Source organism: Pleurodeles waltl, chromosome 4_2 (genome assembly GCF_031143425.1).
Source record: "Pleurodeles waltl isolate 20211129_DDA chromosome 4_2, aPleWal1.hap1.20221129, whole genome shotgun sequence".
NCBI lineage: Eukaryota > Metazoa > Chordata > Amphibia > Caudata > Salamandridae > Pleurodeles > Pleurodeles waltl.
Genome location: NC_090443.1, coordinates 816,094,406 through 816,166,494, shown reverse-complemented (window position 1 = coordinate 816,166,494; position 72,089 = coordinate 816,094,406).

Here is a 72,089-nt window from a genome sequence, read left to right as displayed (position 1 = left end):
ATATAGTCCACTATGAGAAATTATACCAGGCTCATGAGGACCTTATAAAGGGAGCGGCCTCTGAGCTTTTTACCAGGGTCCAGAATCAGAAGAGGATCCAACAACATAACTCCTTATGGTACAATGCAGTCTGTAGGAAGGCAAAGGGAGAACTCCTCAGATGCATCAAGGAGGGAACAGATAGAGAGAAGCTGCGAGAAAGTAGACGGGCTTATAAAAAACTGGTCATCCATGCTAAAACCGAATGGGAGGAGAACCAGTGGGAGGAGCTTACCACTTCCCTCGCAACAAGAGACCACCGAATGTTTTGGAGAGTAGTAAACGGGGGGTCGGGGAACCTCCATTCGGCAATAGAACCAAATATTGCAGCAGGGGTGTGGCAGGCACACTTCCAGTCTCTCTACAGTTCCGAGCAGGGAGAAACTAAGATTGATTTAGGTACTGGACTGGTAGAGTATGGCGGGGATTTGATAACAGTGGGGGAGGTGAAGGTAGCACTAATGGGACTTAAAGCTGGAAAGGCGCCAGGATTGGACGGCCTGCCCGGGGACCTGTTCAAGCAGGAGCCCGGTGTTTGGGCCCCCTATCTGGCTGCAGTGTTTAATGGAGTTTTGTGTGGCATGGAAATTCCGAGTACTTGGCTGGGGGCAGAGGTGGTTCCTATATTTAAAAAGGGCTCGCCCCTGCTCCCAGCCAACTACAGACCAATCAGTCTAATTGACGTGTCACAGAAGCTGTTTGGCAGGATACTGCTGAATCGGCTTCAGGACTGGGTGGAAGAAACGGGTGCCCTTAGTCCGTATCAGGCGGGATTTAGAAAGGGAGTTTCTACAGTGGACCAGGTTTTTCGTCTGAACGTTATCTATTGGAGGGCAGCAATATTGGAAGGGGGTAGTTTATACACTATATTTGTGGACCTGAGGGCTGCGTTCGACCTCGTGCCCAGAGGGAAACTCTGGAGTGTTCTGGCTGAGATGGGGGTCCCCCCAGACATCCTGATAATTTTAAAGAGATTGCACCATAATAACTATGCCCGGGTCAGGTGCGGGAAACATGGGGAATTAACAGACAGATTCCCCGTTGACAGGGGGGTTAGACAGGGCTGTGTATTGGCACCGACCCTGTTCTGCCTCTTCGTCAACGGGGTAATCGCCCATCTCAATGGAACTGAATACACTGATGCCCCAAAATTGAATGGCAGCAGGGTGCCTGCAATCATGTTTGCAGATGACACCCTGCTGCTGTCCAAAACCCCCATGGGGATACAGAGGATCCTTGATTCTTTTGTGGCTTTTTGCACAGATAGGGGGTTAGAAATCAATGCTAACAAAACCAAGTTTATGGTTATGAACCCAACCCCAAGATCACGCCCGAACCCTTTACTGGGAGCTTCACGTTTAGAGAGAGTCTCCACCTTTGAATATCTAGGTGTAACGTTGAATGAAACCATGTCCTGGGGAACTCACCAGACTAGGGTTAACCTTAAATTAGTGCAGACCACTGGCGGCATTGCTCGGTTGATGAGAAGCTCCACATATCGACCGCTGGGGCCGCTTATCCAGATATACAAGGCACAGGCTAGAGGAGCTCTGATGTACGGGGCGGAACTGTGGGGTCACACAGCTTCCTGCAGTTTGTCTATAACTGAGAACAACTTCATTAGACAGATAGTAGCACTTCCGTCCAGTACTCCGCTCCTCCCCCTGAGGATGGATCTGGGTCTGAGACCAATAGCAGATGAATTAGGTCTCAGACCCATAGTCTTCTGGCGAAGGCTATGGAGCACCGAAGAACTCTCTTCTTATAGGGGGGAACTGAGGGAGTTTTTAACCCACCCCAAAGCCCTACAGATCCCGTGGATAAAATATATAAAAAAGTCCTGTATGGGATTGGGCCTCCCTGACCTGTGGTCGGATCCAGCTAACACCTCACTAAGGATCCCACGAAGAGCTTTGGTCAGTGCTTACCACGAGCAGAAATTAGCTATGGCCCTAGACTGCAAGAATGAGGGGTCATTAACATCTGTATTCGCGCAAAGCAAGGACTCATACCGTTTGGAGAGGGTTCTGGATGCTATGTCTCCTGTGCTGGCCAGGAAGCTTTTTCTCCAATGGAGATATGGCACATTGCCTCTGCGATCTTACACCTGCTCCTGGTCAACACTGCCATCTACCAAGCTATGTCCGACATGTGTGGGAGCAGAGGAAAGTGATCTGCATGTGGTCTTGTTTTGTCCAACTTACAAGGCCGCAGGAAATATTGGCTCCTACCACTTATTAGAAACCTTGGTTTTAGGGAGTACCTCCCGGTGTACAGAATTTTAAAAACTGATGTTTCAGGTCCAATTGTGTTTGCACTAGCCAAATTCCTTACCAATGTCTGGCATATTCGTACCCGTATTTTAAAGTTGCAGGCCCCTATCTAATTTTAAGTTTTCATTTTAATTGTATGGTCTTTTATCTGATGTGTTTCCTGTTTACTTTCCCTTGATGGTTTTACATGTTCATATGTGTGTTTTTTGTGTACATCTTTTATGGCCTAATTGGCCGAAATAAAGATTAATTAATTAATTAATTAATTAATTAATTAATCATATCAGTTTGATTCACTTGTGGCGAAGCCATAGAAAATACAATCTTCAAGTTATGACCCAGCTGTAACTTCAAATTACTCATCCTTACCAAGGAATGATCATGAGAGCTAGCTCTTAGCATGTAAGATCCACTGTATAAAGGCTGTTTGACTTAAAAGAAATGTAAGGTGGGCACACTATGCTTTAATGGGGGAAGACAACTCTGCTGACACTCTGGCATTTGTTTTTGCTGAGGAAATAGAGGACCTCACTGTGGAGAATGAATGGGGCATATCAAGCATTTCAGCAGAAATGGCCTCAATTCATAGTGATAGACCAAATCCCTGCAGTCTTTTGAGAACTCTCAGTCTAAGGACTAATATTCACCTGACCCCTGTAAGCACAGGACAAAGAAACCATCCTTTGCGAAGAATCGACCATGAGAGGGTCAACTTCACAAGGAGTTTTGGTTCCAGGAAAGGAAATGCCCTCAAACATAGGAAAATGTCCTAATTTAGGATTGCCTTAAAGAGAGAATCACCCTTGAATCACCCTCAAGGAATCTCCACCTTGACAAAACTGGAAAGCTTCACAGTTGAAAGAGCTTGAGAACCGGACATTATACAAATGGGGACTCACAAACAGATGTAGAATGGTATAGGGAGAATGAGGGAATCCAATCAACAAATATTAATGACCAGCTTGATACTTACACAGTCAAAGCGTCCCCTTAGGCGAAACATCATTTTAACATGCTGTAATTCAAATGGCTGTGCACCATCATGGGGTAGTGGTAAAAATAGAATAGGAGGATGGAGGTTTTCTGTTTGGAACTTTGATGCAGAGACTACAAATCAGTATGTAACCAAGCTTAAAATGGGTCTGAAAAGCCCTCAAGAAATATTCAATCGCACACTAAAGACCAGGGTGGTGACCCTTGTGGTGGAAGGAAAGTTGAAGCCACCCTTTGCATTAGAGCTAATGTACCAGCAGATTTCCTAGTCATCCAGGCACCAAGGAAAAAGCTTTTGTGCAAATCATAGGCAATGATCCACCACCCTCAAAGTAATGGTGCATTGCCAATTCAAAAGCATTAATAAGTTTCTATGACAGGAACGAGTGGGAGAAGATTGCAGACCTTCAATAGCTCATGTCTGAGCATCTCAAAATGTACCAAGACATCATCCAGGTTAGGGAAGGTGATCGCTAATGTTGGCTAATGGTGCTTTAGGTGCAGCTAACATTTCAGCTAGACAAAGCAACACTCGCAAGGTCATTAAATGAAATACAACGCTATACATGTGTGTGTGCTAGATGTCCAGATAGAGGTACAAAACCATATGCCTTTTGATTTGTTTGGTTCTAAAGTGGACAATCAACAAAGATACCAATAGTGCAAACCCTGTGGGTGTTGTCCAATAATTCCCCACACCCCTTCATAGGGGGTCTGCATGTAGATTGCCTTCTACACCAAAGCAACCATGTCAAACACAACAGACCTGTCTTCATGAACAACTGCAGTAGTACAAGCAGTCTCAACGATATACACAGGTAATTCCTGGTTCAAGATCTAGAGGCCCTCAAGGCAGAGTTGTCTCCTCAACCAATGAACCCATGCTTAGGGCCTCATTATGAGTTCCATGGACGGTTTTGCCCATCCAGCAAACTTCCGATGGGGAGGTTGCTGCCATTGTGGCTACCTCCCGGCCGGGCTGATTACGAGTTTCCCGCTAGATCAGCGGGTGGAAACCTGAGTTTGCGCCTGCCGGCCTAGGGGGAAACACCCTACAGTATTGTCTCCAGCTCGTAATCGAGCCACTGGCAATGCTGTAGGATGCAGGGTGTACCAGCACCCTTGCAATGTTCACTGTCAGGAGACAGTGAACATTGCAAGGGTGCTGGCCAGGGGGTCCCTGCACTGCCTATGCCAAGTGGACGGCCAGTGCAGGAGCCCCCCGGGGTTCCCTGCACCCGTTCTCTGCCAGCCTTTTTATGGTGATGTTACCTCCATGAAATCGCTGGCAGAGAACAAAGTCGTAATCCCCAGGGCTGGGATGCTTGCAACGCTGGCCTGGCGGATTAGGACCGACACAACCGCCAGACCGCTGGGACAACTAATCCTGGCGGTCCGACCGCGGCACGACCACAGTGGTCATAATGTGGTGCTTGGACAACCGCATTGGTGGCGGTCAGAATGCCACTACGAGTCTGGTGGTCAGTAGACCACCAGACTCATAATGATGCCCTTAGTCCCTTGGATCACGCAACACCTGTTGGGGGAAGGCCTAGGTTCTTTATGCAGAAGAGGGAAGCAATAACAGCAGACAAATGAGTGTGTACAGTGTATTACAGTTATTGCATTAATTTCATACAATGTCAAGAACTCATCCACTCAAAAAATTGCAAAACTAATCCAGAACATCTGTCACTGAATTTAGGGGAAATTGTAGCCCTCCTTGAAAAGGGAGCAACAGACAAAATACAGAATAAAGAGCAAACAAGGGGCCTTGTGTACAAAGGAAAATGTTGCAATTCAGAATTAGCAAAAAATGCCTAATTGCGAATAACAAATCCGAACATACAACAGTAAGCCATAATCAACCAAAGAATCAGTAGTATTTACAGTTGCAAATTACTGAATCATTAAATGTGAGTTACAAATTGTGAATGTCACTCTGGTAGTGTCTACTAACTTCACAAACAGGAAGCACACCATCACATTCTCATTTAGCACAGCACAGGAGAGGAGTACAACTGCACCTTAACCCAAAGTAATCTGAATCCATCATGGTTTGCCAGCCCCCTGCAAGAGATACAGTATGGATTGAGAAAAGGAAAATAGAAGTTTAGTGAAAAGGAGCTGTAGGTCTTAGTAGAGAAGTGTGTTGCTTATTGTGACAAATTATTTGAGAAGTCACCAAAGACAGTGGCTAAAACTCCAAAAAATATTGCTCATCATTCAAGAGTGAATAAAAGTCTAAACATCCATACAGTAAAATGTGGGAACAATAGTATGACTTACACTCCTGTACAAAGGAGAAGCTAGCAAGTTGAAGGGAAAGGGATTGTGGGACTGATTGAGGGCCTTCAATTAAACAGGCTCCTACTTCTGCGGAGGAATTGTGCCTTGAACAGGGCTGTTTTAATTTTAATAAACTATCAAGAGAATAGATTTCTAACATACTTTCTTACAAAGGGCAATGTTTAAATATGTTGAGTCGCTTTATGCATGTCATGGAAAAACATAGAAATCACTACATTTTCCAACAACACTGCCACCACTTCAAAATAAAAAGCATGAGAGATGAGGAAGACCAGGAAGGTGATGTTGGAGGGATCAGTGAAGCAGGTAGCACAACCATTCTTGAACAAAAGCCCAAGACAACATTGCCAAGAGTTGTACAATGCCGTGGGGCACGCAATAACCTGCAGTACTATCATCCACTCAACTACAGACACGGCTATTTAAGAGGTGCAAAGTAGAATTCATAGCATGAGGTCTAAGAGAATAGGGACAGTATAAGACCCTTGAAATGTAAACTCCTGGTGCTCAGCGCCAACAAATAAAGGCATTAAGGGCTATCAGTAAGAAAGCTGGGGGCTTTGGGAGAGAAATCAAAGGTTACACATCTGCAGCACCCAAAGGAAGAGGACAGCAATCAGTGGACTCTGATGACAGCGGGCCTGCAGTCTTTATCTGGGCTGTGATCATGAGTCTTGAGGCCTGCTGGGAATTCAGAATGCATAGATTCAACCACATCATTCATTTCCAAAATATAGCGCTGGAATGCATCCCTTTCCCATGTGATAATAGTAACCTAGCACAGGCTTGCTGCAGACAGGGGCGTAGCTTCATGAGAGGTGCTTGAGGTGCAAACACCCCCCAAATAACAACATTCATGGATCAGTATTTGGGTCTGGGGCCCAGAGTCGGTCTGCTATGTATGTGTCATTTTTTTCTTGCCATCCTGATTTCCTTCAGAGGTTTTAACTTGTTTATTTTTGGATGAAGAACTTTAATATATTTAAGCCCAGATTTACAAAGATTTTGTGTTGAGGTTGCATCACTTTTTTAACGAAGCCCGAAGCAAAGTCCTTTTTGGTATTTACCACTTACAAAGCCTCGCAATTCTTGATTTGAAGGGCTTTGTAAAAAAGTAACACAGCGCAGCACATTGCACTGCCTTGTATTATTTTGCGCCAGGAAGGCATTCCATGGGTGGTGCAAGGACATTCCTGTGCATCTACCTTGAGTTTTGATGCAAGCCCATATTTACAAAGAGCTGCAGTCATGGGTTTGAACCAAAATCGCATGCCTGCCCGAGGCCAGCATAACAAAGAGAAACATATTTATTTCTCCTTAATATTTCCTTTTTGCATGTGTGCTTCATTTTGCAGCACACATACAAAGATGGAAATGCTTTGAAGGATTGTTATTGTACAGTAAAGCCACAAAAACTATCCTGACCTTAATGCAGACACCCCCGCACTATGGCACAAGGGTGGCTGCATTGATACTAGACAACCCAAGGAGTGCCAGCGCATGGAGGATGTAGAAATCCGGAATTTCTTTCCAAGCTTGCTTTGTTGTGCAATTGCTCCTTAACACCAGTTACCCACAAAGTAGCACATTTGCACGAATAGAAGTACTCATTGAATGGATGCAAATACACTACTTTTTATAACTGACAAACATTGGCAGTAGTAGGCTTGGAAACTTATGCCAGAGTCTAGTTTCCAGGCATACTATTGGCAATTGAACGCCCAAAATATGATAGGACAAATGATTTCAAATAATCTAATCACTGGCAACCCCTCAGGCTAGCATTCCACTGTAGACAGATTTAGGAATTAGCAGACGGGTTATAGGAAGACAGGATGGCAGAGGGCTCATTTGCTTTTACTCGGCCTGCCACATTTAGAGCCTGGTGGACATTTCAACAAATTGGCAGGAACTGCCATGCTGGTGATTTCTGTCAATGTAGGAAAAGTTGAACAGATGGCTCTATCAAACTTTATGGCTGGCCGCCAAACTTTCCAAAGTTTTTTATTATTCAAAAACAAACTCTATATGCAGCAGTTTGTTTTTGAAAAATAAAAAAACAAATGATTCACACCAATTTTCTCCCATGGTTTCCAGGCAGGCAGACTGTGAGTTTGGTACACAGGATAATCTGTTGCTGTTGCAACATAGTACCTGCCACCAGCCCCTAAATCAGCTCCAGAGGCCAATCTAATGCGAATCAGTACTGATGATACTCTTCATGGGAATAGTCCACCTCGAACCTTGGTCACCTCATATATTTACCCTATGCCATATTGTTTTAAATTTGGTAATTTTCACAGACCCCAAATCTCACTGACTTATCTATGTCCCTTTTTTCAGGATTAAAAACCCACTGCATACAAGGAATAGAAATGTCATGTCTTTCTCCCCAATCACCTAACCCAATACTAAAGAGCTATGGTATGAGGCATAGTTAAGCCTCCATCTCTAGCCTAGGGTGGAAGTGTAAATTTTAACATTTGCATATGTGGGATCTGTTTTATTGCAGTGTTTAACCCCTTAGCTGCTGGGCCTTCCCCCCCCCGTACTGCTAGTGCTGAGCCCCATTTTTGGCTATTTGGAGTACTTCGCGCTTAGGCCTTCATAACTTTTTGTCCACATAAGCTATCCACGCCAAATTTAAGTCCTTATTTTTCCAACATCCTAGGGAGTCTAAAGATACCCAGAGTTTGTGGATTCCCCTGGAGGAGACCAATAAATTAGCCAAAATACAGCGAAACCTTTTTTTTTTTTTTATTAAATGGGAAAAAAGGGCTGCAGAAGAAGGCTTATGTTTTTTTCTCTGAAAATTGCATCAACAAAGGGTTTGTGGTGCTAAAATCACCATATTACCAGCGTGCAGACTTGAATCAGAAAACCACATTTTTCAACAAAATTTTGGCATTTTACTGGGACATACCCCATTTTACTATTTTTTGTGCTTTCAGCCTCCTTCCAGTTAGTGACAGAAATGGGTGTGAAACCAATGCTGGATCCCGGAAAGCTAAACATTTCTGAAAAGTAGACACAGTTCTGAATTCAGCAAGGGTTTCCTATAGAAAATGACAGCTGAATTAAAAAAATATTAAATTTGTGGTAAAAAAAAGCCATTTTTCTCCAAGTTTTAGTCTGTAACTTTTTCCTGCGATGTTAGATTTTTTTAAAGCATTATACCGTTATGTCTGCTGGACTCTTCTGGTTGCGGGGATAAATAGGGCTTGTGGGTTCATAAAGAACCCTAGGCACCCAGAACCAATAAATGAGCTGCACCTTGCAATGGGTTTTCATTCTATACCGGGTATACAGCAATTCATTTGCTGAAATATAAATTCAAATAAGTATCAAGAAAACCTTTGTATTTCCAAAATGAGCACAAGATAAGGTGTTGAGAAGCAGTGTTTATTTGCACATCTCTGTATTCCGGGGTGCCCATACTAGCATGTGAATTACAGGGCATTTCTCAAATAGACGTATTTTTTACACACTGTCTTACATTTGGAAGGAAAAGTGTAGAGAAAGACAAGGGGCAATAACACTTGTTCTGCTATTCTGTGTTTCCCCAAATCTCCTGATAAAAATGGTACCTCACTTGTGTGGGTAGGCCTAATGCCCACGACAGGAAACACAATATGGACACATCACATTTTTACATTGAAAACTGACCTGTTTTTTGGAAAGGGCCTAGCTGTGGATTTTGATCTGTAGCTCAGCTGGCACCTAGGAAAACCTACAAAACCTGTGTTTTTTTAAAACTAGACATCTAGGGAAATCCATGATGGGGTGACTTGTGGGGCTCTCACCAGGTTCTGTTACCCAGAATCCTTTGCAAACCTAAAATTGTGGCCAAATAAACACTTTTTCCTCACATTTCGGTGACAGAAGATTCTGGAATCTGAGAGGAGGCAGAAATTTCCTTCCACCCAGCATTCCCCCAAGTCTCCTAATAAAATGGCACCTCACTTGTGTTTGTAGGCCTAGTGCCTGTGACAGGAAATGCCCCAAAACACAACGTGGCCACATCACATTTTCCCAAAGAAAACAGAGATGTTTTTTACAAAGTGCCTGTGGATTTTGACCTCTAACTCAGCCAGCACCCAGGGAAACCTATTAAACCTATACATTTTTTAAATATAGACATCTAGGGGAATTCAGAATGGGGTGACTTGTGGGACTCTCACCAGGTTTTGTTACCCAAAATCCTTTGCAAACCTCGATTTTTGGCAAAGAAAACACTTTTTCCTCACATTTCGGTGATAGAAAATTCTGGTCAGGAGCCACAAATTTCCTTCCATCCAGCATTCCCCTAAGTCTCCCAATAAAAATGGTACCTCACTTGTAATGTAAAGAGATCACTTTTATACAGATTTATATATAGACATATCTATATATATACATATCTATATATAGATATCCAAGAAAGAAGTGACTCAAACAGATGATCTCATTAAAGAACAAAAATATATTTCTACTACAACGTTTCAGCTTCCGCCTTCCTCAGGTAGTACAAGATGGTTTACTCAGTGGCTGCACAGCCTGCATAGCTGTGCAGCCACTGAGCAAACCATCTTGTACTACCTGAGGAAGGCGGAAGCTGAAACGTTGTAGTAGAAATATATTTTTGTTCTTTAATGAGATCATCTGTTTGAGTCACTTCTTTCTTGGATATTACATTTTCTTGTGGCTCTTTGTATCCTTTGGGATCCAGATTTTTGCCCTGGCTGGCTGTTGTTTTCTTGTGATCCTGCATCTTCCAGTATCTATATATAGATAGATATATTTACATAGATAGATAGATCTATATTTTTTTTAACAGCTGTATGGTTTCTTTAGAGTCTGAAACATAAGATACACTGTTCCAAAGGAAAAAGAGAAAAGGGGGATACCGTAGAGGGAGTCCTAAATTTTAGGAGCAAGACACCTCACACATCCCGAAGGATGTCATGCTTCATCATCGGAGCTGCTCCTCGTCAGACCGGCGCTGCAATGTATGACGGGCACCACCCCAAGAGGGGAGGCTCTTTGCCGGAGATCTTTTGTGATAATGAAGCCGTGATCCCAAAAAATGTGAGAAAGAATATTAGAGGAGATTAAAGGTAGTGATTAAAATTGGCTCTAAAAAATCAACATCAGGTAACTGCTTTATTGGACCTAATGTGAAGAAAAAGGCCAAGATTAAAAATAGTCAAATGAGTGAAGCTGAAATAATGATCAGTCACTCTAAATCTGAACAATCGCAATAAGGGTGGGGAATTTCCAAACCATCCCTAACATGGGTCAACATGTTTCGCATCCTGGTGGTCCGTACGGATCCCTTGATGCTTCGTCAGGACCAAAAACGACTATAAATATCTCCTAGGCATGAGGGGAGTCTGGAAAACTATTCTCCAAGGAAACAAAAAAAGGTATCCAGTCACTTACGTTAGTAAGAAGGTCTATTAACCGTCGCCCTACAAGTAAAGGTACACAGGTTAATCAGAACACTGAGCAATATCAAAAATACCAAAAAGGGAAATAATAGTGAGGAGCAACCGTGCAGAACAGTGCAAGTGTAACAAAAGAGGTGCTGAATAAACAACAAATGTCTGTAAGTCAACTTAACTTACCAACCCAATTAGGGAAACGCGCTTCCTAGGACCACACGGACCCTTGGTCGAGCGCGAAAATAATCTGCAGGGGAAGTACAAGACAGATCATATAGAAAACATGTACAGTGAGTAGTTTTCACAGTAATGCACCCAGCATAGAGGTATGAATCAACACCTGATGCCTATATCCTAAAGCTTACTAAGTTAGTAGAGATAGGGAGTTGATTAACTAATAGTGAGATTCATTAGTACACGTAAGGCTTCTTTGGTAGCAGTATAGATAATAAAAATTCAAAAAACAGCCGTCACAGAAGATTAAATGTCGGTATGGCCAGGTAGCTGTAAAATCAATGAGAGTACAGAGTGTGTAGACAAAAACCGCTAAGGCATCGATGTGCCGACTGAGCTCAAATTAAGTCGTAGTCGGTAACCGTTGCAAAGTAATGAGCATGTAGACCACGCTCGGGTCTATAATAATGAAAATAAGTACGGACGGAGAAAACTCACTTTAAGATGCTGCCGCCAGTGCCGGTCCACCTACCCGGGTCCGCGTTCCCTGTAAAGTGAAGGGGACTGCAGGAACAGCGGTAATAAGCGGTGTGACCCGGAACTCAGACGTTGCCGGGGAACGCGCGTGCATGGTGTGAACATAGGCGACGGACTAACCTGAATAAGGGTCTTGTGGCAAAAAAAATAGAAAACGGACTCATGAGCTGAGAGGAGTCCGATATGAATGGAAAACAGGAGTGTAGGCAAAAAATCCGGGTCAAATGAAGACGAAAAAATTATGACATTGGTCACAAGAATTTCTTTTTGTGGATTGTTCATATATGTTTGGTAAAGAAAGAAGTAGTGGTGATGAGCCATGTGTGGTGATATAAAGGTTCATCATGAGGACATTAGGAAAAAGTCTGGAGTTATCCAAACAGTGAATGATACACATAAACCAGAATAATCAAATTGGTAAGCTAATCCAAGGGATATCATCATTTAGACCTGTCTGGTGTGTGCGCAATTTGAACACCCATCGTTGTTCAAGTTTAAACAGGCAGTTGTTGAGGTTATGTGGGCTGGTTTGTAGAACAACCCACCACATTTCATCAGGGCTATGCCCAACCTCAAGGAAATGAGGGCTCAGTTTGGTGGTACCACGGCCACATCTAATATTGCTGCGGTGTTCGTTAATTCGTAGCTTGACCGCTCTGGTGGTCATTCCAATGTATCGTAATCCGCAGGGGCAAGTGATCATATATACACAGTTACGAGTATTGCAATTAGTATGTTTAACAAGTACCTATAGGGTCGAGTTCAATAGATTTCAACCGCTTAGTGAGAGCACAGACATTACAATTCCCACAGGGAAAAAGACCCGTTACTGGGAGAGTGTCCCACAGTGTACTCTGACGGGCTGGAGGGGAAATAGTACGTGGTCTTGTGTGTACTAATAAGTCCTTGATATTAGTGGTTCGTTTGAAAGCAAAAAGGGGTTTGGGCATTTGTTCACCCCCACTGCATAGAATAGACCATCTCTTATTCACGATTTTTTTTATGGAGTTGGAAAGAGGGGTAAAGGTAGATACACATGTGAGTCTGGTGTCTGTGTTACGAGGGGTGGTGGAAAGAAGAATCTCCCTATTGCAGGATTTAGCCCGTTTGTATGCTGCTTTTACCAATGGAACCGGATATTGGCTGTTATCTATTTTTTTGGAAAGGTCTTGGGCCTGTGAGTTGAACATATGCGTGGTGCTGCAATTACGTCGGAGACGGAGAAATTGACCGTAAGGGAGATTATCTCTTAGTGCCTTGGGATGGTGACTGTCATACAGCAAGAGACTATTGCGAACAGTGTGTTTCTGGTAAGTGTGTGTTTGTAGTTTGCCACCTTCAATGCTGATCTGGAGATCAAGGAAGGGTATCTGGGTATCCGACATAGAGGAAGTGAACCGCAAGAAAGGGTTCAAAGTGTTAATCCAGGTGGTAAAACGTTCCACCTCAGTAAGAGAACCTTGCCACACTATCAGGATATCGTCAATATACCTGCGCCGTAGTTTGATGTTGGCCTGGAAAGGATTAGTATCTGCAAGTATAAAGTGTGATTCAAAATCCAACATATACAGACAGGCGAGACTGGGGGCGAAGGTGCTACCCATAGAAGTTCCGCGAATCTGATGGAACAGCAGATCCTCGAATTGAAAGAAATTTTCTTTCAAAGTCAATGTAGCGCAATGCATAATGAAGTGTACTGGGGAGGTCAGAGGAAGGTCGACTGATTGAAGAGGAGTTTCAACTACTTGCAAGGTAGCTTCCTGTGGGATATTGGTATATATGGCATCGACATCCAGGGTGATTAAAGCATGAACTTACACCGTTGAATTGATGGTGTCTATCAAATTAAGGACATCCTTTGTGTCCTTTAGATAGGTGGCGGATGCCTGGACAATAGGTTGAAGGAAGTGGTCACAAAAGACAGAGAGGGGCTCAAGGATAGATCCTATACCAGAGACTATAGGGTGACCTGGTGGGGGTATCTTATTCTTGTGGATCTTTGGAAGGCAGTAGAAGTAAGGAACACGTGGATCTTTAGTGTCCAGGAATTCTGCTTCCCTGCGTGAAATCCATGAATTACCTAGAGCCTCCTCTATCATTCCACGTATTTCTGATTGTAGTCTTTTAGTAGGATCCAACTTAATAGGAACATAGTAAGTTGAGTCACCAAGTAGGCGTAGACATTCCTGCCTATAATCAGTTGAGTTCATTACCACCGTTGCTCCGCCTTTCTCAGCAGGTTTAATGACAATGCTCGTGTCGGAGGCCAATGTTTGTAGAGCATTCCTCTCTATGGTAGATATGTTTGAGAAGCTGCATTTTGGTTGTAGTGCAGATAAGTCACTAATGACCGCCTTCTCAAATGCCAGCACCTCGCAAGGTATCGATGAGGTGGGAGGCATGAATCTCGACGGTTTTTTGAGGCCTGTGTCCACAGGTTGCTCATTGGTCGGTCTATCATTAAAGAAATATTGTAGCCTTATTTTCCTGAAAAAATGAGATATCTCGCAATGGAGACGGAAAGGGTCTTCTTTAGGTGTAGGTACAAAACCCAGTCCTTTGTTCAGTACCAGCATCTCGATAGGAGAAAGGGATCTGGAGGAGAGATTAACCACTAGGTTCGATTGGGAGGGGTTTTCCCCTGGCTTCGGGTCACCATCTGCGGCTCGTCCTGAGCCCAGTGTACTTTTCTGCCTCTTCCTCTCCTTCTGCCTCTTCCCCTGCCCCGGCCGTGGCCTAAAAAAGGCAAATATGGTAGCATAGCGCGTGGTTGATAAAAGGGGAAGGGCTGTTGCTAGGCCATAGGTTGTCCCAGTGGATATTGAGGATAATGATAGAATGGACTTGTGCCTTCATCATCCGTATTCCATCCATCAGAAGAGGAGCTATTGCTGTATTTCCGTGGTTTCTTCATTGATGAGGATGACTCATCAGAAGAGACTGAGGGGGTTATTACAACTTTGGAGGAGGTGTTAATCCGTCCCAAAAGTGACGGTAAAGTGACGGATATACCACCAGCCGTATTACGAGTTCCATAGGATATAATGGACTCGTAATACGGCTGGTGGTATATCCGTCACTTTACCGTCACTTTTGGGACAGATTAATACCTCCTCCAAAGTTGTAATAACCCCCTGAGTGTGTTTCAGAAATAAAGTCATCTGCAATATATGGATAGACTTTCTCACGGCTAAACTTTGAGATGTCTTTTTGTAATTTTGTAATCTTCTGTTGAGTCAAGAACTCCTTGGTTTCGTTGAGTTCTGAATTGATTTCTAGTAATCGGCTTTTAAAGGAGGCTAGAGAAATTGTTGCCTTAAGTATACCCTCCATGTGGGTAATCTGTACCATGATGGAATCAGCCAGACGTTTTGATGTATTGATAATCAATACTAACCAATCCCTGGTGCATTTCCATGCAACCTGAGCCCAACCTTTTCTAAAGGCCAAGTCCTGAAGAAAGATCCTGGGCATATTAGAGACAAGGAGACCGTTAGGAGCTATATTAGCTCTCAAATATTCGGTCATAATAGTCCCATGGAGGACTGTTTTGACAAGGTCGTGTTTGAGAGTGGATAGTTTATCCCACTCCTCCTTAGAAGGGCCCGAGGGTCCAGCACCATCATTTCCCAAAATGGAAGGAGTCTGCAGAATAGCAGATACTATATCGTCGTCAAAACTCAGCCCTTGGAAATTATCCATCTTCGGGTGTTTTGCGAGAACTAAAGAAATCCCACAGCTAAGCTGCTGTACTAGTAGACCGTTACAAAATGGAGGGATATGGAGGTATTGTGGTCCAGTGTATATCCTCCCAAGTAATGAGTCTGAAACATAAGATACACTGTTCCAAAGGAAAAAAAGAAAAGGGGGATACCATAGAGGGAGTCCTAAATTTTAGGAGCAAGACACCTCACACATCCCGAAGGATGTCATGCTTCATCATCGGAGCTGCTCCTCGTCAGACCGGCGCTGCAATGTCTGACGGGCACCACCCTAAGAGGGGGGGCTCTTTGCCGGAGATCTTTTGTGATAATGAAGCCGTGACCCCAAAAAATGTGAGAAAGAATATTAGAGGAGATTAAAGGTAGTGATTAAAATTGGCTCTAAAAAATCAACATCAGGTAACTGCTTTATTGGACCTAATGTGAAGAAAAAGGCCAAGATTAAAAATAGTCAAATGAGTGAAGCTGAAATAATGATCAGTCACTCTAAATCTGAACAATCGCAATAAGGGTGGGGAATTTCCAAACCATCCCTAACATGGGTCAACATGTTTCACATCCTGGTGGTCCGTACGGATCCCTTGATGCTTCGTCAGGACCAAAAACGACTATAAATATCTCCTAGGCATGAGGGGGGTCTGGAAAACTATTCTCCAAGGAAACAAAAAAAGGTATCCAGTCACTTACGTTAGTAAGAAGGTCTATTAACCGTCGCCCTACAAGTAAAGGTACACAGGTTAATCAGAACACTGAGCAATATCAAAAATACCAAAAAGGGAAATAATAGTGAGGAGCAACCGTGCAGAACAGTGCAAGAGGCCATAGTTGCCCCCAGATTAACCATACAGCTGTTAAAAAAATGATTACCCCCACAGGGGGTAGTCCTGCTCATGGGTGACCCCCTGTCCATTTTTCTTTATTTTCAATTTTTATTTTTTACACCATGGGGAGGGGTGGCGGGGTAGTTCAGTGGTGGGGGGGTGCAATCAGGCGCGATCTCTCCACCTCAGGGGAAAACATACATTAAAAAAAAATATGCCAACTTTTTCCGAGGGGGCGAACTCCCCACCACCCACCAAGTGAAATCCCTGGTGTCTAGTGGGGTTTCCGGGCACTGGATCACAGTTGTGCTGCGATTCAGGGCCAGGAAACCGGTTCAGGAAGGCCGTGTTTGAAAGGGGAGAGTTTCCCCTTTCAAATGAGGCCTTCCCAAACGTCGGGAAGGCCGTTTGGGGCTGTTTTCCCCAACAGAGCAGGAAGCAGAGAAAATAAACAGTGACATAAGTGCACCTCGCGATGCGCTGACATCACAAAGGGGCGGGTGGGGGATCAGGGGAAGACACAGAAGATCTTCCATGTCTCCCGGGTTTTTTTTCATAAAAATATAATTCTACTGCATTAGGTTCCGATGTTCCCAGAGTTTGTTCAAGTGACATGACTTGTTACATTATTCAGTCTGAGACAGTTTGGTTGTCCTTCATTATGTACAATGTGACTGGGAAAGTATTGGTCTTCTCAGGGAACAGCCTGCAATTCTTTATTATAGCGAACAACAACGGTGACGGTGATCATGTGATACAGTACCAACTCACATCCAAAATGGAAGAAAGCATAAATTTGCATTAAGTTAGCGTGAGCTTGATTTCTCATCCATTAATCTTTTCAGTGTGCCGATGCCCACAGTACTTCCCTGGTGCAGGTCACGACCAGTGGCTGACACCAGGAAGGAGGTTAAAAAGTCCTCTGATGCGTCGCATCAGAGGATTGTGAGAGAAATTTAGAATGTATTCTGTAGTAAAATGTTTCTACTTGCTCGTTTTCCATTGGTGCATACCCTGTGAACCATGTATTCGTAGTGAATGTATGAAATCCTTTGCCTAAAGTCCTATAAAACGTCCTGCCTTTTCTATTTGTGAGCCCTTAACTTTTCCCTCTCTTAGAAGGCAAATATGCTTAATTGATTGATACTCCAGCTTATGTATTTCTGTACTGATATTCTTTGACTATCTATTAAACTTTAGCCCATGTCTGTCATTCTTTTTGAGAATGTTTATAACTTCATCCTACTGTGCGTGTTTTAATTAAGGAGTGGCAGGGCCATCGGGAGCACCAAAGTCCGTTAGAGACTACACCCCTCAGACGCACATTGGGCAGGAAAATGAGACACAGGGTTGCACAATGACACATGCACTGATATTTTGAGGCTGTATGCATCAACACTATGTCCATGAGTGACTTGGGTGTAGGGGCAAAATCCTTCTAACTTCTTCAGTCCCTGTTCACAGTGTGGATGTGGCTGGTGGGAGCCAATATATAGATAACAAGGTGAAATATCATAATCTGCACCTACCCGTCTGTTCATCGTCCTGGAAGCAGCTCCCAAATGTGAACCAGGACTTGTGGGATTTGGGACTACAGACTCAGAACTTTTGTTAGAGGCCTTACGCTCTCTCAGAGGGTCTTGCTAAATAAATGCAGATTTATATCAGTGTGACACTAGGGGCCTCATTTTGAGGCTGGTGGTCTAAAGTGGGTCTTGAGACGGTCAGCCTCGTGTTGGTGGTCGGACCGCCGCACTCCTGGTGGTCGGACTGCTACATTAAGACCCTGGCGGTTGGACCACCAGGGGATCGCTGTCCCCACCAGGAACATGGTTCCTGACAGGCTGACGGCAGTTGAACTCATGCTTAGTCATGGCGGTGCTGAGTTCAGCACCGCTGTGCTGATCACAAGTTCCCTTTTGGCCAGTCTTTTCATGTGGTTTAACCGCCATGAAAAGGGTGGTGTAAAGGAGGTTCTGGCAGCCACAAGGGGTCCCCTGCACTACCCAAGACCATGTGGTGGGCAGTGCAGGGGCCCCGCTGCTCAACACCCTCAGAATGCTCACTGTCTGTTTTGCTGACAGTGCACATTCCAAGGGTGCTGTTGTGCTACAGTATTGGCCTCCGATGCCTTAAGTGAGCCAAGATCAATACCATAGCACCGTTCCCACTGCGCTGACCCACGGGAATGTCGTAATATGATGTTCCTGCCAGTCAGCCCTGTGGGATTATGGTAATACGACTGGGGGTGAGGCCGCAGGGTTGACGGCGGTCTCATCCCTGCAAGTTTGGCGGTCGGCTCGTCCAACCTCCAAACTCATAATCAGGCCCAAAGATTTTGAAAATAAACTACAGTGTATAAAAGAGTATAAGTTACAATTTTCATAGTAACTTGTCAAAAGTATGAGAAATTGACAGCTGTGCAGCTGGACATAAGGTAATGTGCACTATCCACAAGCAGGATGCTTTGACGCTGTAGAAAGTAACTTCCAAATTAGTCTCACTTAACCACAACGGGGCTTACAGAGGACGGCGTGGTACCAGAATATCATTGTAAGAATATTGGCCCTCATTACGACCCTGGCGGTCGGCGGAGAAGTGGCGGTAATACCGGCAACAGGCTGGCGAAAAAAAAATTGAATTATGACCATGGCGGTTACCGCCATGGTCATCCGCCACTTCTCCGTTCCGACCGCCAGGGCGCTGACGACCGCTGGGCTGGAGACTTCGGTCCCCAGCCCGGCAGCCGTCACAAGACCGCCAGCGGAATCACAACCCTGCCGACCGCCATGGATTTCAGGTGGTTTGGAACCGCCATGAAATCCATGGTGGTAGGCACTATCAGAGCCAGGGAATTCCTTCCCTGGCACTGATAGGGGGCTCCCCCACCCCCCACCGCTGAGACCTCCCCCCCACATCCCCCATCCCCTGCCATCCCCGAAAGGTGTCAGGACCCCCCTCCCCACCCCTACCCCCAACATTAGAGCACACCCCCACCCTACACGCATACAGACACACCCAATACACATAGCCGCACACATACCAACATACATACCAACATACACACACACAGTCATACACGCACGCACACATACATACAGACATACATGCACACATACTCACAGACATACAAACAGGCAGACGCGCACATTTACAACAGAACACCCTGCATGCATACACGCACTCACACACCCCCTCAGCATATTCACACGCACACCCCCATGCATGCACACAACACACAACATCCCCCCACCCCCCTCCCCTAACGAACGATCAACTTACTTTGTCCGTTGATCTTCCGGGAGGGGACGGGATCCATTGGGGCTGCTCCGCCGCCAGCTCCCCGCCACCAGAACACCACCACGCCGAATCACGGAACGTGATTCGGTGGGCAGTGTTCTGATGACGGAGCGGTGGAGGTGGAGCAACCTCCACTTCCCCGCCGACTGCCAGTATGGCTGCTGGCGGCTCTCCATTGGAAAAAGGATGGAGGGCTGCCAGCAGTCATAATTCGCCGAGCGGAAAACCACCTGCACTGGCGGTCTTCAGCACGGTGGTTCCTCTGCGGTCTTTTGAAAAGACCGCCGAGGTCGTAATGACCACCATTGTGTCTTAAACATCGTCTGCAAAAATATCACCCCCTTTGGAAGTATTATTGCATAATCTATACTTAATGGGGCGATTTTTTAAAACAATTTTAGGAGACAGTATTTATGTCAGAGATTATTTCTGTGTACCACATTCTGAGACACTATCCAAAGGGAACTGAATAAACTGCATGTGTTGTAAAGTGTTTCCCAAACTACTGTTAATTGTTGGTGCATCATTAGTGCGAATTTACTGTACTTACACTTTCAAAGTGTTATGCTTGAAAAGGTTTGACTTTGGGAATGTGCTATGTTTTGCGACTGCCGAAAATGTAGCACGTTTATAGAAACTGAGGGTTACCTACTCTGTAACTTTTTGTGCTCTAATGACCAGAGTTTTACAGTTGTTGCCATTTATGTAAGGCAGCACTTGAGTATAAAATGGGTGGTTTTATAGTCATCTCTATTTGCTTGTCAGGGCATGATTTCACTTTCACTTCTCGCTCCAGCCATGACAATTTAGTTTGCAGCATAAGAGGGAAAAGGAGAAGTAGAAGATGATTTTCAGCTAAAGAATTGCAGAACAGTGGGCACTTTAATGGTGTGATACTGAATATTGTAAGGAAAATGTGTTTGACTAAAATACTGTGTCCTAAATCTCTTCTACAAAAATATATGCCCAATTGGATCATATTTTTGCAATATTTAGAAATCATTATTTCTGTGAGAATATATTTTTTGCTAATGATACCCTGACTTACAACTCCGGTGATATATGCAAGACTACCTCTCCCAAATGATCCAGGTTAAGAGAGTTGTTTCATCTGTAGGGACTTGTTAGAAAAAATTCAGTAGTTCTTAAATAGTGAGTGTGTGGATGACTAGAACAGTTGTCCTACTACCATGGCCTGACTTGCCAGTTATCGTAAAAAGGGAGAGAGAGGGCCCCCCACGCATTCTATCCTCCCAAGGGGCCAGGGCACCACATCACAGCCACAACCATTAGGTTTACAAACTTTAGGGGGTTCAAGCCCTTTGTCATATTTGCCATATGACCCTAAGCGTGGATGGGCTCGGTCCAACCTGAACTTTACATTACCTTTATCAAAAGGCCGACAAACTTTACACCCAAATTTACCCACTACAAATTCTCCCTGCCTCATCGACAGAGCAACATTATTGTTTGGGCTTAGGAAGTGGGCCCCACATGTGGATGGTGAATCACAGGTGAAAGAAAGTCATTGGGTACCTACAGGAATGTTGGGTCCCATGAAAATGATTATAATTATTAATTAATTTATTTTGCCCTATTGAAGATGTCTGATTTTGGACACTAGAGAAGTAAGAAACACTCTCTGGCTGTGAATACAACTTGATGAGTACTATTAAATTTAGATGCTTGTATGATTCGTTATGGTTGCAGGCGAGTGTTGTGGTTAAATAATGATGATTAGAAGAACTGTTTGGTTCTTTTTGATGGAGCTGGTACTAATTGGTCTGATTGCGAAGAGTGTTGGAATATGTATATTTTATCTGGTCATTCTTTTATTCTTGTATAGACATGCAATAATTTGTTGGGAGAATATATATTCATCCTGAGGAAGATCCCAAAGAATAGTGAGAGACAACCAAAACGAAGCAGGCTGGATATATGGACCCACTGGAACTGGCCAAGAATAGATGAAAACATTTTGGTGCACTAATCAATTGGCATTGGATACCTAAATTGGGACAGCAAGTGATGCTAGACCAGGGGGGTGTCTTGTTTATTGTCTCCTATTTGTGCTAGGCCAGAGTTTGTATAGTGGTCTTCTGGGGCACCTGTTGGGTCTTTTTATTATTGTGGTTTTATATTAGCTTTGCGTGGAATTGTTTTCTTAAATATTATTTTTTATATTCCTTTACTAAGATTGATCATTGGAGTGTATAAGTGTATGATAAGAGAATTGTGTGGTGTACAGTATGATACTTTTTCCATGGGGCAATACTTTGTAATCACTCTGACTTGCCAGTTAACCCATTGGGAATTTGCCCATCGGGCTGAAGCCATTGGAAATAGAATATGTGAAGAGCCACAGCTTCAGAACCTTCTCCTACTTCAAAATGGGCATCAGGTATAAATAATGGACCCTCAGACCAAACTCTCAAACGCACCTCTGGACTTGTGGAAGACTCAGAAAGACTGCTGTGCTGCTCTGTAAGAAGGATTGCTACTCTGTTGCCCTGCTGACCTGCTGCGTTAGTCAAAGCACTGGACTTGCTTCTTTTTCACAGGACCACCAGAGTGACCCCGAGGGATAGTTGGTTGATGTCCTGATCAGAGTCTAAGAGACAGAAAAGGCTCCAACCACCTTAAACGCAGCATTTTGACTTAGGTCCTGCTTACGAGTTTGGTCGGTCCGACTGACAGACTGCTATGATGTTGGTCCTGAAAAGACCGCCATGCCGGCGGTCCTTCAGACCCACCGTATTACAAGTTATACAGGCAGGACTGCGACCGCCAAGCAAAAAATGTAGATCGCCAGTGGCGCACCAACCTGGATGTAGGAGGTCCAAACTCCAGTGCCTTCAGTGCTGCAGCCAACCACCGAGCATATTACAATCACACACTCACCATGGCGGTCCCCTCATGGCAGTCAGCCAATGGCGGTCAACCACTGCAGTTTGTGGTCAGAAAAGTAACAGACAACTGCACATTGGATAAATTAAAAAAACAACACAGCTGAGACTCATTGGCCAAGTGGACACACCTGCACAGCACACTATAAAACACACCCTTTCACAGACCACAATCCTTTGCATCTCCACTGCAAGACAATGAAGCCCAAGCACCTTTTTTTGTAGAATACATAGATTAGGCACCCCTTTTTTTACCATCCCATAGAACATCCTGTACACACTTTTGTCCATATACACCATAATGCACTTCCACTGTCAAGTAAGTTCCTGTCACCCTTATTTTTTTCAACCATGTCACATTGTAAAAACCCCCATTTTTCAGAAAAACAGTTAAGTCATTGTGGATAACATTTTAAGAGTAGCGCCACAGTTGTTTGGAGCACAGTTCTAGCACACTCCTTTCAGTAGGAAAATGGAAATGTGGAACAGGATCATTGACAGTGAATGCTGTACCACCCTGCGCACAAGGGAGGACATTAGGAAGAGGTGGAACAGCCTCAGGGGCATGGTCTGTTCCCTTGTCTCCATGCAGCACTTGCAGACCAAGAAGACTGGCGGTGGCCCTCTCTTTGCCCCATTAATACTCTTTCCGTGGGAGGAAAATATCTTGGCCATCATGCATCCTGAGGCTTGACAGGAATACCTGGGGGCGTGGAGTCTGGTAAGTTGCAACACAAAAAATGTCACAGAATTGCAATAGCAAGCATGCTCACAGCTCACCTTACCCATTGTCTTGTTCATGTACCTCACCAACATTCAATACCCAGAGTATCTGAGTGTTAACACTGTCAATGTGTATCATTGGACCTAACATCACAGCTACCAAGGCCCATCACATGCCATATGTCCAAATGGGGCATGTAAGTCTTACAATATCAACATATCCCTGGACTAATGTTATTCCTCTACATGTAAATGTATGCTCAAGCCTAAATAAAGCTTACATACAGATATGCAATACACAACAGTTGTCAAGCGTTGAGGAGTAGAGAGAGTGACCTGACTGTAATGCCTAGGAGGCACTGTTTCTGTAACTCCAGCCACCAGCCTAATGTTCACTTGTCAAAAAAACCCTGTTTGTCAACTCCCAAATGAGGTTTACTCACCAGGTGGGGGAACGTCAGTCAAGTGTGTGTAGTACGGAGAATGACCTGACTGCAACTTTCAGCAGGCCCTGTTTCTGTAACTCCAACCATCAGCCCAGTGGTCATATGCCCCAATACATCTGTAGGTGAACTCACAAATGAAGTTTACTCACCTGGGTAGAGAACATTTGTGAAGTGTGTGTAGTAGAGAAAGAGAGACCTGACTACAACTCCCAGCAGGCCCTGTTTCTGTAACTTCAACCATCAGCCTAGTGGTCACATGCCCCAGTACATCTGTAAGTTGACTCACAAATGAAGTTTCCTCACCTGGAGGATAAAATACTTGTAAGTGTGTGTAGTATGGAGAGTGACCTGACTGCAACTCCTAGCAGACCCTGTTTCTATAACTCTAAACACCTGCCCAGTGGTCATTTGCTCATATATCCCTGTTTGTCACCTCACATATGAAGCTTACTCACCTGGGAGTGATCAAGCTCAGATCATGCTCAAATCCTAAATGTGTCCATCTTGACTTGTATGTATGTATGTAGTGGTATTTATAAAGCGCATTCCGGCTCAAAAGAGCATTGAAGTGCTAACAGTAGGTGAGTGGTGCAAAGCTGAGGAAGGGAAAGGAGAAAAAAGAACAGATGCCAGTGACTAGCACGAGAAGAGCCAGGTTTTAACCAATTTCCTGAAGCCCAAATAGCTAGGTTCCTTCCTGATGTTCAGGGGAAGCGAGTTCCAGCACTTAGCCGCAGCCACGGTGAAGGCTTTATCACCCCATTTAACTTTGTTGGTTCTAGAGATCCTAATTTTGTATGCCCCAAGTGACCTAAGATGACGCTTCGGTCTATACCAGCAAAGGTTAGAGACGAAGTATTAGGAGCCAAAGTCATAAACAGCTTTGTGGGTCATGCTGTGCCAAGATGAAACTAATGAGGACAGGAATGTTTACAGCAAGTATTCACCAGGCCTCAAGATGCATCACCAGATTGGCAGCAGCAGCAGACACATTAACACAGCACTGTGCACATGATGACTCCAGTCGCATATACAACAAAGTCCTGGCTCTGCCTGTATCCCAAGCAACTAGGCCTCAAAATGGTCAAACCCAAATTTTGACTTTCCACTGTGTTGGCTGCACTGGTGGCAAGATGTCATTTTTAGGCTATCCTCAAAAGTGCAACTTATCTTCATATCTCAGCAGCTGCTCGAGTCAGATTGGGTTGGCATGCTTCACACATGTCATGTCAAATCACCCAATACCGTGGTTACTTGCGACATTGGATTATCTACCACGTAACTTTGTGCAAGGGCTCTGCTTACTGTAACACTAAACCGTTGGAGATAGATATCACAATACAACCAGTAACAATGTATATTTTACACCAACAGGTGGATCTGCAGCTGTGCACACGGAGGCCACAGAACAGACTACCACTACCCCCTGGATGAAGCCCTAAGTGATGATGACACTCCTGAAGGTCTAGACCTGGAGAACAGTTCTGGCCCATCTATGCAACCTGATCAGACAGCAACAGTGAGTCTCACTGTGCCTACAACGTCACCTCCCAACCCTGTTGCATCAACATCTCAGGCAACCATTCACACCCCAACCTGTGTCCTTAGCACAGTGTCCACCATCTCTTGCTCCCCCAGTCCTGGATCCTGTGTTGCAGCGCAACGCTTTGGACATTGAGGGTCCAGGAACAAGTTGGAGAAGGCCCCTTGTGGCAAGGGTACAGACCTGTGGGGGGAGGGTGCATGGAAGAGATGCTGTGGGCCAGCAGGGTGAGGCCACTGAGGCTGCTTTTGGCCTGGACACCATCAGTCACATGTTGGGGGTCTATCAGAAGTCCCAAGGCATGATGGGCCAGGTGTTGACTGAACTCTAGGAAATTAAGCAGCTACAGAAGGACATGCATAAGGACATGTGGGAACAAATGGAGGCCCACAATACCAAAATGGCCTCCATATCAGTCGTGTTGAGGGGCATACACACCACCCTGAGCAGGACTTTTCAAAACCAGTCTACCCCTTCTTTTGGCTCATCAAAAGCAGGCCCACCAACAACGGTGCAAGAGACTGGAAAGGAGGCCCTGAAACAATAAGCCACAGACACCCCGGCCTCTGTATCTGCAGATCTCCCCACTCCCACGCAGGCGGGGATGTCCAGCAAAGAATTAAGGAGGTGCGGATGGCAAGACACCCACCACTGTCAGTAATAACTCTCTTTCTTAAGGACCTCCTTTGTGTGTTACACATTCACTCTGGGCTGATCCTGAAACAGCCACCACTTCTAAAGGTGGGAATACTCTGTACTTTGGACATCCAATGGTGTGGTATCTACACCAATGATTTTATTCACCATGACTGACTCCTTCATATTTGAAGTTTTTGTTGAGTCATGTCACATATATTTTCCATTAGTCCTAAATGTACAATAAAATCACCCTTCACTGACTCATTGTCTGCTGATTTCGTATTTCGCTATGTAGATATGTCAGACCATGTGAACCATACAATGATGATCCAAGGTAGTTGTTCTAGATGGGATATGTTGCATGTGCACAGTGACCAACTCAGGATTACAACCCTCCTACACAAACCCATTCATACAAGTGTCTGCTCAAACTAAAAAAAAGAATATTGCAGTGTTCAATACATAGGCTGTCAATATGTCTGAACTATTGGAAATCATAAATGATTGACTCATATGACAGGTACAGCCCCCCAGCCCACGGAAGGAATGGATTTGTCTGACATTGTCCTGTAGAAAAGGCAAACACTGATGTGGTTGATGTCATCAGTGTGAGCCTTATCACATACCACACCAAAGTAATTCAACATCACATAATCCAAGATATAGACAGATGTCAGTGCAACAGACCCTGATTACAGGGCCATCATAGTCCAATGCACATGCATCTGGTGGCATGACACAAACATATGTCAGTGTTGTGGTAAAGGCACTGTGACCTACAATGATGAAACACATCTACAAAAAGAGTGTTTAGCCAAAGTGAAGGAAAAATGATTGGTTGTAAGCTAGGACTTCATATTTTATGACCACATGATGACAGACATGATGCATCAGACCCACCAGAGCACACAAAACAAGTAAAATGGGCACTTTTCACCCAAACACTGTGCAAGCTGTCTTGGCACTAGTCTGATATACCCAAACTCTGTAACCTACATTACCTAGAACAATCTATGTCCATTTTGTTTGTCAGAACAGTATCACATACCTGCCAATGTCACAACTCTGAAATGCCCATATTAAGATGTCATGGTGAAGGTACCTGTACAATGAACAAAACAAGGAGTATAGGATTGAAACTGTACATATGACACAAGTCATATAGCACACATCTGAAAAACAAAGTACATTGCAAGGAAACCGACACAGAGAAAGCAACATCATCAAGGTGGGGAGGTGTCAAAAGCTATCTTATTAAGCAGCCTTTGGCTGATTATTGCAGAGTATCAGCTCCCTAGCTGCCAAAACACTAAACTCCACAGATTCTCACAACTGCAGTTCCCTGTGCAGTCACAGTCATAACATAACATGACATACTTACACTCTTTAGAAGTAGCTGTGGGTGAGATCATCTCACAAGCCAGCTCATTTCTCCTCACCACTGTCATCCTCAGTTGGCATTTCAAGATCAGTTGTGCCTAATAATTGTCTGGTCATTTTATTAATTGTTTATATTTAAGTATTGATTTTATTTTTAATTGTTTAATCATTGGCTATTTCTTTTGCTAAGATGTTAATTAATCATGCAAATAAATAAATATTGACTAGTGCAATGGGTGGTATCAAGGTTGGATTACTGTTAGCTGGCATCATATCTGGCTCTAATTGATGGTATGAGTCCACAATTGTTTGCCTAGCTAGGCAGTATAACTGGTTTATGTGGTCTTAAGGTCTGGCAGTGAGTGGCAGACAGGAGGTCACATCCTCTTTTTCCAGGGCACCTATGTGTGACAAGACATGATTTGTAATATTAGTCAGTGGGTCCACAGCAACATACATGATGTGTGCCAACAATATCATGTGACAAAGCATTTCCGACCGGATAGACATGACACACAGTCCACATCCCAGCTGGCAAGTACACAAGGGTCACATGCGGCCCCCATGTTTGTCAACACATGTGTCCACAACATGGATTTGAGGCGAAAGCCATCTATCTGCTACACAATTGCCCCTCAAAATGTGACTGTATTTTCAGACTGTCAAAAATACCACCAGTGGTGGTGGACCATGCACTGCCGTCATATGCCATCTGTGCCATGCAACATACTGCACTGGTGGTTGTGTAGTAGGTTCTACATAATGAGACAGAGTAAGGATGTTTGTGATGCAGTTTATGAAGCCATATACAGTATTTCAAACCACCAAAATGGCTGATGCTTGACCTGCTGCACTGGACTCTAGGAACCGCTCGCAGCCTCTGGCAAAAGTTGTCTTGGCGGTTCCAACTGCAGCAGACACAGTCATAGGCTAACGCTTTGCCTGTGGTGGTCGCGGCCCAATGGCTGTGTACATCGGCGGTGATGACCGCCTATGTGGCATGTGTGTCTGCCATGTTGTGGAAAATCAGTCACTTGACTCCTGACACTGCTGCCAGCAACACCTCCACTACTTCAGCTGCTGTGTGCCACCTTTTGGGGTAACCATGCCATGCCCCTCCTCCCAGTCTACAGTGTGCCCCTGTGTGCCAGTTAGACTTCTTGTGTATCTGATGTTGCAGTCTGTGTGGCATCAATGAGATGTACATGGTGCAGGTATTGGTGACCAGTACTATATGTTGTGTTCATTCACATTGTGTTGTGTGATGTTCTTTGAGGTCCTAGATCCTCCTTGTGTTGGTTGCACATAACTAGGCAAGGAGACTTTACTGCCATCCAATGACATTTCTTTTTTATGATGGTTGTAAATGTTAGACATCATGTATGTGCATGACAGCATGAGCTGTGTATACATCTTGTTTGAGTAATTTGAGAATCTTGTAAGCAATGTGTATATTGCCACAGATCTTTCAACCCACATCTGGCGTTTGCCACACTGTTTTCTAAAAGGCATATCATGACTCACTCTGCCCTTTAGGTTGCCACACAAGCCACAAGCCACATTTAATGATGGCCGCATGATATACTGTCATGCATGGAAGTGATTGAAATGTGTGTGTCATGTAGGGTCTGTATGCTCAGCCTGCAAAGACCAGGGCCTGTCAAATGAATCTCCCAGTATGGGACATAGTCCAGGCTGTGAGAGAGTCACCATGACTATGCAACTGTGGCACTGTGCCCACTCCCTGTTGACCTGCAGATCCTGTCAGATGGCCGGATATAGTGGCAAAACGTGCCCTGAATGCCTTAATACATTGACTAGATTAGGAATGGGTCTTGAGGTAAACCCCAGAACTAGTCCATATGTGCATTTTGCATCATTGCCAGTGTAGTTTTGACTCATGACAGTTCCCACAGTTTTATGTCACATTCACAGAAGTCATATTTGTCCTGTGTAGGCTTATTGCACAAATGGCAACCCCACAGTGCAGACAGTGTGTAGATTCCTGGGAGGCCATAACATGTTACTTAGTAGCTTAATTATATAGCAGAAATTGTACAATACATACCTTTGTATGTTGGATGCCATCTCTGTAGGTTAGAAACATATGTCCAAAGCAATGTACTGTGGTAAAGGTACATACCACAGAAACCCACCTTGAAGTGGCATGATTCTGCATTTATTAGTGCAACATGTCCACACATACACAGGGAAGACACTTCCCGTACCCACCAATGCCAGCCCTTTCATTTTCACTCAAGTGTAAGTGTGAAGTCTGTTTGTGTACTTATTGAATTGTGTGCTTTACACTTGTGGTGTGTTGACAAGTTTAAGATGTTGTGCTTGGTGTTTCTGACATGTGTGTGTCACAACCATTTGGGCAGAAACTTGTGTTTGTAATTGCTTGATTTGTCTCTTGTGTCCATACAGGTAAAAGCAAATCAGAAGGAGGAGATTTGGAGACCCATACCCTGGAAAGTGTGGACCCTGTGGGCCCACAGCTGGCAGAGCGTCCTCTGGCACAAGAGGTGGGAGGACCTGAGACGTTGAGTCCGGAAGATCCTGAAGGTCCAGCTGGGCTGTCCTCCCAACATGGGCGTGGCACATGTTGGACCATGACCACGCTAAGGGCCGCATTCTGGTGGTGGCATACCCGGACCTTGATGGTCACTTGAGGGGAGCACAGCAGCCACAAGGGGGTTAGTGCAGGTCATATTCCTGCCTGTCACATAGCCAAGTTGATTAGGTTGTGACATCTCCCCTGACGATTGGGGATGGGCCATGTGTGACACCATAGATAAGTAACTGTTTGTATAGATATGTAATGTGGTGCATACTGATGTGACTTGCCTATTAGCCCAGGAACCTCAGACACAACTGTGTACAATTCACAAACAATCTGCTCTCCAGGGACAATGCATGGCTGTCTACATTGATCAGTCAAGTAATGTTTGTTGTTGTAGTGGGTATACATCCTACAGTACAGACTACTACTCCTCAATGTTACAGGCCAAAGAAAAATACATGTTGGATCACTGTCCTCAGCCATGTGTCTGGTCAAGTGAGCAGATTGGCATCCCCCCCATAGGCCACTTGTCTTCAGTGTGTGACAAGTGCTGGTGCCTCACTACTGTCAGTCATGTGAAGGTGGCCATCATACATGTGACAAAGCATACATTGTTCTTAGGGTGCAGCTACAGATCAAAACTTTCCCGTGGTAAGTGGGGAATGTCCATTCTCATGATTTACATACAATCATTGTTGCCAACATTCCTTGAGCTGACATGTTAGCATGTGTCCCTTTCTCTTTTGACAAAATGTGTACACTGATGTTTCATGCATGGTCTACCTGTGTTCATGGGAAGATTTCTGTATTCTCCCACACCTGAGTACATGCCAGCCTGTGTTTGGAATTGGATATATGCAATGGGGCTACATTTCATGTGTTGCCACAGACAGGAGGGTGTCACCATTGATTGTTAGTTCACACATACTTGCACCCATCCTTGCATGTCATTTGGCATGTACAACTGCAGTAGCAATGAGTGACATCACAAGTATGGCTAGAGTTTTTATACACAATATGCATTTCCATACGATTGATGTGGCATCATGTGGAAATGTGCACGGCACATGTGAAATGGGAAGGTTTGTTACCTGACCGTTGGCATGCATCATGGACTGACTTGCAGTTATGTTGTAATCACGTGTGGGTGGGTACAAACACTCATCCATGGACATCTGGGTTTGCAGAACCAAAATGGAGACAGTGATGTAGCTTCTTGTTGGGCAACATGTTGAGGGCCTTCTACAAGTACTTGCAAATTTCTGGGCCTCTCCCACACACAAAGGACTAATGGTTTCTACTGATGTAATTGGAGTATGTCACTGTAAGGGGTGCCAGACAGTAGTTGTGATTTTCCTGGGGCTTGCTGATTCATTGTGTTGTGGAATTTAGAGACATATCTCCTTGGCAGTTTGCAAATTTTTTCCACAGTGTACATTTCCATGCCAAATGTGTAGTATATCTGAGCAACATTAGTACTACCTTCTTGACGCCTTTTGGGCAAATTACACATGGTGAATTGTGCATTGTTGATATGTTTCCAGTGTGACATGAGTATTACCATGTCACCTCCTTCAGGCTACTGTACTGCTGTCAGCAACATGGCAGTATTTTGGAGCATCATTTGTTATAGCTGCGTTATTCTGTATGCAACAAATAGATGTCTGCATGACCTTGTGTGGGATCTGTAGGAATGCACTTGGAATTGGCCTACTATTGTATGACAGCAGTTAACTGAGGTATGCTCATCGAGGCATAGCATTGAAAGTGATGTGATCTCCTACTTGTTGAATGGTTACTGTGTTGCACAGCTTCACCCATGCAATTGTAGTTGCCTGAGATCCTGATTTTCCTGTGGGCAACTGTTAACAGTTCATGTGGCATGCATGCATATGGTATGGTACATGTGGGAGTCACTTTGATGTAGTTTGTTGCTGGGGCCCACTCAACGTCATGGTAATGCTTGCTAATCACATCTGCTGTTCAAGTGTGATCAGGAACATGTGGTGACCCTTTTCCTCTTTGTATTTACATCATCAGCCCAGGCAAGCAAAGGAGTCAGGGCACAACCAAGTGGGGAAGCATCTGGCCATGGTACCTCCAATCATGACACCACTGACACTCCTGTATCATCCTTGTCCATCATCCCCAGTTCTATTGCCACCTACTCTGTTGGTCCCCACCCAGTTGCCTGTGCCCGCTCACCCAAGAGGGTGGGTGTCTCCTTTGCCGCAGGCACCTGGGAGCCAGCCTGTTACCTCTGCTGCCCTCAGTGAAGGGCCTCCTAAGGAGTATCTCTGTGGAGCAGACCGCCATTGTGCCCCAGGCACCTGAGCCCCAGCCTGTTACCTCTGCTGCCTTGAGTGAAGAGGCTATTGACCTCCTGAGGAGTATCTCTGTGGGGCAGAACGCCATTGTGAATGCCATCCAGGGGTTGTCAAGCCAACTTCAGCAGACCAATGCTTTCCTGGAAGGCACACATAGTGACATGTCTGGCCTACAGAGTTCTTTTCAGGCTCTGGTTCCTCACTGTTGGCAGCCCTCCACCCTCCACATTGCTCCCCATTCCACCTCCCGCTTACCAGTCCAATTCCCAATCCCCCTACCTGTCCCAAGCACCCAGACACATCCGCATGCATCCACCTCAACACACACAAGCAGCACACATCGACATAGACACCACAAGACACAACTGCACGCAGGCAATCAACATTCACCCAAAGATACCACATTGGCTACCACTTCAAAAGACACCCCTACCACCCTTCTGACACACACACCACATCCATCATACCCACAGACACCACCCCAAAAGACACACACACATCCACCACATCCACCATGCACCCAGCCAAGAGTTCACAACCCACACACCTCAGAGACCATACCCCCAGACACCAGCACAGCACTCACAGACACACCCACCACATCAACCATACCCTCAGACACCCCCAACACAGTGGCACATCCATAGCATCCAGCATGCCTGCATACACTGCCCCAACACACACAGACACATCTACCACATCTACCATACCCACAGATACCACCCCAACACACACAGATACATCCACCACATCTACCATACCTGCAGACACCACCCCAACACACACAGAAACATTCACCACATCCAGCATTCCCACAGACACCACCCCAACAGATATACACACATCCAACACACCCACATCACCCAACACCTCAACCTCCCAGCCAAGACACACAAATGCCCACACTCACACACACAACAGACTCCACCCAAACAACTGCATAACTCACACAGGCACACACTCAAGGCATCTACACACACACACACAAGATGACCACTACCTCAAACTCCAAATCCTCAACCCCTTCTTGTGACCCTACCCATATTCCCAAAGAGAGTTTCCTTTTCAAACTTGCCCTTCCCCTGTTCCTTCCACCGCCTCAAACCCAAGAGGGTCCTACCCACATCCCAACCCATCCCGTCCACATTCAAGTCCTTACCTGTCATACCTGCCCCCTGTAAGCACCCCTCCCACTCCCCCAAGAAGAAGCCAACCTTTCCAAAGAAAAAGCCCCCTCCCAAAACCAATCCCACCCATCCTAAATCAATCGCCATCCCACCCAAGGATGATCCCTGAGGCATCTGCCTACCCACTTGATGCCCCTTCCTGCTGAGGTTCCCTGGCAGTGACTGGAGTCAAGTTTGGGTGCAATAATGTGCATGGACATATATGGACTGGCCAATGGCATTTGGGTCTAATAAATCCAAGTTGTTGTGTTTTTGGGTACACATTTGTCCTGCAATTACTTTTCTACATTTATGTTGTTCCTGTTTTAATTGCGTTGTTTGCTTACAGTTGTGTAGGTTTCACCATGAACGCTGACCCATTCGCTGTTATTTGTAGAATCTGACTTTGTGGGCAGTGCTGTTGTCACCCATGACAAGGGTAGATGTTCACTGTATAGATATTTGTTTGTTAATGCAATAGGAGTGTCATAACTTTGTGTTATATTTGATATGGTAAGTATTTCATCTTGTGTTGTCCAGTGTCAGCATGTATGGTGTTAGATTCGTCTTCCTGATATGGAACGTGCATTTGTCTCATGTGTGGAAGCTTGAGTTTTGTTTGTCCACATATGGAGGGTGTTCAGTTGCTAGTTTCCTTTTCACTTCACTGACCATGTACCAATTTTGATGTGTGTACTTTGCACCTACTTCATCTAGATGTATGGCAATGCTGTTGTATGCGCTTTCTTGACTTGCACTGACACATTATGCAGATAGGCATGTCACTTGGCTCTACTATTGTTTGTCCCTGTGACACATGAAGGGCCAGTTCCTGTGCAAATGTTGTTTATGGGGCATATGCAGAGTTAACTGTGTCCCAGTGCAGTATCCTTACATGAGTGCTCCTGATGCCACCTTCCCTATTTTGTAGGTATGGTTTGCATTGTGAGCTTTGGATATTTGTCTCTCAAAATATTGTGCATCCCATTGACCTTCCATTGTGTTACAATGTAGGTGATGTGTGGGTCCATTCCAGGAATGTTCCATGTCACATCCATACATATTTGTTTTCAATCTGACAATAGTCCAAGGCATGTGAGGAATGTGAGAGTGCCAGCTGAATTTGTAGAGGTGATGTTGCTGTGATGTTGCTATTGTGTGACAAAATGCTCTGTACACTTCACTGCCCCTGTGCCTGAGATGGGCAGAGGTGAGTTATTGTGGAGTGTGGTGGTACAATGTCAGTGACCTGCCCAAAGGAGGTGTTTGATAGCTGTGTATTTGTCATACATTGTGAATGAATCCAACCCGGGACAAAATGACATGTGTACTTGGAGCCCGCAAAGTGAGCCCCATATCATGTGGACGACGGTGCAACGATCTGTTGTTGAGATTAATTACACAGGTAGGTAGGTGTACTTACCAACGGTTCCATCCATGGCGGCATGGATTTTGTGCTTCATCAATGGGCAGCAGCAGGACGTGTGTGATGGTCTCCATGGCAGCATAGGATGTGTAACGCTTCTTGCAGGTGAGTAGTTGACTTTATGCTCTTTTTTTCTGCTAGCCACAGTCATGTTGGCAGTTGGCAACATCATAATGTGGTCAGTGGAAACACCGGCTCCACCAGCCGGTTTGTCCAGCCTTGCCACAGCGGCGGTCTGCTCTGCCTGGCGGTGCTAGAGGGACCATAGCGGTCTTTCCTCTATAGGCCCACCAGCATCGTAATCCATGGTCTGACCGCCAAGCCGATGGCAGTCAGAGCACCGCCACTACCGTGGTGATGCTTGGACTGCTAAACTTGTAATCAGGACCTCAGCCACATTTATTGTAGTGTTGTCCTATCAGCCTAGGTTTACATATAGCTTGATAGTAATGTATTTTAATGTTTTGTTATGGTCATGTTGATGATTAAGTGCCTGAATATGATCTTAGCAGACGATGTTACTCCATCACAAACGTTACGGATAGCCTGTACACCATATTACAATCTCATATTATGCTATGGAGATCGTAATACAGCGGATGGAATATCCGTCACATTTGTGATGGAGTATTCCATCTGCAAAGATTGTAATTAGGCCCTAAGTGCCATGTATATGCTATTTTTGAAGTTTCTGTTTTTTTTGTGGATGGGTATTGTATTTACTTTGCAGGTTTTTAATTTCTAATTTGTTTTATGTACATTTGGAGTTAGCAGTTATCTGTTTTTTAGGATATTGCTATTTTTTACTTTGATTTCCTTTCTTTTTTCAGTTCTCAAGAAGTGTATATTTTTTTATAATACTTTTTCATTTTTTTATGATTCATGAAGACTTTGGTGATGTGTCAAGCAGGGGGGCAGAGAAAAAGGGGGGGGTCCTAAAATGCATTTTTCCCATTCATTTTTCCATAGGACATTTAGACATGCCTAAAGCCCGAACCACTGAACGGAATTACATCAAATTTGGCTAGAAGCTAGATTCTGTTCTGCACATCACCCTTTTTGTGATTTGGTGCAAATCCATTCAGTAGTTCCAGAGAAATTTAAGGCCAAAAGATATAGATGTATAGGGATGTGGATCTCTGTGGATCAACCGTTGGTCGATCCGCGGATCCACACGCCACAGGAAGAATCTGATTGGCTGCCTGCAACCTGAGAGAAATGTTGCAGCCACCATTTTCTTTTCTTAGTAAACAGTCCCCGGGGCTGAAATGTGGGGGTAATTGATTTGATGGGGTCAGCGTACAGGTTCCCTGACCCCATGGAGGTGATATAGTTGTGGTGATGGGACAAATAATGACTTTGAAATAACAAAAACACAAACAATCTCACACTTACTCTCACACTCATAGAGACACTCTCACAGCCACCCTTTTATCCAGGCAGACACTGTCACACTCCCTCCCAAACCCAGACACATACTCTCACGCTCAGTGTCACACTAACATAGAGACTCTCACATGTAATGTCAAACCCAGAAATGCACTCTTACACTCATCCTTACCAGGCAGAGACTGTAACGGCCACTCTCACACCTACAGAGACGCTGTTACATCCACTGTCACATGTACACAGACACTCTAACACTCACTTGCGCACTCAGAGAGACACTCTCACACCCACCCTCACATCCAAAAAAGTGTTTTTTTCCTTTTACGAGATCCGAGGAGCCATTCACGGTTCAGAGCGAGACTTAAAAAAAAAAGAAGTGTATAAATAAAAATATTTATATAGATGGGCAATAGATTGGCTCTGAAAAGAGCCTTTGTGTTTACAATATATAGGTGTTTGCTAGACTTGATAGAGGATACACTCTCTCAAGTTATGCCAGAAAAGTTTGTTGCCTTTCTCTGTTAGGTGAACTATGTCATTTCTGTATATACCCTCCATATCAAATTGTAAGTTGTTGTGGTACATGTCACAGGGCTAGAGGAATGCAGAAACAGTTTTATTGACATGTTTTCTGGATTTCTGTATTTGTGGGCAGAACTGAATTGACCAATTCCACTTCTGCCTTTGGCAAATGTTTGAAAAAATGAAGGCAGTGTTTGGGAAGAGTGTCATTATTTTCCAAAGGTTTCTTTCATTAGGATTTCCAAACAACTCCTGTGACTAAACCCAAGTCATTGCTACCACAGTGTACAATCATAAGGTCTGGATGTTGGTAATCCTTAATAGTTTCAACCAAAGGAAATAATTGATGCCACTTTAACCCTCTCTGGCAAATCCAAGTATTATCCACATTAGACAAGCCTAGGTCCCTGTCAGTTCCACTTTGTTTTGCACTCTCTTTGGCCTAAAAAAACCAGCTGTGGCCCACACTCCACACTCTGAGCATGTTGGGGGTAATCTGGAGAAGCACACAGGAGATGGCTGCAGTTGAATGAGGCTGGTATGAAATGAAAATCAGTTGAAATGGAGAGTATTAGGTGCAGACTGGAAGAAGATATTCGATTAGCTGTTGTAGATTTATTTGGGGTGAAGGTAGGTAGTTAGGTTATGTGAATTGTAAGTATATGTTGGATTGGGTTTAGAAAATTTGGAAAACAGTAAAAATAGCTGTGATATGTTTAATCTGAAAGATTCAACCACACCTGCTGAATGTAGCTTGAAACTCAGCATGCCCTAGTCAGAAACTGTTATAAACTTGTGATCTGGTGCAGCAGAATGGTGCAGACTGTGTAACCATGATGACTGAACTAGAGGAGCACGGGGGAATGAATAGAAAAAAGACTGGAATGTGACTTTGTTTTACTTTATATAGGCAGTAATGATTCATAATGATTATTCATTTTTACGATTTGGTTTTGTGTTTTAAAAAAGAGTGTTTTTAAAAAAATAAAATCAAAAAATAATTTCCGAACTTCCTTGTGGATCCATGGATCCATCTGTGAATTTACACGAGGCGGAGGCACGCTGAGTGCTGTGGTGGATCCACAGATCCGACAACACTCACATCATGTTGGCTAACGTTTCAGGGGCACTGCAAAGAGTTAACTATACAAACCAGAGAGAAGTTGTAGAACATTATTTTAACATGAAAGGGAGATTGTAATTGCTTTACTGACTAAGTAAACTTGAAAGGAGAGTTGAAGTGGTTGCCATTACTGGTTGGCTGCTATGAGAGTGGACTTCCATTCTTGTGGTTAGTTTTCTGAGCTTTGTTCAGTGGGAAGAAATTTTAACTGATACTGAAAGAGAAACAGAGCACAAGAAAGAGAATCTTCAGGTATGTGTAGTGAAATGCACTTTGTTTTAGAAAGTGTTAGTATATGAATACATTAATATTAGGTTGAAGAAAGTGAGAAGTGTGTTCACAAAATGCTATGAAACATGATGTAAAGGAATTATACATGTAATTCATTATATAAGAAAGGTATTCAGCTGAACTTAAACAAGGGGTTTCATGGATGTTTCCGGTTTCTAACAGTATGTTAAAGTGATCCCTCATGTAATCTGAAGCTAGTATGGGGAATGCACTAACGAGTAATTTAATGGTTAAAAATGTTATATTGAGTTCAAGAAATTTAGGGCCTCATTATGACTTTGCCGGTGTAATTGCAAGAACGCGGCGGTGGCAGGTGTCAAAAAAACACTATGTTGGCGGTAATCCGACCGCCGTATTAAGAGTCACACCATGAAGGCTACCACAATTCAGCCACAAAATCGACACCACCAAGACTCGGGAGGGCAGGAATGAGGCAGTTCCACCGCCAGCTTCGCCACGCCGACAACCTTCCACCCACCAGATTACAACCTTCAAATCACCACAGCGGTTCTACCATGGTGGAAAACCATTGGCGGTCCGAAACGCTGCGCTCAGAATACACTTCTGCCAGAACACACCACCACAATGGACAGTTTGAATACCCCATACCTAACACACATACCCACACCAGACACACCTACTCACAGCACTATATAACACACACACCCACACAACCCACAATCCTTTGCGACTAAAACGACCACCACATGCACCGGGAAATGCCACAAACCTATTACTCAGCACTCATAAACCATAGGCACATTTACACTTCACACACATCACACACCACACAACTGCGCGAACAACATTATACACACATCACAACTATAGACAAACACCACAATCAACCAGCACTCACAACAAAACCCCCACCCCACCAAGCACTCTACACTGCACCCTACACACAACACCCACCCCAACCCACAACACAACCACCATGTCACGTAAAAAGCACCTACGCTTCAGTGATGATGAGTTAAGGCTCATGGTCAATGAAATCATCAGGGTGGAGCCACAAGTGTTTGGAGCACAGGTACAGCAAACATCCATACCAGGAAAATGGATTTATGGCAGAGAATAGTCGACAGGGTCAACTCAGTGGGCAGCCATCCACACACAAGGGAGGACGTCAGGAAGAGGTAGATGACCTACAGTGGAAGGTGCGTTCTATGGCTTCATGACACCAGATAGCCATGCACAAAACCGGCGGTGGGCCCCTAACTCATCCCCCAGAGCTCACATCGTGGGAGGAGAAGGTCATGGACTTACTGCATCCTAAGGGCCTAACTTGAACACCCAGAGGATTGGACTCTGGTGAGTAACTAACACTCCCCTGGCACTAAACGACCTGTCCAGCATACTTCCTCACCACCCAAACACTCCCCAATTCACCCCATCCCCACTACACCTCCCACCTTATCACCTAATGCCCCTCTCCTGCATGCCACACCACCACCCTGGCCCATTGCCCACACACTCCCTTCCAAGTGCATGGACAGCACAGCCAATAACTATCACTACCACTCCCACAATGCACTAGCTAATCCACAGCAATACCTGCAATGTGCACTCCACATCACATAACTTGAATGTATGACTATTGCACTAGCTACAAAAATTGGATTCTTCGACTGAGGACCACGACATGGCAATGTCAGTGATGCAATGGCACTACACAGTGCAAAACAACCCCTATGGAGCATAGTAAACATGCCACAATCCACCATCCACTAACTGTGTCAGCACACCTGCACCTGTCATTACCATTGCTGGGAATCAAGTCAATCCACTGTATGCATCAGACAAACAGAGAACTAATCACACTGTCACCATATAACCCTTTCTCACTCCATCCACAGTTACCCCAGCCACTGTCACCATGGAGAGTATAGTGAAAAAAGAAGAGAATCCCCAGAGGGAACAAAAGACTGTTCAACACACAATGCACCATCTCAACCACTCTATCACTCCAAAGATCAATCTCAAATAAAGGAATCTGTTAGAAAATTATTTAATAACACAGTCCCATAAAATTACAAAATAAAACCACCCTTAAAAAGCCAAAAAAGACTTAATACAAAAAGGATTAATAAAAACGTTACATATAAAAGACAGAATCACACATGAGGGAGACAAAACAAAAGACATCAACTCTAGTCTATTGTATGTGAGCTTTCCCAATTTTGGTATGTACAGGCCAATCGATTTATGCACACAGTCCCTGTTCAATTTTAGGCCCGTTCCAATGGGTCCAGCAATCCAATTTGCGTTGATGCGTTTCAGTGGTCTTTCAAAGTCCTTCCACCACCTTCTTCAGGACAATAGAATATACTCCCAACATATACTTTTCAAATCTGCATCTAACACAAGTCAAACAGATACCAGCTAACCAATCATCACAGATCCATAGGCTTATGTACACATTGTCTTTTGCTTCACGATAGTCCAACAAGCGGATAACTTAACGGAGTCCATTTGTTTTTCAAACTCATTTAGGTAATGAGGAAGGGCCCTATATTATCAAGTAGGCTCCCAGTCTCTGATCTGAATTGCGGCACTGCGTCCTCGTCCTTTCTGTCTCTTTCAATCCAATGGACCGTGGAGAGTATGCCAGAGAGAGCCAGCCAGCCCTCCTCAGGATGAAGGCCCCAGTGAGGACAATGCCGCAGGATGTCTGGACATTGATGAGCTACCTGGCCCATCTGGGAGCCCTAGTCAGTCTACAACTCCCTGCCTCACCCTGCCCACATCAAACCCCCTCCTCCACCCTGTGGCACCAACATCACAGACAACCCTTCGTCCCCAAACCTGTACCCCAAGGACTGTACAATCAATTGTGTGCCACACAGTACAGGGACCTGAGTCACCCCTTCACACCTAAGTCAATGAATGATCTTCTGACACTTGGAGTGGGTACACCATGCCAGGGGCACAGGCACATGGGGCAGGCGGTGTGGGAGGGGACCTGTGGGCCAGAGGACGGGGCAGCCAAGGAAGTCACCTGACCAGGAAGCCATCTCCCAAGTCCTGGTAGCATATCATCAATTCCAGGACAGGATGGGCCAGATAATTGTATTGTATTGTATCGTAATAGTATTTATATAGCGCTTACTACCCCTGATGAGGCGTTGAAGCGATTTTCGGCAAGTAGCACGCTACTTTGGAACCCAACAAGAATTAATGATGGATTAGTATTGGTAAATATGAGTACAGTTTTAGTATTAATATGAGTTAATTTGAGCCGCGGATATGAGAGTTTGTTAGTTAGGTTGACTGGAGTAATGGAGGGGTGGAGGAGGAAAGAAATCCAGAAGTGTTAATTGGGAGTATATCCCTCATTTACTCATCCCAAAGGCTTGGGATGAGTAAAGGGGGATGGAGGAGGGAGGAGCCTGTGGAAGGTTTAGGGAGATCATAGTAGCAGGGTGAGATAAATGAGGGAGAAATTAGTAGGGTTGTTTGGGAGGTCATGGTAGTAGAATGAGGTTTGGTGAGTTAGATGTGGAAGCGGAGGGAAGAGCTTAGGCAGAGTTATTTAGGAGATGAAAGTAGTAGAATGGATTTGGGATGAGTCAGAGTGGGAATGGAGGATAGATTGATAGAGACATGACATATGATGATGGGTAGATAAGTGTGATAAGATGAGAGCAGGGATTCATAGATATCTAGTATAACAACCCACCCAGGAGCCATGCAATGACCCACGAACATGCCAAGCACAGAACAACATACACACATATATATATATATATATATATATATATATATATATATGAACATATATATATATACACACATACACACACATATATGTACATACAATATATAATTAGAACCATGGGTAAATATACTTAGTCAAACAGGTTTAAAGAGTGTGTGTGTATTTTATTGTTTTGTTATGACATAGTAGCGATACATATTTTCTAAAGAACTATACAGAACTAGAAATAGACACATAATCAGAAAAAATATTTATCAACATAGGCATATGCAGTCCATAGTTGTTTGAATATGGTGGTTATAAAGGAAAGAGCCAACTCTTGAGTAGTTTTCTGAAGACAAGAAAGTTATCTGTGGCTCTTATAGTAGGGGGTAATGAATTCCATAGTTTGGCTGCTTGAACGGAGAAGGATGTACCACCTATAGTCTTTTTCTTGTATGGTGGTGTTCTAAGGCGGGGTGCCAATCTTGAGCGGAGGTTTCTTTGTTGGATGTATTTGGTTATTTTGTTTCTGATAAAAATTGCTCCTGTTCCATGTATAGCTTTGTGGGTGATACAAAGCAGCTTGAAAGTGCATCTTCTGGCAACGGGTAACCAGTGTAGTGCTCTCAAGGCAGGGGAGATGTGGGCTTGCGGCTTTACATCTAATAGTAGCCTGGCTGCAGAGTTCTGAATATGTTGTAGTTTTTCCATGATAGATAGAGATGATCCATGGTAGAGGCCATTGGCATAATCCAGTTTGGATAGTACAAACCAGATAGTAGCTTGCACCTTGTGTGGAATTCCGAGGTGGGGGAAGATGCGTCGTAGAGTCTTTCAGGTGATGAAGCTTGTTCATGCTAATTTGTCCACTTGGGCATTCATAGTTAACTTGGAATCCATGGTGATTCCAAGGTTTTTAACTTCTTTGGATAATTGAGGAGGTGGTCCGAGATCGTCAGGCCAGACGCACAGAGGGCCATAACTTTTCCAGTCACCACACATGAGTATTTCTGTTTTGGAGGTATTTAGTTTGAGATGGCTCAAGGTCATCCACTGATCAACGACTCTGAGGCAACTGAGGATATTTGAGTTTTCAATGTTTTTGGGGTATTCTAATTTAAGTAGTATTTGTGTGTCATCTGCATAGTTGTAGCATGTGAGATGGAAATAATTGATCAGTTCTGGTAATGATATCATGTAGATGTTGAAAAGCAATGGTGAGATGATTGATCCTTGGGGGACCCCTGCTTTTGTGAGGTAGGGTTTGGACGAGAAGGGGGGCGAGTAGATGATATTAGATCTTTTTTGAAGATAGGAAGTAATCCAGTCGAAAGCAGTCCCTTGTATGCTGGCTTCATGGAGTCTTTGAATTAGGGTGTCATGGTCAACCGTATCAAAGTCAGCTGAGAGGTCCAAGAGAAGTAGTGCAGCAACTCCATTGCAGTCAACTGTGTTTTTAAGATCATCCCAGATTGCAATGAGTGCCGATTCAGTCCCTCTTCCTGGGCGGAATCCAGTTTGGAAGTCTGAAAGTATAGAATTGTCTTCAATGAATTGTGACATCGGGGCGAATGCTGCTCTTTCTATCAATTTGCCTAGGAAAGGTCCGTTTGTGATTGGTCTGTAGTTTTTGGGGTCTTGTGGGTCTAGGTTTGTTTTCTTTAATAACAGTCGTATGCATGCCTTTTTCAGGTCTACAGGAAAAGTTCCTGTCGTTAAAGAGTTGTTGGTAGAAGCTCTTGATCCTCAGTTGAACATGTTGGACAGGCCTCAGTAGTGAAGCAGCAGGGGAACACATGAACCTGGATGAAGGGGAAGATGAGCGCCGCTGTATGTCATGAATGGAATAATAGGCCGTTTCTCATAAACACAATTATAGGTTGTTTTGAACCAGCTCTACATATGGCATCTTTCTGAATGTGAATATATACTTTTACTAACCTTGTGAGCAGCAAGACAGCCAGTTAGCCCTCTTCACTGCACGGAAAGTGTTTAAGTAAAGACACAATAATCGCACCCAGACAGATGACTAGCTGCAGATTGATTTACCTTTGGTTTTCTAGGCCCAAATAGTCAGATGGAAGATGAAGTAATTAAGTTGGAAGGGGCTGTGAAGAAGAATAGTGTACATACTTGGCACTCCTGTGATCTGGTACAGTGCAGCAGAGTCAGGCAATAAATGTAACATTAGTCAATGTCTAAGGAGCATTGATAACGAGTCATGTTAACTTAGGTGACCTTCAGCTACAGTGGAGAAAAGTCTACACACATGATAGATGGGATCAAAAGGTTACCTACATGACAGATGGCAACAAAGACCTAAAAATACAAACTGTGGTAACAATGAGCTACAAAAATGAAAGATTGGAACAAAACGTTATACACACAAAAGATGAGACCAAAAGGCTGCATACATGATAAATGGAAACTACAGGATACAAATATGACAGAAGGAAACCAAGTTACACACAGTTAATTCGGGAACAAAAACGCTAAATACATGAATGGTGAGAATAGAGGTCATAAGTACAGGCACCTTCACTGTCAAATTGTTGAAAAAAGAAAAAAAACTTTAATGAACTTATAAAAATGCCACTAGACGTTAAATACACCTACAATTTGCACAGCCCACAGTAGTCAGTCCAGGTGTAGACAAGCTGCCACGCATCGATCGGTTCCAAACTTTCCAAATGTTCCTGTAGACCAGTCCACTTGTGGCTTACTGCGTTCAGATATGGCTGTTAAAAGGGCACACGGGTGTGACCTAATGAAAGATCACACATAAGCACTTCCTTGGGATAATGACATAAAAATCAAAAGGTAACAATTTGCTTAGCTCCAGAAGACTGTCCGGTGTTTTTTGTTTTCTGTTCTTGCATTAGAAAACGGAGCAAAGAAAGTACGGATTTGAAAGTTAATGAGTAAAAAAAAAAAACAGGTTGGATCAGTTCCTCGTTGTGGAAGAACAGCCTTATGCACATAAAACATATTTATTTAAATATTTGTTTTTAGTTTTTTGTCCCCGGGGTTAAGGTGTGTGCACACTGATCACATCCTCAACGGCGCGGTTTACAGGTCATATAACCTGGAATTATCAGGCCACTTGGCCATAACACCTTTAACCACAACACAGATGGAGACATTTCTGGAGTTGTGGAGTAATCTGTCCTCAATGTATTGACATATACAGAAAATTGCTCAGCCACTCGGAGGCACTTAACCTTGTCAACACTGTTAAATGCAACATAATTATTTCAGACGTATTTCTCTACTCAGTTATCATCAAAGCAGGGGTCCTGCGTTTGCACCTTTGGGACCTTACAGTTTCCTGGGTCCCTACGTGCTTCTCTGGCCCCTTGACCAGGTTTGGCCAGCCAGCATGGACTTTGCTTTCCGAGGTGACTTCATATTTCTCTGTAGTAGTATGGCATCCCAGAGCCTTGGAGACTGTAATGTCATTGCCCTCGGATTATTGTGACCGCAGGGTTTGTTTTTTAAAAATTCATCCGCTCCAACCCTTCATTACTGCATTTAAGTAGTAGCTTGTGTGAGGGTCAATTCCTATCCTGATCAAGCAGACAATAAGTTAGGTGGGGGCTCCTCATCGCTAGATGGACCACTAGTGACTCAGCGAGTTGCAGAAAAGCATTCAGTATTTTACCATATTTTTCATCTACCAAAATCATTTTTTTAAGCAGTCTACAAACTCACCTTCCGAGTACCGTTCCAGGAAAATAATACACATTTCAAAATACACAAGAGGCTGAGCAGCACATAGACAGGCATTTGTCGAAGTGGTATTGGCCTTCTAATTTGAAGCTTATAAGAGGAAAAGTATTTTGATGCACCAGCAAGAGCCTGGATTCTGAATCTATGTCTGACTTCGCCAACAGGGCCCCTCTCTGTCAGCTCCCTTTACGACCTCCACTGCATCTACAAAGAAACTGTAAGAACAAATAAGCACTCATGGTTCTGCCAATCACAGGCCAAGTCCCCTTAAGGTAAGTACAACTGATGATTTATCCTATACTGCTCTTAAGCATTCTTATGGATCACTTCTGAGGGTGACACCATACAATTAGGCAATGTTCGTTATGCAAAAGCTCCCTCTACCCTTCCCAAATGAATTTCCTATTTCAATATTTCTTTGACGTCTCCGGTGTGTTTCTGTACTGACGTCTGGTTTCTACTGTTCCCACTCTTTCCCGGGCCCCTGTAGGATGCAAGGATCCCCTCATCAAACCCTGCTGCGAGTATGCTGTCCACTTTGGTGGCGAGGTACCCATCTAGCAGTTGGGGTTGTCAATTGGTGTGTGGTATAAAGCAAATCTGGGGATAGATTCCTCACTATGTGGGAGCCGTTCCCCAGCCACTGTGATCATTCCTGGGGGCTTAGTGGGTGTGTTACCTTCTATTTTGCTCTCTCCTTCCTGCATTGCCCTTCACTTTGATACATTCCATGCAGTGTTTTCTCCTCCACATGTGCTACATATATACCTAAACAGTATGGCCCCCTAGGCGCATTTTTTTTCTTGAACTTCCAGCAAATAGCAGTAGCACTCTGAACTGCTGAAACCCTTGTAGCTCCCAAATGTTTTGTTTTATATCTGATGAACCCTTTGAATTTGTCTTGCTTACTTTTGTGTTGAAACTGCCGAAAAAGGTGGTGTGTGTTTCTGACTTCTTCAGCTGCCATTATTATTTTGTCTGGGTGATGAGGGGTGATAGGAGCTGATGAGGGGCGATACCCTGAAACCGGTCCCAGAATGCTTGTATCCAGGCCAGGGAGGACCTGGCCTGGCAGTTCGAGCTGGACTGTTCCCATGCAGGGTCAAGACTGATTTGCATATGGGAGGGTCCAAACTGGTGTGGCATTCTGGGCAAAAGAACAATGGATTTAACCCAGATCTGTGACTTAGGGGGGTGAGTGTTGAAAAAGAATCAGCATGCCGTCCATCATCCTTTTGTGTTGCTATAGTCGCCCTAAGTAGCCAGGGTATGCCCAGACGTGGGTCCCTTGCTCCACTGTGCCACTGGATTCAAGCCAGCCTGGCTGATGATGGGTGATATTCCAAAACCAGTCCCAGGATGCTTGGATCCAGTCCCCGGAGGACCTGGCCTGGCAGTTCAGGTTGGACTGTTCTTATGGGGAGCTGGGTCAAGACTGATTTGCATATGGTTGGGCCCAAACTGGGGTGGCATTGTGAGCAAAAGAACAATGGATTTAACCCAGATCTGTGACTGGGGTGAGTGTTTGAACAATTTCCGCACTCCGACCATCATCCTTTTGTATTATTATTTTGCACACATACCCTACATCTACATGATTTTTGGCCATGACTGTATTTTCAAATTAAAACCCTGGTCACATTGCAACCATGCACTGCCACAAAACATTCTGTGCCCTGTGATTTTTTTATTTGTATAACCATAAATCAGTGGCAGATTGCAGAAATTTCTCATTGATTAAACAATATTACATAAAAAGCTTGCAACCAATTTTCCGTACCTCTATTCTTTCTAGCCCTCTTCCTTCCTATCATGGTTCAACAGATCAAACCCTTCCAGTTGAATTTCCAATAATGAAGAAAAAATAAATGAACTTGTTCCTCAATGTTTACTTTCACAGACAGCAGGAATTAAGCACTCTGTGGTAGGCCACCACAGAGGGCTGGCCTGGGGAAGCTCAGATGTCTGCTGTGCTAGGCGATGCTACAAAGACTGAGCTTGTGGCTGTGTGACTGTACCCACCCCTACTGTAGAAGGTGTACCTATATTCCCTTGCCATGGCACTGCAGTGAGATCTAGGCCGGTGTTCTCTTGCCATCCAGCCATTGCAGAGTGCAGTTTGTAGGGGTTAAGACCCTATATGCCCCGGTTTGCGTTGCTGCATGAGACTGCTACTGTTGTTTGCTTCCTCCATTGGTTCGTGGGAGCTATTTACACTGAAGGCCACTGCATTCCCAGCTGTCAGTGCTGCAGGCCTGTGGCATGCAAGCTGGGGTTATGTTTTCAGTTTTCTGAGGTCCAACATTTTTTTGTACTTGTTTGGGCTTGCTGCGTTGCTCCCCTGGCCTCGAGTACTTCCATGCTAACCAAACATGAGCGCTCCTAATACACGTCATTACTATAAAATGTATTTGCTAAGCTGTGCTACCCATTTGGTAGCTGTGTGTATGATCAGGTTCCTACTGCAGCCAAGCAGGCCACAAATTCTAGTACCCTCTCTATTGATGTTCATTTTCACATCTCTGCTTCCTTTCTTTTGTTTGCCTCTCCTTCTCCTTTTGATGTTTGTTCAGTGCTGCCTCCTCCTGCACCTATCTGGCAGAAGTCTTCTTTGAAACTCTTCTCATTCGGGCGTCCTGCTCAACCAAGGGCTCTTCTCCAAAGCGCCTCTGCAAGAAGCACCCTTCCCATGCCTGTTGCTGGCTTTCTTGGCTAATTCGATAAAAAACTCTACATTCTTCCTGTAAATGGTACTGGAGCTCTTTTCGATCTCAGAGCTCTCCTCCAGGAAGGGGCAGTCTCAAATGTGCTGACACACCTTTAATAGATATCAATATTATTCATTATTTTGTAGAACTCTTCCACCCACTTCCACTCCCTCCTACCATCACTACCAACCCACCTGTGCAGGCCCTTTTGCCTTTAAAGAGCTTTCAAAAACAGCCTACAGTCCTACATTAAGCCTGTGGTGGGCTTTTCTGACTCAGTTCAATTAGAGTTCTTCCTGGAAGGTTGCCTCTTTAATTATAACATATATTTTAGCAACCCATCCAATGCATGTTCCACTAGGTTTAGGTTGGTTGCTGCCGAGCGTGCTTTTTAGGTCGAGCATAGCAGTACGCAAGTGCTGCTTTTCTTTACGTGTTGGTATCAATGTGGGCTTTTAACCACGCCCACCTCATGGCCATCGCTTATACTCGTTCGTGGGCTTGCCTTTCAAAAATCCTTTGATGACATTGATAAATGCCTTATGTTTGTACCACCTTGGGGAGGTTTTGTTACCGCCTTGGGGACCGACACGGTTACATGGATAACTGCACACTTGCCGATATGTTTGACTTCAAGCGAACTTCTTTTTCCTTTTGTGTCCCTCCTTCGCGCTCATGCTTATGGTGGTCGTGGTGCTTTGAATATACGTGCTTATGTCAACTGTTTTACTTTTCATTTTCAATTTATGTGTCATGAAAAGTCCAGTTAGGAATCTACAACACTAATCGATCTAACTCTAGCAAAAGCGAAACCCATTGCGTTGCAAATGATCGTTAACAGGTGTCACTGCTGCTTCTGGATAGTGGTCCCTGCCGGACCATCCCGTGGCTTTTCTTCACTGCACTTCGGCCCGCAAACCCTCCTAGGATATGCTAAAGTGTTCTGTCGCTACAAGGGTGTTGGGGCAAAAACATGTTGGTACATAATAACCATATTGGGGGAAAACCAGAGGCTGCAGAGGGAATACCACCAAGAGGTCATGCAGCAGTGGCAGGCCCACAATGCCACCATGTCCATCATTGCAGGGGTGAAAAGGACATCAACACCACCCTGCATGTTTCTCCCACTCACTAGCAGGCCCCTTCCACTAGGCTCATCACATCAGAGCCATCTACATCTGCAGCTGCAAGTGCAATGGAGGCCCTGCCAGGGGAACTTCAGGCCTCAGGCACCCCTCCCTCTGTAGCTGAAGAACCCCCCCACAAACGTGGACGTCCATCCAGACATCCGGCTGGAGCAGATGCCAAGACCAAACCCACTGCCAGGAAGTGAACCTCTCCTGATTACACTCCTTTGTGTGCCACATTTTGCAATGGCCCATAGATACTGGACCTGTGCACCAACAGCTGTGCCACCTACTATGAGAATGCCATCTACCATGACCCCACTCATCACCTGTTTGCCACTGTAAGCACAATAAACATTTTAGATCACAGCAACTACATGTTTGTCTTTACTTGCACACATCCAAATGTTTGGTCTGCAAAATGTCATGTGGGTATGGCCCCCTAAACCAACAGGCAATGGAATGGACTGCAGAGGGAGAACCAACAAGCAATTAAATGGACTGCAGAGGGAGGCATCATCTGCAGGTGACACAGTACAACCGAAATGGCCCAGAGTATTTGCAAGGGAGTCACCAGTACAGCCACACACCACAGTAAATCCAAATATCCAACCTGCAAAAAGGTCACAACATAGACTACCATCAGGCTTGTAGGCATGGTACTACACAAAGCACATATGCAGTACATCGTTGCTCAGTCCAATGTAGAGAGCCGATTTAAACAAGGCACAACAGATATCACTTCCACATCACCAGTCTCCGGTAATACATCATAAAACACTCTAGCTGTCATCTGCGTTGCGCTAAACTCAACTTTGTGAACAGAAGCCAAAGGCCAATTAACATAAATGGACCAAACAATAGGTAGGAGTGCCAAGAATGAACAGGACACAGAACACTTGCTGGAACTACATGAGAACAGGAGAATGCAGGACGCATACCACAATACAGGGCTGTCCATAGGAGATGTCAAACTTGCAACCTGCAGAGAGTGTACACATGGTCGAGAATATACATATTCAGTCAACAACTTACATGCATTCAGTCACCTCACACAACACACACATAGGGATAGGAACACTTTCCACCACCACTGATAATCCAAATCAGGAGGGCCATTGACAGCTAAGTATGTTGAAATAGTACACATGCAAATACACACACAACTGACCTATATGTTACTGGAAGTACTGATTGATGAGCTGTACCTTCTTCATCTGCCTCCTACTTAATTTTCACTTCTGCATCACCAGCCACTGGTCCAGCTGCCTCCTCATCATCAGCAAGTAAGGGTATCTGACGTCTCAGGGCGAGGATGTAAAGCATGTAGCAGGCAACTATGATCTGGCATACCTTCTGGGGACTGTAAAGGAGGGCACCTCCAGAGACGTGCAGGCACCTGAATCTGGCCATCAGGAGTCCAAATATTCTTTTTATTACACACCTCGTTCTGCTGTGGGACTCATTAAAATGGAGTTCCCCTTCAGTGGTAGGGTAGCTCACTGGTGTTAACAGCCAGGGAAGTTTAGGATAGCTAGAGTCACATGTGTGCACAGAGGTAGGATCTGTCACAATATTGGTACAGACACAGGGAAGAATGTGATGACAGGTGCCATTACAGAGACACTCATCCAATTGCATACAAACAAATGAGCCAAGCTCTCTACCTCTGTAGCCGTGCCATCATGTAGGGGACATTGCTGTCCCACAGAATGTAGGAGTCATGCGCAGATCCAGGAAACGTGGCTGTCACTTGGGAAATGTATTGGTCTGCCATACACACCACCTGAACATTGATGGAGTGGCAGTTTTCCTATTCCTAAACACCTGTTCATTGGCACTGGGAGGGTCCAAGGCTACATGGGTGCCATCTATGGCTCCTTTCACATGAAGGATGTGTCCTACATCATAAAAGTCTGCCTTCACATAGGGCAAATCCCCTTGTTGCGGGAAACTGATGTAGCTGTCCATGAGTTTCACTAAAGCACAGAGTACACCCTTGAGCTCAAGACTGAACATAGGCTGTGACATCCCTGCTGCCAAACCCACGTAATCTTAAAGTGTAGCACTGACAGAACTTGAACTGTGGGAGGGATGGCATAGGGATTATGTATGGCAGGCAATAGATCAGACTCCAACTAGGTACATAGATCCATGATGGTGTGAGGATTCAGACAAAAGGTCTGAATTATATGCTTCTTCTCCAGGTTTGCAAGGTCCACTAGCTGACGGTACACTGGTGCATGTCTCAAAATCCTCATGACAAGCTATCTATGATAGAAGGGAGGGACTATAGAATGTGATATGAACTCCACACATGGTAGCACTACATATCATTGTCGCGCACACCTAACACTGTTGACTTACCAACCATATGAGGCAACTGTGTCATGCATGTCACATGTATGAGCCAAACGAAGATGGCACAACATAGGCCTACTCCGCATTCAGCTGTTAAAAGTGTGTGGTACACTTATTTAGCTGTATGAACACATGAAATGTGCAGGAAATGGCAGCTGCCTGTCCTGCAGCACTGGACAGATGGAAATGACCTAAGTCTGCTGGTGTATGTCGTCATGGGGGTGGGCAGTCGCAACCGCAATACAACTTCTTAATAGTTAACACTGCTGCCTATGGGGGACTGGGGCCAATGGTGATCGCTGCCGGGGGTGACAGTCCTGAACGCGGTATCCGTGACCACCATTTTCTGCAGCCTTGCTCACTTGACTACTGACACTCCTGCAAGCAAAACCTCCTCTACGTGAGCTGCTGTGTGTTGTCTCTGGAAGCCATCATGCCATTTCCTGCAGGTGACAGGACCCCAGCCTTCATTCAGGAAGAGCTTGAGAAGCTGGTGGAAGGGGTCCTACCCCTGTATAGACAGCCGTATGGGGCACTAGAGGAGCAAGTGAGCCCAATGCCATAATCGTGTGTGACAGAGGTATGTGTCAGGGTGAATGCCGTACATATTCTGGTCAGGGGGTAAATGCAGGCTGGGGGCATGGAATTAATGCATGTGATGCGTTAGGATTGGTATGTGTGGGCATTTGGTGAGTCTGATGTCTATAGTCCACTGCTGTTGGTATGGTGCCTGTCTACATGACTTTCTCCTTCTGTCTGTGTCACCCATGCAGGTCAGTGCTCATCAGAAGAAGGGGAAATGGTGTGCCATTGCCAAGCAAGTGCAGGCCCTAGGGGACCATGCCCGGCAGAGCACCCATTGTCGCAAAAGATGGGAGGACCTGAGACGCTGGGCCTGAAGACCACGGAGGCCCAGCTGGGGATGTCCTCCCAACGAGGGAGGGGTGCCCATCAGACCTTGACCCCCTCAGTGGCCCGCATTTTAGCGGTTGCCTACTCTGAACTGGATGGGCCTATGAGGGTAGCACAACAGCCACAAGGGGATGAGTTATCACTGTATCCTGGGACTTTACTGGCCTTAAATAGGTTTGGGTGCCTCGTTCCTGGCAGAGTGGCATTGTAGTAAATGTGTAACAACATTAGGAAATGGTAAATTGGCACCCTGGCAGAGTATATTTTGTAAATGTGTCTCCATGCATAACAGTCATTGGCTGTAAATCTCCCTGTTCTTTGCCTCTCCATGTCAGTAATGTAGTGATGCACTAATGACATAGGCACATGTGTGACTCCTTCCTGGCCATACAATGGATGTGAGTGTCAGTAACACCATGAGCATTGTGTATAACCAGCTCCTGCCATCTGCATCAGTGACTCTAAGGTGCCAGTCCACTGCCATCTGTGTAGTCTACCTGCATAAGCGACTGTGTGTCTCTCCTTTATCACTGGGAGTTGATGAATTATGTACTGGCTCTGGATATTGACAGACTGTGGGCATGGCATAACAGTTCCACCACAAAACTGGCCTTCATGGGGCAGGTGTATTAACCTGATGGCTGACTGGGCATATATAGGTGATCTGCTGCCTGTAGGGAATGTGTAGGTAGCCAACGTGGGATTCTGAAACATGTTGAAACAATGAAGTCTGATTGTACAGAATATGTATTCCTAGGAGCAATATTGGGGGGGATGTGGCCTTCTAAACTATGGTTTGGTATTGGAGGTAGTAAGTGCCCTGGGAGGACCCCTTTGTGTCACCATGCTGACAACGCCCTAGCTACTCCTATGCTGCATTGCTGACTCACTGCCTACTTCATGTGGACATGGATATCTGGGGGCACTTCTGATGGCCTGCGACTCTTACTGCTTGCCTTGGCTATTAGGTAGTGGCAGATTAGGAGTGGTTTGGGTATTGCATGACAAATGGTGTGTTGAGGTAAAGGTGATTTTGTATTCTGTCTCCTCAGGCTGCTTAGGTGTTAGTGGGATGTGTATTAGGTGCACTGGCAGTGGTGTTTCTCCATGTGTGCCTACTGCGTTCAAGTATTTACCCCATGCGATGTGTGTTGTTTGGGCTTAGTGACAGGTTTTGTCATTTGTAGAATGGTGTGTTTGAGGGTGGAGTTGTCATTGTGCCTATTCCAACTGGTGTGCCTGCATCTATGATGGCATGGGAAGTGGTCCATGATGTGGTATGTGTGTGCCAGAGGTTCATCTGTTCTGACACTGCACTCAGTGGATGTGTTAGGATGGTCAACATGTGGTACGTGGCACATTAAAGATGCACTTGACAGTATGCTGATTAGTGATGTACGTGTTTTGCATCAGCAGCTCTAGCTCTGTGATACGGTCTGACTACTCATATGTTTATACCACAGATTTACATAGTACACATCTGATGTGAAGTGTTTGGGTGTCTGACTGGTACTGGCTAAACCTGAGTTGTCCTCCATAATGGCATCACTATACTGAGTGGGCAGCCGTGTCTGAGGACAGGTAGATAGTGTGTGATTTGTGAGTGGCGTTGTCTTCACTTTTATGGACATGTTACAGAGGACATGGTCTAATCAGGTGTTGTCACTGTAGAGACCTGCTGTGCTATGTTGTGTCAGCTGCACATGCAATAGGTGATAGAGGTATGGAGAGGTAACGTGAATTCTGGCATTGTATTGATACCGCATCCTGGGCATGCTGTGCCAGCTTCAAAGGGCATTAGTTGGTATCCTGGGGATGGGTGTTGTAGTGCTATCCTACTTAGGTATTGCTGTACGTGTGAGGGTTGGCATACAGATGTGGGTAGTGGTGACATGTCATGATGTTATGTGTATTGGCAAATGCGATTGCCTAGCCATGATATGTATTGTGACAAATGTACATGTTTACCTGTGCAATGGGAGGTATATGTTAGCTATTTTGCCCCTTACCTCTCTCTCTCTCTCTCCCCTCTCTCTCTCTTTGTGTTCATCAGCATCGTCTAGCAAAGGAGAAGGGGCACAGGTGAGTTGGGAAGCAGCAACCCACGGGACCCAGGAGGAAGGAAGTGTGAGGGGAGTTCCATGGGGGAGACCGGATCAGCCACATCATCATCTGAATCCTCCTCCAGTGGACACACCCTAGCGGTGGCCTACCTATCAGGGACCACCCCAGCACCAACTTTGTCCGCCACCCCCTTTACTGCCACCGCCCTCCCTGTTGCTCCCAACCAGTTGCCTGTGCCCGCTCACCCAGGAGGGTGGGCATCTCCTTCTCCCCAGGCTCCTCAGGCCCTGCCCCAGTTAGCCCTGCTGCCCTGAGTGAGGAGGCTATTGACTTCCTACGATCCATCTCTGTTGGGCAGTCAACCAATGTGAATGCCATCCAGGGGCTAGCAGCCCAAATGCAATAGTCCAATGCATTTCTGGAGGGCATTTACACTGGCTTGGCGGCCCAACAGAGATGAATCCAGGCAGCCATTTTCCCTGTTTCCACCCTCCCCCCTCCAACTTCCTCCACCCAATCCCATTCCCCTCAACCCCAACCTATCCAAAGCACACAGGCAGACGAGCAGGCACACAGGACAACACACAAGACTGGACATGGCAAACACAAGCACCACACTTCATCCCACAGGCACTCACACAAACAAAATCCAGAATCAGACATACCAAAATCAACTGCCTCCACTGGGTCTCCCTCCTCTTCCACCTCTGTCCCAGTTGTGTCTACACTCACACCTGCCTGCACTACATCCTCATCCATTACCACCATCACCAGCACACCTATCAGTACTCAATCCTCACTGGCAGTCACCACCCCCACATCCATGCACACATCCCCTGTGTCCTCTCCCACTGTGTCTGTGCCCCATCCTCCCAAAGTACACAAACGCAAGCACTCAGACACCCAACAGCCATCCACCTCAGAACAGCATCCAGCCCATGCAAATGCACCCAAACACAGCAGACTATCACCTCCTACCACTACTCCCGCTTCCTCCACTCCAAAACCATCTCACTCTTCCCCCCCAATGTCCCTAAGAAGCTTTTCCTCGCCAACATTGACCTCTTCCCTAGCCCTCCCCCTGTCCCTCATGTCAGGCCACGGTGGTAAAAACCCAGGCAAGCACCTCAGCCACCCAGTCCATGGGCACAGTAGGTTCCCCAGCTACTCCAGGTGGGAAAGGATCCCGGCCACCAGCCAGCCAGACAGAAAGGGTGCCTGGCCCATGTGCGTCAAAGAGAGGCAAGGAGTCAGCCCCAGCTGCAGGAAGGAAGGGTAAGGAGGCAGCCCCAGCTGCAGGATAGTGGGCAAGGAGGCAGCCCCAGCTGCAGGAAGGAAGGGCATGGAGGCAGCCCCAGCTGCAGGAAGAAAGGGCAAGGAGGCAGCCCCAGCTGCAGGAAGGAAGGGCAAGGAGGCAGCCCCAGCTGCTGGAAGGAAGGGCAAGGACGCAGCCCCAGCTGCTGGAAGGAAGGGCAAGGGGCCTGCAACAGCAGGCAGTAGAGACAAGGGGCCTGGTGCTGGGATTCAGTCAGAGCCCCCACCACCAACTATGGTGGTGCAGCCGTTTGAGGCTGCAGGGGATGTCCTGGAGCCTCCCCCCACCACTGCCAGCACCACCACCACCACCACCAGCCCCAGTGGGCAGCTGTCCGAGGCTGCAGGGGATGGGCTAGAGCCTCCCCCTACCACTGCCAGCACCGCCACCAGCAGCAGCAGCCCCAGTGGGCAGCCGTCCGAGGCTGCAGAGGATGGGCTGGAGCCTCCCACCACCACTGCCAGCTCCACCATCAGCACCACCACTGCCACCACTGAGCAGCCGTCACCTCCGGCGGACCGTGTGTAGTAATGCGTCCATGGGCTGTTGTGCGGCCTGGCCACTGCACATCCTGTGGGTATGACACCCAGGTGAGAGACTGTGGCCGTGCACTCCCCAAGATCTGCATCACAGGGCACGATGCCCCCTCCAGAACCAGTGGAGAAGCCATCCACTCACCCCATCCTCCCCAGGATGAAGCTCACTGGGCACGATGCCCCCTCCAGAACTAGTGGAGGAGCCATCAACTCACCCTATCCTCCCCAGGATGAAGCTCACAGGGCACGATGCCCCCTCCAGAACCAGTGGGGAAGCCATCCACTCACCCCATCCTCTCACAGGGCATGATGCCCCCTGCAGAACTAGTGGAGAACCCATCCACTCACCCCATCTTCCCCAGGATGAAGCTCACAGGGCACAATGCCCCCTCCAGAACCAGTGGAGAAGCCATCCACTAACCCCATCCTCCCCAGCATGAAGCTCACTGGGCACGATGCCCCCTCCATAACCAGTGAAGAAGCCATCCACTCACCCCATCCTCCCCAGGATAAAGCTCACAGGGCACGATGCACCCTCCAGAACCAGTGGACAAGCCATCACTCACCCCATTCTCCCCAGGATGAAGCTCAATGGGCACGATGCCCCCTCCAGAACCAGTGGAGAAGCCATCCACTCACCCCATCCTCCCCAGGATGAAGCTCACAGGGCATGGTGCCCCCTCCAAAACCAGTGGGCAAGTCACCCACTTGAGACACTGTGGCCTTGCACTCCCCAGGACCAAGCACAGGGCATGTTGCCCCCTCCAGAACATGTGGGCAAATCACCCACTTGAGAGACTGTGGCCTTGCACTCCCTAGGACAGAGTAATGGCCATGTTGCCCCCTCCAGAGCATGTGGGCAAGTCACCCACTTAAGAAACTGTGGCCTTGCACTCCCCAGGACAAGTCAGTGGGCAAGTCAGCCACTTGAGAGACTGTGGCTTTGCACTCCCCAGGACAGAGTCATGGGCATGTTGCTCCCTCCAGAACCAGTGGCATTGTACCATCTTCTGTCTGAGGTGCCCCCCCATTCCCCTTCCCCCTGAGGTGCCTGGCTATTTTCGACCTGATGCCCCTGCAGTGTTCGCTTCATGTTGTTGGACCTTGGACTTTGTGATGTGGCCCTGTGGCCCACAAAAGTTGAGGACTGGGCAGTGTCCCTTGATTTGATAATATATATATATACTTTTTGATTTGGATGCACGTATTACTACTATATGTATCTTATTACACTCTTTTTACTCTATTGTAGTTGTCCTTGCATTATTCCTGAGAGGTACGGGGTGAATATGTAATGTTACTGCATCTGCTTGTGTGTATGGTGATGGTGGTGGGGGTGTTATGTGTTGCGTGTGCGTGTCATTCTCTTTTTCCTCCCACAATCCCCTGTGTGCTAGGCAGCAGTACTCACCATGGTCGTCTTCACTGGCGTTGGTGTTCGTAGTGGGGCAGAAGATAGAAGAGCATGGGGAACACATGCAACTCAGGCTCCATGGCTGCATGGTTCTTCCTTGAGTCTCCAGAGGTGAGTCGTTTCCTTTCTGTGCAATGTTTCCGCCAGGCTTTTGATGTCGTTGGTAACGCCCTGGAAAAGGTGGTGGATTGGTGTGTCATTATACAGTGGGCGGAACATTGTCTTCCACCTGGCTGTAGGTGGTTACAGCCGTGGTGCCTGTTGATTTTGCCCTGGTGGTCGGTATGTTAAAGTGGCTGTCTGTTTCCGCAGTGGTCATAACTTCATAGTTATTACCGCCGGCCTATTGGCGGTATAACAGCCACTATATCACCGACCACCAGGGTCGTAATGAGGGCCAAAGTGTCTATAGTCTCTTAAAAGCAATACATGTCTCTTACAAGCACAAAGTACCTCGTTTGCATTCAAAATCTTCGCAAAGAACTGCAGAGGAGGAGATGCGTGGACAACAGGGAGGTGTGCGTAGATTTCTTGGGCCGCACACATTTATTTTTTACGCAGGGAAGGCTTTGCATTGATTTTCGGAGCTCTGTCTTGGATCCTCTTTGGGTTGCGGGGTTTTTGGACGCCCTTCGGACGATGCATTGAAATCCTGCGCTGACAGGGCGAAGTCACAGGCACTGCATCAATCCGGTGGGCTTTGCATGAAAATTTCTACTGCATGGCAGGCGCTGTGTCGATTCCTCTCTGGAAGTCGGGCTGCATTGTTCCGACTCGGCTGTGCGTCGATCCAGTGGGCTACGTGTCGAATTTCTGGTCACTACACTGGTGCTGCGTTGGTCTTCTTGTTGCGAAGTCAGTCTGCGTCATTCCGGTTCAGCGTGTGGTTAACTTTTCACTGCGATGCAAGCTGTGCGTCGTTTCTGCCAGGCTTTGTGTTGATTTTCACCGCACAAGGAGTTCTTCTTTCAGAGATGAAGTCTTTTTGGTCTTGAGACTTCTGGGAACAGGAGGCAAGCTCTATAAAGCCCTTGGAGAGCAATTCTCAGCACAGCCAGAGAGCAGCAAAGCAGCAGGGCAACAGCAAGGCAGCAGTCCTTCACAGAAAGCAGTCAGGTGAGTTCTTTGGGCAGCCAGGCAGTTCTTCTTGGCAGGTTGCAGGTTCTGGTTGAGGTTCAGGTTTCTTTTCCAGAAAGTGTCTGAGTTGGTAGGGGCAGAGGCCCTGTTTAAATACCCAAATATGCCTTTGAAGTGGGGGAGACTTCAAAGAGTGGCTTAGAAGTGCACAAGGTCCCCTTTCAGTTCAATCCTGTCTGCCGGGGTCCCACTAGGGGGTGTGGCAGTCCTTTGTGTGAAGGCAGGCTACTGTCCTTTGACATGTATCTGCCAGGCCCTCCACCCTCCCAGCCCAGGAAGACCCATTCAAAATGCAGATGTATGCAAGTGAGGCTGCCCATCCTGTGTTTGGGGTTTGTCTGAGTGAATGCACAAGGGAGCTGTCAACTGAACCTAGCCAGACCTGGATTGTAAGGCACAGAAAGATTTAAGTGCAGAGAAATGCTCACTTTCTAAAAGTGGCATTTCTAAAATAGTAATATTAAATCCAACTTCACCACAGCACAGCAGGACTTTGTATTACCATTCTGGCCATACTAAATATGACCTTCCCACTCCTTTCAGATCAGCAGCTACCACTCAAACAGTATATGAGGGTAGCCCTAATAGCCTATGAAGGAGCAGGCCTTACAGCCGTGCAAAAACGAATTCAGGAGTTTTACACTACCAGGACATGTAAACTACACAGGTACATGTCCTGCCTTTGGTCTACACAGCACCCTGCCCTATGGGTTACTATGGCTTACCTTACGGGTGACTTATATGTGGAAAAAGGGGAGTTTTAGGCCTGGCAAATACATTTAAATGAAAAGTCGAATATTCAGTGAAACTGCACACACAGGTCTTGCAATGGCAGGCCTGAGACATGGTTAAGGGGCTACTTAAGTGGGTGGCACAATCAGTGCTGCAGGCCCACTAGTAGCATTTAATCTACAGGCCCTGGGCACATATAGTGCACTTTACTAGGGACTTATAAGTAAATTAAATAATCCAATTGGGTATGATCCAATGTCATCATGTTTAAAGGGAGAGAGCATATGCACTTTAGCACTGGTTAGCAGTGGTAAAGTGTGTAGAGTCTAAAAACCAGCAAAAACTGTATCCAAAAAGTGGAGGGAGGCAGGCAAAAAGTTAGGGGTGACCACCCTAAGGCTGTCAGGACTAACAAAAGGCATGTCTTTGAAGACTCCCCTACTTCAAAGGCACACATGGGTATACAAACTGGACCTCAACACCACCACTTCAGTACAGTTCTGGATCTGTGGATACTCTGCCAGGAAGAAGCACTGCTGTGCTGCCTAAGGACTGCCACTCTTCTGGACTGCCCTCTGCTAGGCACCTATTTCGCTGTGCTGACCTGCTGCCTTCTGCCCTCTTGCCTTGGTGAGAAGGACTGGACCTGCATCTCTCTTGAACCCAGAGTGACTCTAACAGCTAGTTGGTTGACCTCCTGATCTGAAGTCTCAGGAACAATAAGGACTTCCAACCACCCTGTTTCTGCACCTGGACTCAGCCATCTGTGAGGCTATCCTGCCAAGTGGTGCCACCCTAGTCCTGAGCCCTTGAAAGTGGGCCTAAGGTGCTTGCCAGCAGAACTGACGTATTCTCTCTGCTGAACAATGCATCCCAGAATACAAATGACTAATTTCCTAGCTGAGCAGTGCATTCTTTAGCAGAACCGATGCTTCGCTGCTGCTGCGTGGATTAGACTCACCACAAAAGGCTTGTATTGCTGCTGCATTCCACATCTTGAGTTCATTGCCATCACCTTTGAAACTGTCACTATGCAACACTTCCCTGAAGCACGTCCTTGTATCTCTCTTTGACCGCATCCTCAATACCAGTGCTGTAGCTCTGCATCACAGCTTCACTGCTTATCAGAACCAACGCATCGCTTTGACTGCGCAATACACCCCCAAGATTGGGCTTTGCAACGCAAGCACTGTTGATGGAATCCTCAACTCTGATGCAACAGCACCTCACACAGCAGCAGCACCGCATCTTGGAACCGATGCACTGCCTGGGCTTTGTGACGCATTTATGACATGGATCCACGCAATGCTCTGCAACCTGGATTTAAGGTACTTTGTTCAGTGGGCCTCGTAGCGGTCCCTGTAGACGTCCCACCCTCCATTATGGTCTGTCTGAACTTGTCACTTTGGCCCGTTCTAGTACAACTATATTTCCCAATCACACTTTGTGCTTCTTGGTGCTATTTTTCCTTAATGCTTTAAATATCAATATCTTTGGTTCTACTAATTGGATTTTGGTAGTTTTGGTCTTGTTTTATTTATCAAAATGTACTCTATGCTTTAACTCTGCTGTGGGCTCCTTTGTGGTGTGTTTTTAGTCTTCAACTGTTTGAAGTGTTGCACAAATACTTTACACATTGCCTGTAAGTTAAGCCTGACTGTTATCTGCCAAGCTACCAGGGGTTAAGCACAGGCTAATTTGGGGTTTGCTTGTGTCTTATCCTGCCAAGGACCGTGGTTACTACTTGACCAGGGCTCACACCCCTGTCAACCAACAACTCAATTTCTTACATGGCTCATGCAAATGACGAGTGAAAATTCCAAATTTTTGTGGTGGCCTATCTCTCTACAGGGAATGGGCTTTATGATGGAACACCGCCCTGGGTAAGACCAAGCTAATTGTGATGGTCAGGTCTTCAGCCTTAGTGATGACAACTACCAGGAGGTTGGGTAGTTCTCCCCACCTTCTGCTGGAGAACACTTGTTAGACGTGTTCTCCTTAGGGTTATGCTCCTACAACCTTTTTGCCTTACTCCTCTATTTCTGTTGATCTAATTTTTTGTTTGCCTTATCACTGTGTTCACTTTACCACTTTAATTGGGGGCAAGTAGGGATGTTGCGTTTGGGGTCTAAAGAATTGTAATAAAAAACCTTCTTTAATTGTAAAATCAGATTTTGAGTCACAATTCTGAAAATGTCACTTTAGGAAACTTACTGTAATAGAAAAAGGGTATGGCCTCTAAAATAGTGAGGCAAGGCCAATCAAACTACAGAAAAGAAACAAGAGCCAACACTGTAGTTAACTTGGAAAACAATATAATTTACAATGAAAAGGCAAAACCAATTACCTCTCCCTAGCATTAAGACATAATGGCCCTCATTCTGACCTTGGCGGGCGGCGGAGGCCGCCCGCCAAAGTCCCGCCGTCAGGTTACCGTTCCGCGGTCGAAAGACCGCGGCGGTAATTCTGACTTTCCCGCTGGGCTGGCGGGCGGTCGCCTTCAGACCGCCAGCCAGCCCAGCGGGAAAGAGGCTTCCACGATGAAGCCGGCTCGGAATCGAGCCGGCGGAGTGGAAGCTGTGCGACGGGTGCAGTTGCACCCGTCGCGTATTTCACTGTCTGCGCTGCAGACAGTGAAATACATGTAGGGGCCCTCTTACGGGGGCCCCTGCAATGCCCATGCCAGTGGCATGGGCACTGCAGGGGCCCCCAGGGGCCCCGCGACCCCCCCTACCGCCATCCGGATCTCGGCGGTCAGACCGCCGGGATCTGGATGGCGGTAGGGGGGGTCGGAATCCCCGCGGCGGTGCAGCAAGCTGCGCCGCCGCGGAGGATTCAATGGGGCCGCGGTACACTGGCGGGACCCCGCCAGTGGTGCCGGTCCGACCGCGGCTTTACCGCCGCGGTCGGAATCCCCATTGGAGCACCGCCGGCCTGTCGGCGGTGCTCCCGCGGTCCTCCGCCCTGGCGGTCAAAGACCGCCAGGGTCAGAATGACCACCAATATTTTCCCAGAACAATTCTAATTGAAAAACATTTATCACACACAGAAGAACAAATACAGAAGAGAGCAATTATCTCATATAAAAAAATTTGGGCACTGCACAGACATTACCTACATCAAAAACATTTGACAATAATACAAGTTCAAGAACAAACAATGACAAAAAAATAAAACTTAAATTCAGGTTCTGCACCACTTTGAAAAAGAGAAATTCATGCCCATATTTATACTTTTTTAGCGCCGCTTTTGCGCCGCTTTTTTATGCAAAAACGGCGCAAACTTACAAAATACAATTGTATTTTGCAAGTTTGAGTCGTTTTTGAGTCAACAAATGATGCAAATGCGGTGCTAAAAAAGTATAAATATGGGCCTCAGAGTCGAACCCATTCACAAAATTTTAAGGCTCCTCCTTAACGAGCAAAATAGCGCAGAGGCCCTAATTGTAAGTCTTTGTGGTAGCTCAAACAGGAATGATGTGCATTCAAGGCAATACTTTGAATGCTCCCTGAAGGCCTAATCTTCTTCAATAGCACTCACCACTGCTCCCTATTGTCAATGCGTTTTGAAACCACTAGATTCAAGGGTTCTCTTCAGGACACAGAACACCAAAACACAACTGTTGAACAAAAAAACGAAAATCACATAGGGCCTGATTCTAACTTTGGAGGACGGTGTTAAACCGTCCCAAAAGTGGCGGATATACCACCTACCGTATTACGAGTTCCACCTACCGTATTACGAGTTCCATAGGATATAATGGACTCGTAATACGGTAGGTGGTATATCCGCCACTTTTGGGACGGTTTAACACCGTCCTCCAAAGTTAGAATCAGGCCCATATACTGCTAAAAGAAAAAGTGCCAACAGATCTCATCATTATGCCCTTAGCACAACCAATTATAAATACCTTGTCAGGAGGAACTGACATCTTGTGAATGGCTTACCACCAAAAGCAGGGGGTCTCACGATTCTGTGAAAAAAATGGATGGCCTCGTTGTTACACATTGCAACACAATAGTAATACTGTAGCCAACCATGTGTGTTTTCAACAGAATTCACCAATGTAAACTTGATTGAAAACACCAATTCAAAACAAAACTTGCTAAAATGACACCAGTTTCATGTCAATTCCATTTACCTTGAACCAACACCAAAGCCACAGTGATAAAATGAACAGTGATAAAATAAATTACAGCCAAGGAGCATTAAGGCATTATTTCAAACTTAGCTGGATGAAAACTAAATTGCAAACAGATGTCACCTGCCACAAATCAAACGACTAGACACATGATAATAATCCAGCCTGGTCAGCAAAAGAAAAACCATTTCGAAATGCATTCCTTCTGCTTATAAACATGTAACCTCAATCATACTTTACCGAGTAGAGAAAGAAACACCCCTCAACTTGCTGCACTGAAGTATAAATCACTTTAAATGCTGGTCTGAAAATGAGCAGATTAACAAATGCACAGCAGAATAAAGGAACCTTGAAATCTCAAGACAAATGGTATAGCATCATCTGACAATGCCGGTCATTACCTCTTGCTTGTTCACAATGCATTCAGACTGATGTTAATCCAGCAAAAGGCACCTTTAGTTTGGGGGAGGGTTAAATAGTGTGTGACCATGACTTATGATGTGTAACTCCTGCACCTTAACTTCCCAATAAGGAAAGTTTCAACAGAAACAATACTGACCACAATAACTTCAAAATCAAATTGCATAAACGTTAGTGACCATCAAACAAAAATGACTTTAATGAAAAAATCGAAATGCATTTCTGAATTCAGGCCAGACCATTCTCTAAACAAATAAGGTGGTTCTGGGAAGATAAAGAGAGGGAATTGGTTTTGCCTTTTCATTGTAAATAATAATGTTTTCCAAGTTAACTACAGTGTTGGCTCTTGTTTCTTTTGTGTACTTCTAGAAAGTTGGCATTGTCTTGCCCTTACCATTTGGTCCCTGTATCCTGGGTCACATGACTGGGTGTAGCTGGCCGTTGGCCTTTGTGTGTTACTCCCAGACAGTGAGACAAAGGAGAAATAAGTATCAGCAGGATGGGATTTCTTTGACTTGATGAGGGTGAAGAACTGTGACCTACCATTACAAAGTCTCTGCCTGAGCACATTTAAAAAGTGTTCGACACTAGTCTTTTGTGCCCCAGATAAGCTGGGGCCAGGGCAGTCAGACAGGAAATTCTGAAAACCCTCCAGAATCTCCTCCTACTTCACAATGGGCACCAGGTGTAAATAATGGACTCTCAGACCCAACTCTTTGGTACACCTCTATAACTGTGGAAGACACAGAAGAACGTCTGTGCTGTGATGCATGAAAGATTGCTACTCTGTTGCCCTGCTACTTTAGTGAATGGACTTGACTTCCATCATGAGCCAAGGACCACCAGAGTGACTCCAGTAGCTAGTTGGCTGGCCTCCTAAGCAGAGCCTTTGTGACAGAAAACGATCCGACCACCTTAAACCCTGCACCTGGACTCTTCCACTGTGAGTCCTACCCCTAAGTGGTGCCAACCTAGTCCTAGACACTTTGAGGTTGACCTCAAGGTGCTCTGCCAGCCCAGCTGTGGTCTTGTGAGCAGAACTGACACAGCGCAATGCATCTCCTCACAGCCATATTAGAATTGCTGCAGCGCAACACATCCCGACACCAGATAATGCATAGCAGCCCACAGTCTCCGCAGAACCACAGCTGTGCGATGCATCCTCAATGCAGGCCTTTGCAATGCAAGCCCTTGTTGGTGACAACCTCAGTGACAACAAAGGAAGTGCAGACCTGCTGCTTCTTCACCACCGCCGGTACGTGATACATCTTTGATGCAGAACTTCTCATTGCAAGTCCCTCGTCATCATTATCTTCGACAACAATGCAGGACTCTGCATCAGAGCTCCACAACTGTCCTGGAACCTCTGCTGTCTGATGCATGCTCGATGTGGGATCTTGTAACGCTCCATAAGCAGGATTTAGGGTACTTTTTTCAGCTGACCTACCTTGGTTTCTGTATCCGTCCCATGCTTCATCATGGTTGGTCTGATTTTGTGACTTTGTCCCAGTCTGGCACAAACTGATAACTACAGTTAGTGCTTTGTTCTTCTAGCCACTATTTTGACTTAAACCTTTGAAAATGCAATATCTGTAGTTCTACTGATTCGATTTTTGTTGCTTTGATCTCAAATAATTTATTCAATTTTACCCTATTTTTCTACATTGGTGTGGGACTTTTCTTGTGTATTCCCTTTACTAGTGTTTGAAGTGTTGCATAAGTACTTAACACATTGCCTCTAAATTAAGCCTGGCTTCTTTGTGTGAAGCTACCAGAGGCCTAAGCACAGTTTATTTTGGGGTTTACTTACTACTTCACCAGGACAGGAACTGTGGTTGCTGCTTGAGAAGGGTTTCACCCGCCTCAAACAGTAACCCAATTTCAAACACAGAGAGTATGATTTGCATGCACTAAAGCCCCAAATAAATCATTTCAAAGGGGTAGAGTCACCTGTGTAGGATCCAGAGTAGGAATTCACAGCTGGAGAAAGGACTTTGTGAGAGTGGTCTGAGTGCTGGTCTGTCACATCTTTAATGTACTCTCAAGGTTCATGACAATTATGCTTTCATGCTTTTTAGGTGGGATATTATCATGTATATTGAAGGATGTGGGTTTGCAGGAAAGTAGAACAAGTTATCTGTTTTGGGTCCTTCAGTGTTTCCTGCAAGAGGGATGTTGTTAGCTGGCTAGTAATGAGGGCCACTCAGCCAGCTTACCTACTTTGAGAGCCAGCCTCTAATATACTAATTTTAATATAATAGATTTGAGCCTGATTACAAGTTTGGCAGTTTTGGTACCGCCATGGCGTTGGTGTCGAATAAACCACTGCATCGTTGGGAATCCAACCACCATATTCTGATGCATGCGGTTGCATAGATGAAAGACCGCCATAGTCCTGCCCACACCACCAGCAAACCTGGACCGCAGCGGTGACAAGATAGGCCAATGCGTCTTTCTGCGGAGGGCCGACCAACAGTGTTACCACCGGACCAATTATGAAATGCCCTCCCACCAACGTGACAGGCGGTCCAACCACCACATCTGAGCTGGCGGAAAGATAGAGATATAAGGCTGAAACTCACCTGTACTCAGCTTCACTCATCCTGTGCCACCATGGAGCCTATCGTACACATACCTCGCTGCTTGTGCTGCTTGATGACGTCTAAAACTGACACCTTTATGGATGCAACTGACAGTAACACTTACCCATTTCATCAACTCCACAGCAAATAGATGCCCTGCCATGGACCTGGCAATAGGTTTGTCGTCCCTGGGATAAACATATTTAGTGAGCCCCTGTTCAGAATTGTTCTCAATGTATGACACAATAGCAGCTTTATGATACCCTCTTTAGCCAGGTCACTGACACAGCCCAGCCACACTTTACAAAAGTTGATATGTGTGCACATTCAATAATTAGGGATACTGGTGTGTGTATTGAATGGTGTCACACAACAACACCTCCTCATCAAAATCACACCTATTAATCAAAGTGACACCCTAACATTGTTCTCATACTATGGCCTGTTTTGATATCAAAGATGCATTTGTATGGATGTGTCATGAAACTGAAAGACATCGTTCCTGTTAAATCTCTGTAATTGGCTCTCACATATCACCCACATTTGAAGGTAATGTTAGGTAAATGAGATGCAAAATAATCAGTGTGAGAAACATTTAAAGGTCACAATGGAACTTCCATGTGCGGAAAAACAAATCTCTAGCTTGCACACATTAAACAATTAAACAAATATCCAACCTATATCATAGGGATAAATGCAACCCAATAGATGTTGACATTAGCCAAGGCAAGATTAAATGCTTAACATACCACCCAATGCATTGTCAGCCCCAATTGGATTATATCCCACATATCCACCCCTTGAATATTTAGCCTTGCCCTGGGTGACTCCAGCACTGGTTCCAAGGTCAGATCATACAAACCACACCAGATGGATCATCAATGAGGGTTAAACAAAGACAACTGTAGTCATACATCCCAAAGTATCCATGAACATCAAAATGATAGAAAAGCAATGGCAGAACTAATGTATAATAAAACTTGCAAAATCTTTTAAAACTGAAAACAGTAAACGCATGTAGTAAAGGCCAATGACCAGTCCAATAGTATAATATGGGGCCCAGCACACTGCTGTGCTGCTAAACATGCCACTCAGAACACTGCCATAGGAACTTCCCTAGGAAGGGACATCTAGTGGGCAATCTGGCACCTCAATTATGTCATTTGGGAAAATGGGTAGGATGTCCAGGAGGGATTATGGGTTGGGAGGTTGAGGGAGTGGAAGTGTACGATGTTTGTGGGTGTGTTTTTGATGCTGCTGTCTGTGTGTCTGAAGTATCATGTTTGTGATTTGTAGGTGTCTGTTGTGTGGGTGAGTGTGGGTGTTTGCGTTTTCTGGTGGTGTGTGATGTGGATGTGCTGGGTAGGATGGGTCTGTGGGTGTGGTATCCGGGGGTGTGATGGGAGTGGTGCCTGGGGCATATTGGGGGTGGTAGTGGTGGTGAGGGGGGTGAGAGTCCGGAGATTGGTTGCATGCTTGTGTGTTTTGTGGTGTATACATGTTCTGCTTGGGGCTGGTGAGGTGTGTGTGCACTTATGTGTGAGTGTGCTTGGATCAAGTATGGGAATATGGAAATTGGACAGAGAAGATGCAGGAGGCTGGGTGGAAGGCTACTGTGTGGGAGGAGGCCAGAGTCTTAAAAGATCTCTGTAGGGCAGACATAGCACTGTGTATGCCTTCCAGGTAGACCACCATCTGTTGCTAATGGCTGTCTTGCACCTGGATGGCATTAAGTCGTGCCGTTTGACCCATAGAGATGTTCCTCATGAGGTCAATACCCTCCTCACTCAGGGCAGTGGAGTAACGGGGGCAGGGTGTGAGCTCTCTGTAGTGAAGGAAATAGCTCCCCTCTTCAGTGAGCGGGCTCCGCCTACTAGGTGGGGCGCAATAGTGAGGGTGGAGGTGGTACTGGGGTGGTGGACAAGGATGGTACACAATCTGGTACTGTGTGTTCCACTACCACTAGGCAGTGTCCACTGGAGCTCGACTCTGATGACAAAGAGGTTGAATCTTTGTCCTCCATGGCACTCCCCTAACCCTCTGAGCGACTGGGTGCCTCCGTGTCTGTAGTGTCATGACCGGAGATACCGTGGCAAGCTACTTCCTCACAGCTGTTGCCCTGTCTCCTCCGCTTGCCTAGGTTGATGCTGAAATGACACATACAAATAGGGTTATTGCATGTGCCAGAACACACTTGACAAACCGCTTTGATCAAGGAACATTACTAAAATGTACAGTAGGCCACAGCTACAAGGTCCACTAAAGTGACTTCAACATTAGCAAGACCACATGCACCCATGGCATATTACCTGTAAAGAGTTGCTCACAGTAAATCCATAATCACAGACAGCTTCAGTTTCATGAATGAATTGTCTTATCACAATACCCATGTATCAACTAGGAGACCTCATCACCTTGAATGGGTCCGCTCTTGTAGGCTACCTCAGTAACCTGATTTTATAAAATAGTATGGCAATGCCCAATTCATTCCTACAGATTCCACACAAGAGTCCTGCAATCATCAAATGCTGATATACTTAATACCACACCATGATGAAATGATGATCAACTTGTCGTAGTTTGGACTTTTGCTCTAGGCAAGACTGCTCGTTTAAGGATGACAGTACTTATGTTTGTAGGCGACTATGCCTATCCTACAACAAGTCACAGCTGTCATCCCAACCCTTCCGGCTCACTAGCAGCACCTCACCAAAAACCCGAATAGTAAAAGGTGATTTTGGTAGCCTTTACGCATGGACTCGAGAGTATGACATCTCAGGGAGTGTTGTGGTTAAACGGAGATTACCCCTTTCGCACAGATATATCATGTCTCATCGGAACACAGGCAATAACGAAGTTGCAGTAAAGTTTCAATAGTTTTTATTTAACACAACTGCAATCTGCGATAAGTTGCATGGGCTGCAATGATTAGGATAATGAACAGTGCAAGAAACAGAATTGTAAAGACAAGAGTCATTATTACAAAGACCCCCACCATCTTGCAATAAAATGAAAAGACATTAAGGCCCTCATTACAACCTTGGCGAGCGGCGGAGGACGCCCGCCAAGTTTGAACCACCAAGCGGCCGCCTATGCAGCCGCAAACCCGCCGGCCGCATTACAACATCCCCACCGGCCTAGCGGGGATGTTGGCCGTAACATTGCAGCCGGCTCCTAATGGAGCCGGCGGTGTTGCGGCTGTGTGACAGGTGCAGCTGCACCCATTGTGCTTTTCACTGTCTGATGTGCAGACAGTGAAAAGCAGGTTGGGGCTGTGCCCAGGGGCCCTGCGACTTCCATAGGCTGGCGGGAAGGGGAGTCATAATCCCCAGGGCAGCGCTGCAAGCAGCGCTGACCTGGCGGATTATAACCGCTAGGACAATGATGGTGGAAAACCGCCGGTCCCGGCGGTGTGACCGTGGCGCTATCGCCACGGGCAAAATATGGCAAATTGTACCGCCAGCCTGTTGGCGGTACGATCGCCAAAACAACCCTGGCGGTCCTTATACGCCAGGGTTGTAATGAGGGCCTAAGTTTATAATATGTCCTAATACCCTATCATGATAGGCCTAACCTCCTACCTAAAGGAGAGCTGGGTATGTGAAACCTAATCTGCCAATGCCATGTCCATGAAAGGAGCCCCGAACCCTCGTTACCTTGGAATGAGGTCTCTATCTCAGACTCCGCAGGAACACGAAGTCTGAGTCAGCGTCAAGACGACATGCAGCATCGATATCAGCGATGGTGGCGATTCCCTCTGGTCGGAATCACTCTGATTATCTGTCTAAAGTGTGATGTATTTATTCAGATCTACTTGGACTCCTGACGTAGGTGTGTTCCCAAACAATAGATAACGGCATGCTTTGGGCGGTAATTAATATAAACAATTCCCTCGAAAGCATGAAGAGGGTAAGTCCCTAAATGTGAACACCTACAGTTTGTTTGTCTTTGTCACATGATTTTGACGCCTTAACGTGGTAATGCAAATCATAACAAGTGGCCTAACTATAAACAAGGCCGCCAACTTAGAAGAATGAAATAATTAAATGGCAAAGAGAGAGCAAGCTAAGTAGGTTAAAAGTCACTAGGAGACGGGCACGATTTCGCAAGCCAAGGGCTAAGCTAACTCCTGTTATCCCATTAAAACAAACTAGGATTCACTACTAACTAAGACAGCTATGTTGCAGCAATATGTACAGCAGCAGGAATAAGATGACATTGAAACACTCACGTCACACTGTTGAAACTTCCCAATGGCAACTCCCTAATATTCTCATTTTCAGAACAGTCTCATGAAAGCTGTACTTATGTAGCTTCACTATGTAACACATGTTGCACAGAAAAGTAGAATGAAGACAATCTGGGCAAAATGTCCGAAGGATTTGTCTACAAATATCCACAGCATAATGAATCAGGTAGGCCAAGGGAAATCACCAGTCCAGATTGGTACTGGTGAGAACACCATTCCAACATTGCAAAGTTCATTGAATGTTTTTGAGGCACAGGGAATCTCCATTACTTGAAGAGGTGGTTTAATCTGTTTCCTAATGGGACGGCACATCACTGTACCTTTTTTCTTGCACACACAAATTACATTGTGTTACTGAGTGTACACACTCAAATATGATTCCCACATTTCTGCAAGTCACTCCAAAATGCATGCCAATGGTCAGTTGATGAACCTTCACCTATAAACATGTGCAAATCAATTAGCCGAATAATTCCACATCAATGGCATGGAAATTCACATTGCGAGAAATGACTTCATTGCTTGGGCCTGACTAATGACATTGAGTAATGCCTTAGGGTATGTGTGACTCACCAACCAATGTTTACACACTACTGTCAGTGGTAACACATGCACTATTTACCCATCACATGTAACTATTTTCAAATACAGTTTGGTCTACACACACATATATAATGGAATCAGACATCATACAATGAGTACATGTTGATCGTGTGTGAAACAGTAGTGTAAATGATACTACAAATGTTAAAGGTACACACGCCAACATATAGGCACAAATAGTGATGGTACCAGTGATGTTTGCTAACTCATGTAACTGTACATTCACCACTTACCAAGGAGAACGGTTGCTCAGTTACTGCAACCAAAGTACACTGTATGCTATGTCACATGTAAGAGGGCCACCATCACATGAGACA